Source organism: Anastrepha obliqua, chromosome 5 (genome assembly GCF_027943255.1).
Source record: "Anastrepha obliqua isolate idAnaObli1 chromosome 5, idAnaObli1_1.0, whole genome shotgun sequence".
Taxonomy (NCBI): Eukaryota; Metazoa; Arthropoda; class Insecta; order Diptera; family Tephritidae; genus Anastrepha; species Anastrepha obliqua.
In genome coordinates this window covers 71,096,616-71,168,704 of record NC_072896.1, presented here as the reverse complement: position 1 = coordinate 71,168,704, position 72,089 = coordinate 71,096,616, and the positions used below count along the sequence as shown (strand labels likewise).

At 38.7% G+C, this 72,089-nt stretch overlaps 1 protein-coding gene and 1 pseudogene across 1 annotated transcript; one reads left to right on the top strand and one right to left on the bottom strand.

The window, feature by feature from the left end:
• Positions 1-30,392: 30,392 nt before the first annotated feature.
• LOC129248822 (odorant receptor 94b-like) lies at positions 30,393-41,157 on the bottom strand (annotated as a pseudogene).
• Positions 41,158-55,865: 14,708 nt separating this feature from the next.
• Positions 55,866-64,225, top strand: LOC129248821 (odorant receptor 94b-like). Its single transcript, XM_054888434.1, has 6 exons — positions 55,866-56,160; positions 62,973-63,188; positions 63,258-63,579; positions 63,650-63,749; positions 63,838-64,104; positions 64,172-64,225. The coding sequence occupies exons 1-6, from the start codon at positions 55,866-55,868 to the stop codon at positions 64,223-64,225; spliced, it is 1,254 nt and encodes a 417-aa protein (XP_054744409.1).
• Positions 64,226-72,089: the final 7,864 nt, after the last annotated feature.

The following is a 72,089-nucleotide window of genomic DNA, read 5'->3' as shown; positions in this document are numbered from 1 at the left end:
TGGACCTCCCACACGCAGATATGTATTATGTATGTACTTATAGTAAGTATGTAGAATTCACTCGACTTGCTTATTTTTCTTCAGACTTGATCATTCAAAGCCAAATTTTTACAAAATTTTTTAGACATACATATAATCCTTTTCTTGTAGGGATATGTGAGATACATACATATAGGACAGAGATATAAGTACATATTCACGTTGTGTGTATGTGTGCACATAACTGTCAGCAATTACATGCAACGTTGACTGATAAACGTTCTCATATACTCGAGCATAGATGTTTACTTTTATTTGAGCTTGAGAAATTCAAATGGACAAAAACGCACACACACACAAATGCATACTGTAGATGTTAATTTCACTTGTCCGTCAATGCCCGCCAGTCTAGAAATAATTCTTTTCAGGATCAAATTTCATTAGCATGTATCAATTGCGATGGTTATGTGTGCTCTTCACTTGCATACGTACCCTGCAGGAAATTTCCTTTGTTCGAATGAATTTAGAGCCATGACTAATTCACTTCTTTAATGAAGCTCAGACGGTCATGTGCCAAAAGTAGTCATTTGCATTCAGCGGCATACGTTCTCCGATAGTTTGGAACTAGTACTTATTTCGGGTGATGAGGGCTATCATGATTTTTATTTAGTTTTTGATAGTTTGGTTATAAAGTTTAGTTATACTAAGTTTATTGAGCATCCCTTAAGCTAAAATTCCAACTGTGTTGCCCTTAATAAAATTCAGAATGTTGTGGATTCTGTGGTTAGGCAAAACCAGCAGATAATTGCAATTAAACTTCACCGTAGTCTTCCTCCTCCTTAAAGCTAGACCTCTTCACAGAAGCTGCTCACCTTCTACCTGCTGCACATCTTTATCCTAGTATGATAGATATTTCAATAATTATTTTAATCAATAGGCCACTGCCCAGTTCAAACTGCAATGAATATCGCAACATCAGGAACTGAACTTTACTAACGGGCGCCGCATGCCGAGTAAGAGACTCGGTGGCTGAAAATGGTAACTTATCTCCACGTCATCAACCACTATTGGTTTGGGGAATAAGTCCAGAGCGTTTTTATATTTTATTGTATTTTACAACGATTTGTTTGTAACTTATTGATATAATTATTGTTTTTTGTTTAAATAAAAGTTTTCGGTAACAATGCTACGAACTTATTCCCCAACAAGTGTACTTCGATTACGAGGAGACAAAATTAAGTTTAGAGAGAGCTGGTTGTATACGATATTCGAAAGAGTTATGCATTGCGTTATCCCGCTTTCGTTGTGAGAGCGCCAAAGCCAAAACCGCAGCCCTACTAATTGAAAAAATGGTAACGTGCCGTGACTAAACCTTTGCTAAACCAGCACTTATGTATACCGAAATTAAACGATTAGAAGGGTCTTCTTCCCGCGAGGATATCAACGAACGCACTCATCCCAACCTCATTTTGGAGTCGTCGGCCTGCATTTGATAGCTTCAGGCGGACATGTCAAGATCACGAAGAATAAAAAGCTCAAGCGGTCTGCGGGATTTCATTTAAAGCTTTATGTACACAATCACTTCCCAGTCTTATAGAGGCGCGTAAAAGAGGGAAAATCTTACTAACAAGAGTAAAATCGAATTGTTATATCTATGCGAAACCAATATAATAGGATAAGCAGATGGGTTCAATTTTGGGGAGAGGCAAAAAACTCAATTATTACTTTTTTAAATTATTTAATATAATTATAATAATAATTTATAAATTATCAGCTTCTAACCACAACTGATTGAGTCAAAAGGCGTTATTATGTATATACTTTTCTGTTCTCTCACTCTAGCTCCCAAAGGCAGACGTCGCTATTCGCGGCATCAGCAGCGAAGTGGTTCGCAATTAACGAAATCAACTAAATAGTTCCGTAATGTTTCTCTAGCTAAGGCATTCCCTGCAGGATCTGCACATATGCACATCTATGAATACAGTTTTATTGTATATAAATAAAAACTAATATGCCCTCTGGCTTCGTCCATTATCTGTTTAGTATGATATTTATTTTCACATTAAAAGATAAAATATGGTAATGAGAAAACAAAGAACTATTTCACTAAGTGATATGCATAATATTATATTTTTACATCTTCTGAACGAAAAGTGCATTTCACTTTAGGCGAAATATTACTCAAACTTGGTTTGAGTGAGATGTCGTAGGTAGTTATTTTTTATGTGCTTTGAAGCCCTTAGCATCTTTTACGATTTATAGTAAAAGTAATGTTTCATTAAATTGAACATTTATGGTGTGCATAAATAATTTTTGGAATCAATTGAACTATTCGATTAAGTAAATTATCTTATCTCAAAATTTTACATGTATGCATTATTACCGTCTTATGGTTGAGTGCCAAACTTTCAAATGCGATACCAAAATCTGAAAGCATGGGGTCATTCCCATTTCCCATTTATTTTCTAAAACTGAATATGCTAAAGGGTATTTTCGGTCCCATAAGGCTCCTGCGGGACTACTTGACAGACGGATATATGTATTTATAATTACTAAGGGAGCTCCGCTGTACTTATTCTGATGGGAGGCTTAACCTTAAGAATTGTCCAAACTCTCATATGACTGCGGCACTTTCCAAGTTCATGCTCGCCGTCGGCAGTTTCACTAGCCACTCTTGTGTTAGCACTCATGAGAATATCTTCCTTGACTACCAGGCAGCCATTAAGAGAGTAGCAATAAGATTTGTTCAATAAGCAGTGCTAGCAGATAGCTAGCACAAGAGTAGAAGTCCCGAGGCAGTGATACAGAGGGCGAACCAATCTATCTATCTGTCTATCTACAGAAAGAAAGTATAAATTTGGAATTTTTACAAAACTTGTACCGCTATGAAGAATGATGTTAATCAGCTTCGTCAAGATTAGGAAATACCTTTCCGAGCCAATTTGAATGAAATGAGTTTCTAAAAAAGTTGATACATTTTCAACCGGCTGAAAAACTTATTGAATTCGCGGCACTCGGTAGGTCAGGTCGCAGCATAGAAAGATCCATTATCCTGATGCTAGAAAGTCGTTCCTCTCTCCTTCAGGGTCATCACCCTGTTTTTAGGGCTTAGGGAATGAGACATAAGAGGTTGATCTAGTGGTGTAGGAGAAAAATCGAAAGTGTCACCGGTTATTAGAACAAACTTCGAAATATAACACAAATTTTCCTATTTAGGGCCTATCAAAATACCACCAACAATGCAAGTCTAGAGATTTAGTAAAGTATAAATCTGGACAGTAAATGCTACTTTAAGCTTTTGTTGCTCGTCCTCACAAATAATCAAGAGAACTACAGAACAGAACAGGAAGGACCCTGCATGGACGATGGGAACGAAGCTCGTATTTGTATTACAAAATAACGGCAGCCGCCATAGCTTAAGTTTAGTGCGTGTCTACCATTCGGAATTCACAGAGAACGTAGGTTCGAATCTCGGTGAAACACCAAAATTAAGAAAAACATTTTTCTAATAGCGGTCGCCCCTCGGAAGGCAATGGCAAACCTCCGAGTGTAGTTTTGCCATGAAAAAGCTCCTCATAAAAATATCTGCCGTGCGGAGTCGGCTTGAAACTGTAGGCCCCTCCATTTGTGGAACAACATCAAGACGCACGCCAAACTCCGAAAAAGGGTGTACGCGCCAATTATATACATTACAAAACAAAACAGTTCAGGATTTGATTGTACACTGGGTTTGAGATCCATATATTAAGCGCAATTTTCAATGAAAAACAAAACAAAACCTCGAATGAGAACCTCCTTTAATGACGGCCAAATGGTTTAAGGACTATGATTTGATGGTTGAAACTTTTATAGACAAGTTGTCTCTACCTGGTTTCTACCCGGTTAGTTAGAGTCTTCGCAAAAGTAGAAGCTGATACCATCGCCAGCCAGATATGCGTTGAATAGCAAGACTATTGTCCCTGGTGTGCAAATTGAGTGCCCAATTTATGGATCTCAATCATATTCATTTCATCACCATGTATTCTCCTTATCTCTGGTGTACTACAGTCACACCACAATCCTCAGGAAAGCGAGATTATTTTACATTTTGCGTGTTTCATCCAAGTTCTGAATAAATTGACGACACGACCAAAGAACGCGTCGCTGAGTGCTGTCATTATATTTATGATCGCTACCTCCATCGAAAAATAAAACTAATGTAGGGCGACCTCAACGCTAGGGTGCACAAGTAAGGTACATATCAAACAGTGAAAAATTTTGATCTCCACCAAGAAAGTTTTAATAACGGTGGTTACTTATCGACTTTGCCGAAGCTCTGTAGACCGGGTTCCAGCAGAAAAAGAACCATTACGCTACATGGCTGTTTTTCGATGGAACACTCTTGTGTTTTAGAATAAAACAAAGTAGCATCGACTCAGATGGATATCGTGTTGAAGCCAAGATCAGCAAATGACTCTGTGCCGCAAGAAATGAATGGTCTAAAATTACATGGAAATGTGGACGTAGAATAGCTCACATGAACATAGTGCAGTGAATAAAACTCCTGCCATATCGTCCGAATGATACAAGCGCTGATACAAGTATTTGATGCGCTACCAGCTGCTGGTAGCAGAGGAAGAAGAAGGCCTCCTCTGCGTTGCAGAGATCAGGTGAAGAAGAACTTGGCTTAACTTGGCGCGTCCAACTAGCGCCGGTTAGCACGAGAAAGATACGACTCGTCGCGTAAGCAGTTATCGCGCCAATCAAGAACGAGAAGAAGAAACTCCTACTTATTCATTTGACCCTGACATACAGAGCATGTTTCCGGCATGTGAGCGTACCACCACTGACGATAGCCACCTCCTCATATGCCCGCTTAAACCTTTTAGTGCCCTTTGGCACCAATCCGTGGAAACTGCCCGATACGTCCATTAACTGATATTGACGACAACAACAGACACTTTTACTGCTCTAAGTAGAGATTTTTAAGCAGTTACAACTACTGCAAGCTGGAAGATGGCTCGTCTAAAATACATATATGAACGAGTGATTTGTCTATTACTGAAGCATAATAAGGACTCGCTGCTTTCTTTCATTTTACCTGTACCAAGCTATCAAAATAATTTGAAGCTTCTTCATACCATTTACTAAAATTAATATCCAACACCTGTGTTTGCCTTTAAGATCTTTTCCATTCAAAAATATTTTCCATCATCAAAGTGTCAAAATTGCCGGGGACTTAAAGTGGTCTCAAAAAGCACTTGCCCATTCATTTTAGAAATGAATATAAATTGAATTGTTGACAGTTTTTACCACACTTCATTAAAAATTCTAAAGCGAATTTACAAAATCTGAAGGATATTTTCAACATTTTAATTTGGTTGGAAGTGAACTTGTGATCTTTTGATTAAAAATATGTATGAACGTAAGTATGTATGCGCCTAGACCGATGCCAAAAAACCAACAAAGCAACAAATAAACAAACAATGAGCCGGCCGTGCGAGTTAACTCAAAAGCATTTTCCTGCATGAACATCTTGTTTTTCATACATACAAAAGCATAAATGCAAATAAAACAAGCACAAGCATAAAAGGACAATGGACACTTTAGGAGGAGTGCGGATAGGCAGCTCCATAAGATGTAGAGGGGACGACAGGATGTTTGTATGCGTAACTATGGCAACCGAAGGCGCACTTTATTAAAAAATACTCGCTGCGGAGGAGACAACATGCTGACAGAAAGTTATTGCTTTGCACAATGCACACACAAACACACTGAAACACAAATACTCGTATATTACATGCATACAATTTGCAGCTGATAAAACAAACGCATACACACATACGCACATACACATATGCATGTTACATTTTACAATAATAGCAAGCGCAACTTTAGATAATATGCAGCAGTGGCGGCAGTTACAACAACACAAAACATACATAACAAAAACAACAAACAACAAAACAAATACTCGTATTAATACAAAACACACAAAATTATGTTATGAATATTAAATAATTTGCTGTTATTGTGTTGGGGCGATGCCAAAACACAAATTCGCTCACATGCATATACAGCAGCGGCCATAAAATCGGGAGCACAAAACAAATTATTTGTTAGAAATTTCATTTTTTGGAGATGGAATTTTTTTTCGAATTTTTTTGGCAAAGAAAAAGAGTAAAAAAACATTTTTTTTAATTGTTTTAAAAGTTTTTTTAGAAATTAAAAAAATAATTTTTTTGTTTGTTTTTTTATAGAAAAGGTTTTTAAAAAGATGATTCGAAATAAATATTCGTTGTATTTTTAGTTAAAGTATAGCTCTGTGATGTGCAACAAATTAGAAAATTTCCACAAACTTTCCAGTTCCAGTTCTGCACTTTTTAATCAAAATTTTCAAAAAGCATTTATTGACTATTGAAATTTGGTCATATTGAATTTTGGACATGTATTTTAGATGTTTGAATTGGTAGGTATTTTTGTTTTATATTTGATCGTATTCGATTAAATGAAAAAAGCCATATAATCTTCAAAAAGGTATCACAGATACATGACTTTAAAAAGCTAAAACTTTCTACTAAAACTTTTTACTAAATTTTGTTAGGTTAATTCTTATTATACTCAAGACTAAAATTAAACTAATTTTCAGGTAAATCGACGACAATCACTTAGGTCACATGACCTGGAGTCGCTTTCCGTTACCAAAATAGTCACTTACCACATTGATCAAAAAGTTCGGTCAGCTGACGTTCTAAATCAAATAATTTAAGTTCTGGTTTTTTCCGTTAGATTCCCACATTTCTAAATAGCATTCCTACAATCGCCATTTGAACATTGCTCATGGATACGTCCAAGGCATTGTACTTATAGTTAGTTATTTGTGTTTGCGCCATGTTGCTGGTCACAAAGCACCTGAATTTCATACAAAAAGGGGACCGCGGTGATGATGCGAAAGGCATGATTTCCTAGACTGAATCCGACCCAACACTCATCACACGCATCATTACAGGAGACGAGAAGTGGGTTTATGAGTACGCCCCGCAATCCAGACATCAGATGAGTAAAAGGAGAACTCCAAACGAACCAGCTATAAAAAACTACATGGTTTGTAATCCATAAAAGAAGTATTGTACACCAAAAATGTTTGACAGAAGGTCCGGCCAGACAGTTAGTATTTTCTGGATGCGAGATGTTTACGTGAAGCAATTCACCAAAAAAGAAAGGATTTGTGAGAAAATCAGTCTTAAATTGTGCACCATGACAACGCAGCGTCACACAGTGCTATCAATATCCGTGAATTTTTTACTAAGAATGAAACAAATATCATCTAACAGCCATCGAATTCTCTTGATATGGCGCTCTGAGATTTTTTGTGTTTGACTGAGTCAAAAAACTACCACGAGGAATAGAAGTAATGGACAATCGAAGACGGCTCGGATGGCTCTAGTGAAAATAGAGTTCCAGAAATGTTTCGAGAGCTAAGTAAATCAAACGCTGGCATAATTGCGTTGCAGTTGAGGGGGAGCACTTTGAAGGCGAGAATATCACTTTTGAGTACTAAACTTGAATTTTGTGGTGGTATAGCGCTCAGTTGCACTCTCTGACCACAATACAATACAGCAAAATTTGGAATCATTTGAGGCACTTAGTTTAGTCCTCTTTATTGGTATTATTGAGCTTAATGAGTACGCTTATGCCTTAGTTTCGTTGTTAAAAGTGACTTTTTCAAGATACTTCCATACTGGCATCTTAAAGTTTTCAATAAGCTGTCACTCAGATTTTGAGGGAGTCTTCTTCTAACAAGTGTTTCCAAATCCTTCAGAGACTTTGGAATCTAGTATTTTAAGAACTTATGCGTTTCAAATAGTGGTCTTTACTCGAATGGTCCTTTCTGGCATGTCGTCATCTGGGTTTTTGATGCATCGTCGTCATTATGCTGCTCTACAAGAAATTTTTTTACTTGATCAAAACTTTGTTTTGTGGCCTCTGTAGTTTTCATAAGGATTTATTTAAACTTTTTCGTTTTCACTTTTCACAAAGCAGAAATACCAATTTTATATTTTATGGTATTTATATTTTATGGTATATGGTTGCCTATGTGCTGAGTCTTATAATAACTGCACCCTACAACCATTTAAATGTAAGCGTACTACCTGATCGTGTTTTTATGTCCGCAACTGTACTGCATATAGCAATATCATATCTATAATTCGCCCTAGTCGATTTGAGGTTGCACTAGTGGCTAAGCGACAGTGATATTAAAAACTAAAACTCTTAGAGAAATTTTATTAATAAAAACATTGGATCTCGCAATATTAAGTACTATTTCTTATGTGACTTCGTGAGCAGAGAAATTCAATTAGTTCAACTCCTTCAAGTTATCTACCTCAATACACGAAAACAGCTCTCATATATCCCCTAAGAGTTTCAGGTCAATCCAATTTTCCTTTATTTTGCTTTAAAGCCACTGAAATTGAGAGTTCTTCAAAAGCGATTGTCACTTATAGAATGAGTACCTTCGGCGTTAACGATTTGACTTCCACGGAGGCAATCATTGAATCCTTCATAAACTGAGGTTGAGATTTATTTCACTAAGCTTATCTATAGACACAATGATGTCCTCTGAGAGTGTTTGGGCTTTTATCAGGTGAGCGGTGAATGGGGCAGATCGCAAGGAGTGATGGCTAACGTGCCACTTATTGAAAAAACAAAGTTTTTGAACACTCCTTATGTGCTGATACATGTATAGTATACAAAAACTTGATGATCGAGTGGGCTTCCATGCGTACTATCTGCTAAGCTTACTATCTGCTGGTGCTTTTTGACAAAATGGAGTACCTCGATATGATCCAGGACACAAAATTCTGAACGAAACTTGATATTCAAGGTAGGATTAGGACGCCGTAGTTTGTTTTTTATTGCTGCGCCCAGGCCATTAGCATAATAAAATATTGACTTGACCGACCGAAGTTTCTATACTAAATATGACAATCAATGTTCAGATATTCATCAAATAACAGCTGGAGTTCCGCAAGGAAGCGTTCTTGGATCACTACTGTATGTTTTGTTCACCGCAGACGTACCACCTCCTGACGAAACTAATTCATCAATTGATACGTTCGCAGACGATACAAACTATTGGCATCGGACAGAAGCTTAACTAGCCCTACGGAAAAACTGCAGCGATACAAAAACGCAGTAATGGAATGGTTCGATAATTGGTGCCTAAAAATACATGAAGACAAGACCGTAGAGGTTATATTTACTACCAAAACATAATTTACTGCAGTTTCAATTAAAATAAATGGTAAATCCTTTCACAGATGGTTCGAAGTTGGTTGGAGGAGTCGTCCAATTAATCTGAAATTCAGGGTTCCGAATCACTGCAGTGTTTCGCAAATACAGTGGACAGAGTCCTTTCACCAATCCAAGAAACCCCCATGCTTCGGGACTATCAATTGATGTAACCGATCACTTGTAGCTACGATTTAGAATCAGCGTAGGACTCAAATAAAAATGATAGAAACAAGATTGCGCCCATCAGAGAGTGCGCGACGTCGCATTAGCTGAGTTGCGCAGTATTGCCAACAATTTGCTCTTCGCAAAAAATTTAGTTTTTTTTATACCCAAAATGCGAAAATTTTTAAGTTTGGGGTCTGTTTCTTTTTTAAATTTAAAGCTATCGAAACTGTAAGTTAAAAAACAAATGTATTATTAAACAAAATAATGTTCAAAAAGGTCAATCTGAGAAGATTTCAGTGTCGATGAAAATTTGTTGGTTCTTATACAATTTGATATAAAGGGTGGTTAAGTTTCAAGGGCCGGTGCTGATTTTAAATAAAATAAAATTTTTTTAGGAAGTTATTGTCATTTCTTTTTATTATGATAATATTAGTGTAGCTCAATTACGTATAAAACAAAATATTGTCCGATTGTCCAAATTTTCGATGACGCTGAGACATAATTAAGGCTCTATGCCGTTAATGTGCCGAATTATCTCATCCTTTAGCTCTTAAATTGTTGCTGGCTTATTGACGTGCACCTTTCCTTTCAAATAACGCCAAAGAAAGAAGTCCAACTGTGTTAAATCACATGATCTTGGCGGCCAATTGACATCGCCGCGACGTGAGTTTAATCGGCTATTAAATTTTTTACGTAAAGAGCTATTGTTTCGTTAGCTGTGTGACAAGTCCTTTTGAAACTACATATCGTCCACATCTATATCTTCCAATTCGAGCCATAAAAAGTTCGTTATCATCTCACAAAAGCGAACACTATTCACAGTAACTGCCTGACCGGCCCAATGATGCCGCCGACCCATAAACCGCACCAAACAGTCACTGTTTGTGGGTGCATTGGTTTTTCGGCAATCACTCTTGGATTATCATTCGCCCAAATGCGGCAATTCTGCTTATTGACGAATCCACTGAGGCGAAAATGTGCCTCATCACTGAAGATGAAGTGCGCGATATGCATTTTGATTTGAATGCCCGTTTTCATAATACGCCTGAATAACTTTAACTCATTGCTCGATTCTGTATCTTTCCATGGTTCAAATTGAATTAGTCTGAAATTGAAAAATGTCAAATGAAATGCAAAAAAAAACTTGACGTTTAGGTGTGGTTTACATGCAAAATCGGCCCTTGAAATTTAAACACCCTTTAGAAGAAACCATAACGGTATTTTTACAAAAAGAGTACATAACCTGAAATATAGCATAAAAGCCGTTTTCTTAACAAAAAACTCATAAATTAAATTGTACATCATAACCATTACACATTTTTATTAAAAAAAACGCACATTTTGAAGACACTCATTGTCAAATTTGTTGCGAGCAAAGTAACGGTAACACGAAAGGCGGCATCTCATTATTATTTTCATCATGGAACTCAAACGTAACCTATTAATGCATTGTGCCTCCAATGTAACGAGAAGCAATCGATAGAGATTTTGAAAGTAATCATATGAGGACTGGTAGTCATATACTTAGTCCAGTAATGTTAGGGAATCTGAAAAAGTATTTAGTCTCAATGAGCTTAAACTACACTTTGTAAGCCATTCATCCTACGCACTGTAATAAATATATAGCGCAGAATTTTTGGTTAAGAATATATGATGAGTCGGCTCTTGAAGCGTTGAGCATAACATTCACGAAGAGAAACATTTTAGAAATTGGAGCAATAAACTGCGTCAGCTTTACGGCGAAATATACATAGTGTAGTGAATAAAAGTTCAATGAATCCGTTGGCCAGGTGGTATCATACAGATGAATACAAAAGCGCCAGCCCTGACAGTATTCGATACGGTACCTGCTAGTGGCGGCAGATGTTGAGAAAGGCTCTGGGAAGCCACTCGCATTGAAAAGGACTTGGATATCTTTAGTGTCTCTAATTGGCGACGTTTAGAATAAGAAAGAAACAGCTGCCACGCTTTGTTGAACTCGCGAAAAATCGGTTAGCTAGTTTGAGTGTCAATACAAAAAAAGGCTGGCTAGATTGAGACACCAACATTCAGTTCCTCGCTTTTGCAGTTAGCTCGCGGAAGACTTGGGGTTCGTAGTTGCGTTGATACCACAATGGACTTTTTTTGTGTCTTATGGAGTCATCTCTATCGAACCTCATCTAAGTTACCATTTCTTACAACCAATGGCTTTTTCACTCGGTAGCTTATCTCTGTTTTCAAAACGCAACACTGTACTTTGCAGCAAACAGAACGAAAACAACAGTCGCCAATCCATAGGAAAATATGAAGACTAACCAAAATCAGCACTGAGCTGAGCACTGGCGTCAGGCGGCATCATTGTGGCGACCACATGTGGCATTTTAGCGAATCAAATAAATAGAGCAGAGCACAGATCAGAGCCGCCTAGAATAGAATAATGGAATAAAATGAAACTGAGTGTTGGCATAGAATTGAAGTTGTTGACAGCGTGAAGGAAGGCGTTTGTCATTGACAAAGGATAATACGCGCCGTGGCATAGAAGCACTAGGAGAGCTGATACACAGGGCAGAAGGGCAAGGAAGGCATGTTGCAAGCAACATTATGCACTGCAGCAACAATGCCATGCAGCGCGCTAAGCAAACATGGTAATTGCGACACTGTGTAGGCGACAAATAGTCCAAATATTTGTGCAAGGCACACAAGAATATGTAAGCAAGTGGATGAGTAGATAAATTTCTGCCCGTATACATATATATGTGTGTATGCATGTATGTGCACACAAGTAAATTACGTGTAAATATGTATGTATGGTAGTATATTATTTTGCAGTTAAACATATGCATGTGCATGTGTGTGTGTGTATGTACCAGCGTAAACAAAAATGTATATTTGTGTGCTAAATGTGGCTTTTAGCCAGGCCTGAGTGACTGCATTTGGTTCGGCTTGTCTGAGGCTTGGCACGTGTGGGTGGCAGGACATGCCTGCCGCCTGCGCCATTCAGCATAACAAATTGCCAAGGCGCACAAAGGCATTTATAAGAATATAAATAAATGAAAAGAAAGATAAACGAATATTTAAATAAGAATTCAAATGAAATGGTTAAGAAAAACTATGTGCGAGTACATATGTATGTACGTATGCGTGTACGTCTGCTTCCCAGCCAGACTAGAAGTCATAATTTGACATTGAACACAATCATATTGAGTAAAATAAAATGAAATATTTATTATTAAAAACATATTAAAAAGCAATCTAAGGCACAATGAATTGGTAGTAGTAATAGAACAGCTGATTTCATGTTTTGATTGCTTGGCAAGCACAAGGGACACGCAGCTTGTGGACATCCATTTAATATCCAGGTAATCTTAGTGCCGATTTACACAGCGAATCATTTCGTTCGTGGGAAAAGGACGGACGGGGAAGATAGGGAGGATTTTGTCTCCCTTACTAGCGACACGCTTTGTGCTTTTAATTCGTATTGTAAAACCTAAAGTTGGCAGCAAAACAATTTTTGACAGTTGCTTCATTCGTATTCTTCTTTTGTGAGAGAAAGTTCTGAGTTCTGAGCTGGTTTCCAATCAAATGGGAGAAATCAACGATACCAAACATTAGAATGCTGCTTGGGAAATAGAGGACGATTTTTGCTAGTTAACTACTTTACTGATTTAAAAAACTTATGGGACATGTTTATGTTGAACTCTAATTTTTTCTCCATTTCTAGAACCTCAAGTTAATTTTACCTTAAGTATTTATATATGAAGTATATTTAATTTAATTTTTTTTTTTTATTCAAGTAAAAAATTAGTATGTAAGTATATGAATATACTCGAAACCCTCGACGGCCGAGGGCTCGCATCTGGATACCGAACACGGAGTTAAGCAACTAATTCCATACTTGCAAGCACAAAACCGCACTGTTCCGATGGATGACTGGAGCATCATCAAAGCGGAGGCTCCGCGGAAGAACAGTGTGTCCTTACTTCTCCAAATATCGGGGGAGAGCATTCAGCCACAGGGAAAAGTGGACAAGAAACTTCGGTTTGGCGTCAGGAAAACGCAACTGAAGATATTCCGCTCTGCAAATCCGGAGGCTGAACAGGACGAGGTTGACGGCGCCAACGAGTTGCTCACGGGCATACAACTTGACGACGCCGCATCTACCAAAAACGATGCCGCTAACGAGCAGCACCCGGGAGTGCAGCCCGACGCCGTCAAATTGTAAAACGACCAGCAGCATGGGTATCAAGGTTGTCCAAATAAAACTGCAGCACTCGCGGACTGCAACGGACAACCTAACCGTTCTCCTGGCGGAGGAGAACGTCGACATCACATTAATCCAAGAACTCTTGGTGCGGAGGACCGAGGTGAAGGAGTTTACTGGAAACAACCATAAAGTTTTCTACAAACGGACTGAAGCTAACCCCAGATCTTGTATTGTAGCTAAGAAATATTTGAACATATTTTTAATCCCATCATATTGTAGACAATATGTGACGGCTGTGGAGGTAGAAGCCGCTGATGGTGTCGGCATCATACTGGCTTCCATCTACATGGCACATCATCGGCCAGGACCACACGGGGAAGCTCGTCGGCTTGTGCATGAAGCTAGAAATAAGAACCTGCTACTCGGATGCGATGCCAACGCAGGGCACTCTCTTTGGGGTAGCTTGGAGACGAACGAACGAAGTGAGTCTTTTTACGACTTTATTATTAATACTAACTTGACGGTATGCAATAGAGGTGACACCCTCACTTTCACCTTTCCTAGTACGGAGTACTTTAGGGGATGGGCGGAAGTGATTGATGTTACTTTACTGTCCGGAAAGAGTTCAGTAAGGGTAGACAAATGAGGGTTTCCAACAATAATTCTTTCTCGGGTCACAGCTTGATCCTTTACGAGCTAAATCTGAGGGTGGATACACTCTTCCGTATCGAAAGCCACTAAGAACTAATTGGAAAAAGTTCAAAAAACGTAGTGAACAATAGGTTGGGAGGAATTCCGATCAGCCAAATAACTCACACGCAAAACCTTGAGAGTAGGGTTACAACATTGGAGAAGTTATGCAGTATTGCTTACAAGATGTCGTGTCCAATTAAATATAGCAAAAAAACATGCCCTCCCTGGTGGAGCAATGAGCTCGCGAAATTAAGGGAAGTAGCCAGATCAAATTTTAATCTCAGCTGCTCAACATGTAATTGGCAACTGTACAGAGATAATCGGAGACAGTACAAAAAGGCAACTAGGGTCGCCAAGAAGGAGAGCTGCAGAGATTTTTGTTCTTCGATCGGATCTACCAGAGATTCTACGAGGCTCAGCCGTATCTTGTCCAAGGATCATTCAATAGATTCTTGGGTTAAGAAGCTAGATGGCACTTGGACTTCTACGGCAGAAGAGTCTCTAGAACTTCTCTTAAATACTCATTTTCCGGGATGTAGCGTTCACGATAGCGATGTTGGGAGAATTAGCCGGAGCCGCTATGACCTACAGCTTCTTGCAGATGTAATAGTCACAAAAGGCAATCAAATCGTTTTCACCTTTTAAATCTCCAGACCCTAATGGGATTTTTCCCAAGATGTTACAGGAAACTCTTGATAACGTTGAGCCATGGCTAACGGAAATTTTCAAAGCGTGGCTAAATCTAGGTTATATTCCAAATAGCTAGAAACCTTTTAGAGTCATCTTCATACCAAAGGTAGGCGAAGTGGACATGTAGTAGCGAAGGACTTTAGGCCAATTAGTCTGTCGTCCTTCCTTTTAAAAACATTTGAATGGCTTTTAGACATACACATTAGAATCTCACTGAAGAGCTCTAGTATATCAATTGCACAACATGCTTACCTCAGAGGCAAATCCACGGAGACAGCGCTTCACGAGGTAGTCCGAACAATAGAGGGGCTCTAGCAAGCAAACAGTACACCATGGCAGCTTTTCTTGACATAGAAGGCGCATTTAATAACGTTAGCACTGATGCTATCCAACGGGCGTTAATAGACTTAGAGGTGGAAAACTGTATCAGCAATTGGATTATCTCTATACTAGAAACCAGGATAATTAGAGCTAATATGGGTAATATCAACATAACAAAAAGAGTCCACAGAGGCACTCCACAGGGGGGAGTATTATCTCCGCTCCTGTGTTATTAGTAAAATCTTAATACAACTTAATGGAGGTGGGATAAAAGCGGTCGCGTACGCTGATGATGTGGTGTTAATGGCGTCAGGACTGTGTCCAAATACGATCAGTGGGATCATCCAAAGGGCGTTAGGCGACCTTAACTCTTGGGCTGCAGGCTGTGGCCTAAGTTTAAACGCGCGTAAAACAGAACTCATGCTATTTACGACCAGATATAAGGCACCAATTTTTACTCTACCAATTTTTACTCTACCAAGCGGACAAACCCTCTCACTTTCACCCAGTGTAATGTACTTAGGGGTAATTCCAAAACTCCAAACTTAGATGGAAATTAAACATTGAAGAACGGGTAAAGAAAGCAGAAATCGCTTTATATGCCTGTAAACGTATGCTGGGAACAAGATGGGGTCTTCAACGCAAGTATACATTATGGTTGTTTAAGGCGGTTATACGATCAATTTTAACGTATGGCTCGGTAGTTTGGTGGAAAGCTCTAGGGAGAGAATACAACATCAAATTACTTAGCAGAATACAAAGGATAGAGATCTGCGGCTTTGTTAGCCATAGAAGTTCCCTCGAGCGCCCCCGATCTACCCGTGGCCATAAGGATCTCGCGACTTTCCACGTTTTCACACTAAACACAGCTGAGTTGACACGATGCTCATGTTTCCAGGAGTAGACCACAAGTTCTCAAGGAATCCCAATCACCTCATTTTGCGCTGAAACGGTCTCAAGAGTCCCCTGTCTAGCGAGCTCATCAGCCTAGCAGTTTCCCTCTAAACCACTGTCACCGGGAGCTCAAATGACCCTAATATCAAAGGACTTCGATGATCCTAAAGTCTTAATTGCCATCTGGCTGCCCTAAAAAATTTTTACCTCCCTCACAGTAATTACAAAAATACTCTGTGCGCAAAAAGTAAAGTGAATTTATTTGTCAAACTTTCTTTCTTGGAAAAAAGTCGTCGCGTTGATGTGTGTGGAACAATGCTTTCAGACTATCAGGACAAGCTCAAATGCATCATTACGGGAGATGAGACTTGGATTTATGCTTACGAACCTGAAACAACTGACCAATCAAGTGAATATCGTGCTAAAGGCGAGGCCAGACCCAAAAGAGCACGTCAAAGTCGTTCAAAAATAAAGGTCATGATGACAGTTTTTTTCGATTCTCGTGGTGTGGTGCACTACGAATTCCTTCCACATGGCCAAACTGTTAATAAGGAATATTATTTGAGCGTTATGCATCGTTTACGTGAAGTAATTCGTCTAAAAAGACCAGAATTATAGGCCAACAACTCTTGGTTTTTACATCACGATAATGCACTGTCTCACACTGCACTCGTTCTTCGTGACCCTTTCGCCAAAAATTCCACGCATGTCGTTCCGCAACCACCTTATTCGTCTGATTTGACTCCGTGTGACTTCTGGCTATTCCCAAAACTCAAGAGACCACTGCAGGGAACGCGTTTCGAGTCGATTGAGGAGATAAAAGCTGAATCGAAGAAGGTGGTGATGGCTATACCGGAAATGGACTATTTGGCATGTTTCGGGGATTGGAAAAATCGTTGGCATAAGTGTATTTCATCGAGAGGGGATTATTTTGAAGGGGATGAAATTGATTTACAAGAATAAATAAAGATTTTTCATTTTACAACCAAATTCACCTTAATTTTTGCCCACAGTAACCAATCTCCTGCTTCTTTAATTGCGGCTACTTCCGCTTGGAAAACACTACAGTGGTCGGGAAGCCTAAATTTGAACTTAATGGAGAGCTTTGGCCCATCCGCAAACATGTTAGCCATACCCTGTCTTCAAATGTTGCAATACCGCCCACTCCTCCCTTGAGGGAATATGAATGGAAAAAAAACTGCTAATGAGAGAATTTACTCTTAGGCAATTTGGGTAAAGATGGTATTAAATCACATCGTTTTGTATTTAAGTAGCCAAGCCAGTCACTTATTTGTTTCATATTTTGGAAAAAATTAGAAGGACTTAGACTTTCAAAGACGTAAACCACTAATAAATTTTCACTTTCAAGAGTTCAGATTTCAATTAGTGCACCAAAGGGATTGAAAACTAAAAAATCAATTATTTTATAAATGAAAAAAATTATGGTGACATAAATGGCCCCAGAAAATATCGAAAAAGTGTTCAATGCATTTAATGTGTTTTATTAAAAATAATATAATAGTAAAAAATCGTTTGTGAAAATCATTTGAGGGAATAGAGAATTTGCAGACAACTTTTAACCAAATATGGAACGCGTCTTTACGCCCTCCTAAGCTTCATCCAAGATTTTTTCATAAATGGTGACAGGCGGCCAAAAAAGTTGATTGATCGGCCGAGTTGTTTGCTTGATTTTTGACAAGACGGCATTTACTTCACTGCACCATTTGCCTCGGGGGATTTGGCGTTCTGCGACTATTTTCTATACGCGAAACTGCACCCGGTGGTGTCATTCAAGCCATTGTGAACACCAGCCTGAACAAATTTCCTAAGAAAGGGATAGATAGTTCGTTTAGGAGCTTTCACTTTAGTATAATAATTTCACTTCAGCACAGTTATCGATCCAATGGCAATGAAGTCCAAATATATCTTTCTGAAAGCTCATTTCATGCATTTAACAAACGTGTAATATTGAGGATATTAACAATGAGAAAACGGACGACTTTATCAAGAGAACCGAAAGAGAAATGAATTGCCAATTATCAAGCGCTCCTCACTGTGGCAATTATCACCAAAACTGATTGCTGAAAGCCCACTCGAGCGCATTGCGCCCAACAAATTATCAACTAACAAAAATTCTTTACTGCATAGATTGCGGCACAGCTTCAGCAGCACGCTCAAATTTCATGCAGAAACACAAAAAGAAAAACCAAAAGAACTATACCAATTAACTACTACGCAAATCATGTGGCACCGTCTGGCCCGTATAAAAATAACAATAAAAATAAAATTACGTTCGCAAAGTTTTTAGTACAACTTCTGTTTGCTTTACGGTGTCAAAGCCAGCGGCGCATGCTCCATAGGTCACTACACGCATTTTCGCTGGAAAATGTGCTGCAACTTCAATACTAATAACAGTTGTGTTGCATATATATGTATAGGTACATACATACATACATTCTCTCGTTGTGGCTGTTGTTGCCTTGGTGGGTACTTAAGCATCGAAAATAGCGCGTAACCGAAGTCGTCATGTAAACGTCATAATATTTTTTACGATGTCCTCGATCATTAAAACGGCTTTTATTGTCCAACGCCTAGTCCTATACGCACACACACACGCCAACGTACCCGCTTTACTATTGTGCCTGTGAATGCGCAACGGATTTTGAGCATCAAGCGATTGCACGTTCCAAAAAACAAATACTTGCAACAAACATATGTAGGTATGTACAACTGTAGATACATGCAACACTGCATAACAGACATATGTTGAATTAATTTTCAGTCCCTTTTTTATGATCATGTTTTTGTGTTTTAGCGGTAAATGCAGATTTATAACTTTTACGTTCCAAGCGTGTTTTTCTACCTCTTCTTTTCTTGTGCCTGACTTTGAGAGGCGTATTCTTTTTTCTCTTTAGTACTGATAATATACACTTACACTTACTCACAAAGTGAACCAAGGCAGCGGCAACTTGAAGGGGTCAAAGGTCAAACGTTTTTGAAAGATTCTAGTCACGGTCTGGCAACTAACAAACTTGTATGATATCTTTTCCAAGTTTGAACCCAAGAATTTTTTTTTCGTATTTGCTGCTTTCGCGTTTTACGATCCCGGGACTTTTGAGATTTCGTTATGTCATTCACGCAATTTCGGGGTTAATCCCGAGATTAAGATATTCATTACTTTGCAACAATTTAGCTCGAACAAAATTGTATCGATATTGTATCCTCCTAATGAATGAAAATTATGAATAATACATAAATGGGTTTTAAATATACTTTTTTATTTAAAGTGAAAATTAGAACTTTAGTATCAAAGAAAACACAAGAAAGAAAGGAAAGTTAAATTTCATGCGTATTCATTTATGTTAAAATAAAAATTAATAAAAAGTTTGTTAAGGCAAAAAGAAATCTTGCTAAAAAGTTAAAGTCAATGTTGCTTTTTGCCCCATTGTTCTGCTTCCATTTCATATGCTTTGTAAGAAATTACGAAGACTGTTTACCTACAATTCCCGGATTTTCGAGGCATAAAAATTACCAAAACCGGGGATCTCAGGATTAACATCCCTACTGCACAATATCCAATCAATGTGGTAACCTTTTGTATTGAAATAATCTTTTATGAATCTGTTGATATATAGAATCTTCCACAAATCTCTTTCGGTATCAGACCAGCCATGTTCCAAAGAACAAAAACCACTGCTTTTAGTTATTTTAGTAACGATAACTTCGGTGTCAGTCGCTCTTTCACCCACATACAACGCTTCGGCGGATAGCAAATGCGAAATTTATACCCAAAGTAGGGCAAGACTTGGAAGAACTTTCGAACGTTCAGCCCCTAATCAGTTCTTCATTAGGCGATGAACAGCCTTATTGGCATGTGAATCACGCGCTGTGTTGTATATTGGGTGTTGGCCGAATTCTTCCTCCTATTTGTGGTGTGCGTATTGACGTTTTTCCACAAGGGAGAGACCTACTGCTTTACGTCGACTCCAGGCGGCAAATGATTTTTATGAGAAACTTTTTTATAGCCTTTTCCTGCCGAGGGGCGACGGGAGGAGCTATATATATATATATTAGGGCGGGGTGCTTTAAAAATCGCTCATTGCTCTGTGAAAATCGTATTCTAGGGATCAAAATAAGAAACTTTGCCGGAGGAACCATACCTCTAAAACGAATTCTGACGTCCCCCAGTTCAGTACCCTTTTAGCTCATTCCGCCTTAATTTTTTGATTCTTTGTAAACAATGCTATTTCTCCACCTTCTCGAAATGGACGTCCGTTCCATTTAGAATATTGTTCCTCATCAAATGCAAGCATTTGCACTTCAAATTAGTGTAAAATCGATCCAATAGGTTTGTTCAATATTGTCTAAGGATCATATTGATCAAGGTATTGATTATCTAAAATTTATTTTCGCGCATCCAGAATAACTGTCGTCGTGACTTAGTAGACCGACAGATCCGACAGATGAGAAGGCTTCTATGTCAACTGTTATTTGAATCAAACATTCATTGGTCTCATCCCTACTTTAGCTGGAATTAATTTTGGGTCAGTTCTAGAAGATATATAGGCAGCTTTATTTATGAATTATATTGCACCTTTATTTCTTATAGCTCTGCAGGATATGCCGTAATTTAACGTACAGATTTAAAAATAGTTGGGACTGATTAGATCGTCACTGCAAATTTTGTGGATATACGGAATTATGTATTGACCACTTTCTTAAGTTAGGAAGCATCTCACTCTTTACTTCGTGCGCAAATTTTGACGAAAAATAAAGCGATCAAATTATTTAATAAATTAATGTTCCTTGCACAAAATTTAGCTCTATACATATGTATGTACTTGTAAAACCTCACCAGCCTTCTCCTGCTATTTTCCTTATTTAGTAATTCTGCGACTTCTTAACTTTTCAACGCTTTCGTTGTATTATGTAAGTATTATGCCGCACACACTCATTACAGCGAGGCAGGCATCATATTCTAGCAGCCATAAAAGTCAATATTAGGCGGATGTTTGGTGGCGATAAATTTAAACAGCAACTCATTTGTATTTAACAGTGGTGTTTAGTCAAGTTTAGTTTCTTTTCTTTTCCCTCGAAATCTGGAAATATTGAGAGCTAATATTTATGACTTATAAGAAAATCCAAGGAAGTGGAAGAGTTAGAGACTGAAGTATTTTTTTTACTTATTAAGCCAAACGCATTGTGTGGCACTGCGTAGGGCTTAATAGCTATTATATCTACGTACTATCCATGTAAAAAAAGTAAAAGCTGGTAGGTACCCTGTTAGGAGATTTACTAGTCCAAACTGGTAAGCTTCTGGTGAGTTTAGGACCATAAGTAGTTTTCTTTCCATATAAGCAACTGGTAATGACGCCCGATTCATCCCCTTTTCGTTAGTTTCGGACTAATATCTATTAAATACGACTTTAGAGAAGATCCAGTATTCTCTGTGTCTCTTTTTCGATAATTCGGAACTAGTATTCTACACTGAGGAGTAGTTTGATTTTTTTAGTTCGCCCTGCTGCCGTTATAGAAAATGTATGTACTCGTACTTACACGTACCTACATAAGTATATATATACCATATGTATCATACTTAGTAGGCCGGGTTGATTTGTGGGGAGGCAAAAAAATCGCCCATTGCTCTGTGAAAATCATATTCTAGGGATCAAAATACGAAACTTTGCCGAAGGAACCATACCTCTAAAACGAATTCTGATGTCCCCCAATTTGGGTCGAACTTTTTAGTTTCTTTTCTCATGTAAAGGCCAAAAATGGTGATATTTTGAAATAATTGTATGGGCAACGCCCCAGGGGAGTTCCAGGGGTGTGCCACTGGCATGGGTGGATCGGCCGTCCAAAGTTAGTGGGGGTCGGTCATACATTTGGACTCGATTGGAGCACTCTAAATGGGTCAAAGTGGGATTTTTCGTTCGACCCAAATTGGGGGACATCAGAACTCGTTTTAGAGGTATGGTTCCTTGGCAAAGTTTCTTATTTTGAGGCTTAGAATACGATTTTCACAGACCAATGAGCGATTTTTAAATCGACCCGCCCTAATATGTATGTATCATACTTAGAGTAGAGCATCAGCGCACCAATACGGGTTTGAATTTTTACGAAGAGCAAATCTATTTTATTTTGTTCTACAAATGATTGTATTCAAAATTAATATATTTAATAATTTACAACAATAACTTAAATATATTTATAAAGCGTCAGAGATGTAGGGTGCGCTATTAGGAATGCGTTAAATCCTTGGTGGACTGAGTACGAGTAGCAAGAATGCAGCAACAGTTAGAAAACTGACTCAGCTTGTTCCGCTCAAAACCTAAAAAAATGACGGACTAAAATTTTCTTTCCTCTTTAAAATATAAAAAATTTAAGTACTTATAATTTGTTTTAACCAAAAATAGTAATTTAAAAAAAAAATTATTTTTTAAAAATCATGTGGAAAAATTTTTAAAATAACGCTGTTTCGAAAAATATATTTTCCAAAATCTTCAGAAAAATTAATTTAAAAAAAATTATCTGGAAAAGTTAATTTTGAAAGAATGTTGTGAAAAATTAGTTTTAAAAATATGTGCAAAAAAAATTGTAAAAAATACGTTAAGAAAAATTTATTTTGAAAAAAATTAAAATTATGTTTAAAAAAATTAATCTTCAAACAAAATGTTAATAAAATTAATTTTGAAGACAATTGTGTCTAAAATTTCACAAAACAAGAATGTTCAGAAATATTAATTAAAAAATATAAGGTTTTCAAAAAACAATGTGTAAAAAAATTAGAATAAGAATATGTTTAGGAAAATTAATTTTGGAATAAAAGTTAATGTGAAAAAATATTTTGTATTAATTGTGTTAATATTATAACATTTTATATTGATATTATTTTACAAGTTAGTATCAAAAAATATTTCATATTAACTTTTTTTTCTGTTTTCTTTTTTAACAGCAAATTCCCATTGGCCTTAATCTTAGTAGATATTCTTTCACTAGTACAGACTACAAAATTTCGACTGGGCCACACATCTTTAGTCGAATCATTAAAACAAAACTGAAAGGAATGAAGAGCTTCTATTTAACGCAGTTTCTGGCAGGATGGGGTATTACAGCAGATACCTAAACCGCATCGGTCAAAATGATGTGTTCAGAGTGTGATGTTTATGAAACTGAAAATCAGGTATTATTCTTTTGACTACGCTTTACCGAGAAAATACTTACAAATAAGCACCAAGTCTACAAAAAGTGATTAGTCTTATGCTAAATATAAAGCGAGCACAGAAATTGTTATGAAATTGGCATTATTTCACGAGTGTCTCAGGCAAGCAGAAGCGAAGCGTCGATACGAGGCATCCGAATAACGGCGGCAAAACAGACCCGAATAGGGTAGTTTTTAATATAAAAAATGTAAAACAAAAACACATTGGATGACCGCATTCAAGTGCAAATTTTGATGCACTCGATAGAGACAAGTATAGAGTTTACCTCTTAAGCCATAAAATACGACACATAATAAAAGGATTCGATATTATGAGAGGGCAGAAGTTATAGAGCGATTTCTCATCTGCAAGCTGAATCTCCAAGACTGAAAATGGTAATGGAGCGGGATGGCATTTGGATAATAACTTCAGATGGTTTATTACTTTAGGTATAATGGCAACGGTCTTTCAGTCGGAAGTCTTTACGATAATTAAAGTAGCAGACGACTAGATAATTGGCGAAAGGTGGAGATTTATTTAAGGGGTCAGTCTACTTTGGAGACTCGAAAAAAAGGCTATATTCGTGATTTTTTTTTTGAGAAAACTATAAATGATAGTAATATAAAATTTGTTTGATTTATTAAATAAAGTCTTAAAATTCAGAAATAAATTTTTTTTTATTCAATTTTATAGTATTTTTAGTAAAAAAATAGCAGTGAAGCGTAACGTCTCAAACATGGGTTGGTGAGGCAGCTCCATCAGAACTCAAGAACGGCTTGTCTGAAACAAAAAAATCAAAATGTTTCAGATTCAGTAAGATACTGGCTACAAAATGACCCTCGGATATTAGGTTTTAATGAAGACAAAAAAAATGGCTGATAAAAATGGAAAATTTTTGATAGAACGGTTTTTTTTTCGCATATTTAAAAAAAATATATAGTAAAAATTTAAAATTTCAAAACCCCCGAGCGTCAATTTGGTGCAAATTATGTCTAGAATAGGTGATCCAAATTTTATGAAAATCGGTTGATTAGTTTTTGAGATACAGTGGAGCTAGATTTTGAAAACGTTGTTTTGAGAAAAACGCGTTTAAAGTTTTTAATGCACGCTATACGCGCAGGTAGACGAAATGATGTTCAGGTAAAAAAAAAATAGTTAGAGTGCTCGGATTTTCTTAAAATTTTTACACAATATTTCTGGATATATATACTTTCAAATTATGCAAAAAAAAAAAAATTGAAAAATTTTAAAGTGACAAAGTAGACTAACCCCTTAAATCGGTTTGCAGTGACAGCTAAGTTATTATAAGAAACCGCACGCACCTCTTCAAAAATTTCACACAAATGTAAGTAGAAGCTAAATTCTGTGTATAGGCGGAATGAGCTTGAACTTATGCTGTTGCCGGGACACTTATGTCTTGAACTGTTGTGTTAAAAGTATTGACTTGGCTGATGAAATGGCAAATTGCGGCTCCTTAAAGTGTTAAAGCGGAAGCCCGTGTAATATAAGCCCGGAGGACTATCGGTGCAGTACTGATACCTGCAAAACAACCAAGTGTGTCCTAAAAAGGTTTGACAGGCTGGTAGTAAAAGTCTTTCTCAGACAGAGAAGTAGTGAGCTACGAGTCTTGTTAGGGCTAATTACGCGGCACAATTCATAAGGGCTTCAAATGGCATCATAGATTACCACTTTACGCATTTTATTTATAAGTATAAAGATGGTACAGAGCATATTTCTGCCGCAGTCCGACATCCGCCAGACTTTAATGGCAGTGCACTAAGATTCTACGTATTAGTTTAAATCAAAAGCCAATGAGAGAGAGCCTATAAAAAAATTCCAAAATAGTTTTTAACCTATCTGGTTTCTTTTTGCTTCTATGTATATGTATATGGAAAATTTAATATAATTCGGTCAAGTTATTTTCATTTATGTTAAGTTATGTAATGATATCTTACTCTTTCTGGGGTCGTGGAATCTTTGGTGCTTATTTTTACCTAAAACTTGCTTCTCGCATTACTTTTTTATTATAATTTTTATTTTAGTATTCAAAACTGGGAACTAATTTCTTTTGATGTCTTACGCTGGAAGATTTTTATTACAAAAAAATAGCATTATGAATAGCAAATTTTTGTGTTAAATGTTTTATGCAAAAATAAATGTTTTTTGTAGGAAAAATTATTTTTTAATTCAAAAATAATAATACAAAAGCAAATTATTATATGAAAGTACGAAAGAAGTAGCAAAAAAGATTTGTAAATGAAATCCCGAAGGATACCTGAAAAAGAGACATTATTTTACCGAATTTTACACAATTTTTCCTGTACAAGTATCGGAAGAACTCAAAATTATAATACAAAACAGAAATATTGTTGGAATAAAATTTTTATTATTATAATCTGGTATAAGAATCCGCCGCGGCTACGAGTTAGTGACTACTTCTTCCAAAAATCTGGCCGTATTTCGACAATGGTGACTTGAATATTGCAATAAACCGATTGTTAGGCGCGCTGTATAGTAAGTTGCGCTGGAACCACATGACGTCATGGTTAATTTTTGGAATCAACAATTCAGTCAGCATGGCTCGATAGCGCTCGCCATTCCCCGTCATGACAACTGCTTCCTCATTTCGAAAGAAATACGGATCGATGATGCCGCCAGTGCACTATGAACTTCGCGAAGAGATTTATTTTTTCAAAGCGGATTTCCACAATTTGGAAACGTTGTTCGGGTGTTCAACGATTCATGATAACTTGTCTAGCCTTACTAAATAGAAATGTCACCACAGTGTGCCATTCTCAGCTGTTATCGATATCGATAGTTTCCATGCAGCTAAAAAACAGCCGATATTTAAAAAATGACAAACTTTAAATACATATAAAAAACCTAGATCCGTATGTTAAAAATTCTTCTAAGACTTGGTTATGGGAGGTATAAACTTTCACTTGATCGCTTTTTCTTTTCAGCTTTGACACCGTCCCGCTCTAAAGCTAAATTATCAGCAAAGTGGCTCGTAATTCGTGAAATCCATACTATTTCTGGACCAGAAATTTCGATGAACTAGTTTTGGTTTCCTCTGCCGAGTACCTTAATTGCGAATATGTACGCACATATCGTGTGTTCATATGTGTTTTACAGTTATTTGACACACCCATAATAGCTGTAAAACAATGAATTTACGAGCAGTTTACAATGTTTTCAAGTGTAGGAATTGTGTTTGGGAAAAATGCATTTCGTTTAGGGAGAGAAACTGAAATAAAAGTAGCTATTGAATTGAATGCCTGGGGCAAAAATTTAGAGATTTATCGCTAAGCTGCAAAAATATAAAGGTCGCCGTTGGTGTGGTAAAAAATTTCAATAGTGTTGCATGAACTGAATTTGTGTGAAATTTGAGCGGCTTATGAGTATTGGCAATAGAATTAAATAACAACGGCAAAAAGGGAAAATACTGCAGCTCCTAGGTGCAGCAATAAAAGTGGCCGCCGAAAGTGTACAGCAATAAAAACGAAATGTGATTGTGAGATTTGCTGCTTTCGAAATCACTGATCCCCACAATCAACGCTTAACACCTTTGTTCCCAGCTACCTACGTTCATCAAATGATTTTTCCGCATTAGTGCGAAAAATTCCACACACATGCATACATATACAGGGTGCGTACGATAGTTGAGGACGTGCGTTTGTGTGGCTACATCTTTTCGAAACTCGTTTGTTCTTTTTCAGATAAGACATGGAAGACTACAACGTAACTCAATAAATGACGAGATATGCAGTTATCGGCGCTATATGCACAAATCACACGGATTCTAATTTTTTCTCTCTAATTTTCCTATGATTCTAATTTTCTCTCTCTAATTTAATTCGTTTATAAGGTTCGTCGTGAATTGGAAGCATTAGCCGGTGATATAAATAGAATCCGTTGCAAAACGCAGAAAACACGAAGAACGTTCTGACACTGTCCAATCTGCAAAATTTATTCAAAAGTGCAATCGATCACTGTCAAGTCCATTCAAAATCGATGAGGGCCATTGCGAGGGAGCTTTATGTTATCGATCGAGTTGTTCAAGAAGATCTCCGGTTTTAGTCCTACGTTATGCGCAGAAGACAGTTTATATCGACGCTAACACGAGAGCAGCGAGTGATCCGATCAAAACGTCTTCTAAACAAAATTAAGTACCCTGAAGCGTCTGAGATGTTATGGTTTTTTTCTCACGAAAAAAAATGTTGACCAAGACCAAAAGATCGATCGCAGAAATGACAGATGGCTATGTTCCAATCCTTTAGAGGTTCCTGTTGTCAAGCACGCGATGTTTCCTGCCACTCTTTAGATTTTAGGTGTTGTGAGAAACAAAGGGCATGTTATGCCCTAACACTTCTTTACTCAAAGATTTCGAGACAAGTCTGCTGCATATATCGAGGTTCTAATAAAGATTGAATAACTGAAAATTTCCATCATCACATAACTCTGTGCTTATGGCCGTCAAACTTCACAAACTTTAACCCTCTGGATTATTACGTAGGGGGAATAGTTGAGCGTGAAACCAATAAGCATCTTCATAACACTATTTCTTCTCTACAGGTTGCAAATAATTCCCTTTATGGTCAATATGAATAAGGAGCATTTGATACGGGCATGCAATCGTTGTGGGCCCGGTTCGACGAGGTTATTACAGCTAATGAAGTTAATGTTGTGTAAAATTTCGTAAAGTTGTTGAAAATAAAAGCCAATCAGTTTTACTCTCAAGTTGTCCGCCAATACCGCACGCACCCTGTATGTATACCATATACATAGTAGCAGAAATGCATTTGTTAGTTTTCCATTGTTTGCAAAATTCATTTGTTTCACATTCGAGTACTTTTATTTGATACCCAAAATATGTAGCCTTCAATTGTCAACCCCCACCAGTAGATTGTGGCAGCAATTCTCCACACCAACAACAACACCAATACAGTCCAAACAGCATAACGCTCATAAGTAGTATGTGCCAGCTGGCCATCTCTGCTCAATTGCCGCTTCATGTTCGCCTCATTCGTAATGGCCTCTTCATTGAATGGCTTCAATTGAATGGCTTTGCATCAAAGCGTTGATAACGCCACGCGTGAACTAGCCCAAGCGTTTGTGTTGCATCAACGGAGCAATTCGAGCATCGTCTGTTGGCCATCAGTGCGCTAACACAGCCATCAAGTGACCGACGGGTCAGCCGCCGTTGTGCAAATACACTCGGATATCCGGGCAATTCGTATGTTATTGTTGATTTTATATCACTGCACTGCCACATGCTGCATGCTGAAAAGTTGCACACTTCACTGCGCCGATGCACGCATAATGAAAATTAGCGTGGTTTCCTCTTCATACCCGAATCACGTATTTACCCAGCTACATAGCTCTGTACCTAATGATATTCTTGTTTGCGTATGTGTGAATTTGTAATTTTGCGTATTTTAATCTAATGCTTTGAGGTTACTTAACTGTACATATACCACATACACGCGCATACATACATGAATGTACTTTCCTCTATAAAATCACTTCACACATATTTGTGAATGTCCTTATGTCCTTCCTTTGGTAGCTTTTTTTGTGTGCTCTACTTTTTGGGTTTTCTGACTAATCGTTTTTCGTATGGTTGTGTGAGTTCTCCTATTGTCTATTGAAATTCCGTAAATTTGTTATCTCAAATATTTGTAGTACGCATGAATATGTGAAAAAGTGTATGCCAAATTTCGACAATTGAAGTTTGCGGTTTCAACATTTCGAATTTTGGGTATAATCGGATACGATATTGATTTTATTTCTCTCTTCCGGCTTGATAACAAAATTTTTTTGGAAGGTTGGCAAATCCATTTGCCTGAATTCTTTATCTGAGAAACATTTCGCTTCTTCCTGCACGCTTTATATGACTTGTTAAAATTTATTTCCAAATTTTTGAATGAAGAATTTTCACATACAACGTTACAATGTGTACATTATTAAAGCAAATTGTTGCATTTGCAGCGGCGTTAGCCCATGTGTAGCCGATCAACTACCCTTTTAAGCCTTCTACCCTGAAAACTGCACGGACTGATGGGGTTTGAGGTGCAAAATCGATGCATACTTCCAGTGTGAAAACAAAACTCAGGCAATGGCGGCACGTATACGAGAATCTGTGCGAAACTTTCCTTAAAATGCGGTTTTTTTGTAATGAGGATGAGGCATCGAAAACTTATATATATATATATAATTGGCGCGTACACCCTTTTTGCGTGTTTGGCCGAGATCCTCCTCCTATTTGTGAGGTGCGTCTTGATGTTGTTCCACAAAGGGAGGGACCGACTCCGAACGGCAGATATTTTTTTTATGAGGAGTTTTTTTCATGGCAGAAATACACTCGCAGATTTGCCATTGCCTGCCGAGGGGCGACCGCTATTAAAAAAATGTTTTTCTTAATTTTTGATCTTTCACCAAGATTCGAACCGACGTTCTCTCTCTGAATTCCGAATGGATTATTACGATATATTCACGCGCCAACCCATTCGGCCACGGCGGCCGCCTTGCATCGAAAACTTAACTTAACTTAAAAAAGTGTAGTACCTTGACCCGAACTAAACCGCTTATCGCCAAAGTGTCAATATCCCGGTACTACCGTCACTTATTTATCGAGTCTAGGAGATATTTTTTTTATGAGGAGAAGGCAGCGGTAACCTAACGCCGTCAGTGTGGTGCTTTAACCGGAACTAAACGTTTTATCGCCAAAGTGCCGATCACCCGGTATTAGCGTGAACCATTTCATCGAGAGGCTGTCAGCGTCAGTTACTATCCTGATGCGCTACGTTTAACGAAGTATCTATCTCTTTCCACCCACTTTTTCTCATTTCAAAAGAGTCACCCCCGTCTCTGTCCATAGCATAGAAAAGTTAGTTTTTAAGTGTGGTATCGTCAGCTTACTTGCAATTTCACCCCTGCGTAGGTTTGCTGATTTATGCATTTTCTTAAGGTTCGGCTATCCTCCTTAATTACTCGATATGCCGTAGTTGCTCTATTATTTCGACAGCCATCTGCTGTACTTCGTTCCATGTGTCGTCGCTCACCAGCATCAATGGCAATTTCTCGGGCGTGACGCTGCAGCCCAGACTATCTTCCAGTTTATCCGTATCTTCGTCAACTGCTCACAATACGGAGTGTATGATAAAGGTATGCTTTAAACCGGTCACGACCGCTAAGGATTTGCTTGAGTTAGTAGTCTACTTCCCCGTGCTTTCCCTGGAACCGTGCTTTCTTGTCTGCCACTGGCCAATTTTTCTGTGTGCCAATTGGTCGCTTCGACCTCGGTTGGGCTTCATCGCTCTCACTTCACACATCTCCTGCGCTATCAGGTCGAGTGGAGATGGGCCAGCTATGATTAGCGGTGTCTGTCTTAGTCCAGAAAGCATAGTGCTCTAAGAGCATACAAGCGATACGTGGATGTAATGTTTCGTACATATGTAGCGCTTTTGAATGCGTCACACCAGACTATTGCTCCATATAGGAGGATAGACCTCACGATTCCAGCCATTATCTGTCCTGCCTGCTGTTTTGGTCCTCCGCTGATCGCTATTACCATCGCAATGACAGCTTTCTTGCTGGCGTACTCCAAGTGATCTCGGCAACTAATTCAATGAACCACCAAGGCGTCTAAGTATTTCACAAATGCTTTGGACTCGATGATGATGTCACCAACTCTGAGATAAACCCTTTCAACCCTCTTACGGCTGCTGATGAGTACACTTAGGAGACCTTTGGCTTCAGTGATGTGGTCGCATCGTTTTAATGAATTACTTCGTGGCATACGATCTCCATCGCTTTACTAGTCGAAATGTGGTGCCTCAGAAGCTTAACTAAGCTGAAAATTCACATTCCTTATTTAAACTGGTTTTTGAATTTTATTTCTTATTAACCAATACACAATTTTATTTTAGAAAATCAATGCTGCTGTTGTTGTAATGTTACATGGCTTACTTACTTGTACATAACCCTTCTGTGACTACCTTGGTAAAGCTGCACCGATTCGGATTTTGAAAACGACTTTGTGATATTATTTATGAATATGCAGAGCTGAAACTTGCATACTTAATTATGCCATAAGTTCTCTTGCAAGTTTTAATGAAGTTAGTATTATTTACAATTTTTACGGCTGCACTGGTTCAAACCATGCGAGCACGATCACGGCCTTGTCGAACATGTTGAACACAGTACGTTCCTAGAAACCGGCAAGGTATGGAATTAAGGTATTGTGGGTCTGCGATGGAATTACTGAATTTCCTTTACACCGGCAAACCTTCAGAGGCTCAGCAATGGAGAAATGTTGGAGAGAAGGTTTAGATCACAACTATTACAATGCGAGTCGAACAGTTTTGGGCGGTAATTTGTTTACATCACTCCCACTGTGCAAAGATCTCTTGTCCAACAGTGTAACATATGTGAGAACCTGACACAAGACTAAGACTTGCTTTCCAGAGGGGTCTCGATCAAATAGAAGCCGTGAAGTACACTTATTATTGTTTGATTTCCACTATGCCGACATCAACGACTCGTCTATGGTCAGTTATGTTCCGAAAAGAAAGTGCGCTTTGCTGCTTCCCACAGTGCACTATGATATGAGCACTCGAGGTACTCAAAAGAAGCCGGAGGCAATACATAATTACATTAAGAAAAAAACCGGCGTAGACTCGAAGGTACACTTGCTTGGAAGGTACACATACAAGCGCGGAACTCATCGCTGGCTCTACGCATACTTATTTAACCTTTTAGACGTAGCTGTGTTAGCTACACACAAAATATATATACGACTTTTCATCCATCTAATAAAATGGAAGCACGACATGAAAGCTCACATTCGCTTTCCAAGCAGCTCGTGCAAAAATAATTAGATCGTCGATATGATGGGCGGATCATTAATTAGTCGTCGTCATCAGGTACAACTGCAGTAAAAGGCTATCGTAAGCTGTGTGTGATTTACGATAAAATATATCGTAAAACACGTTAGACGTGCTCAAAATGCAGTGATCCAGTCGTGGCAGTCATTTGAACGATATTATTTTTCACTCATAAATGACAATGTTCAATCTTGAAAATAAAATAAAAAAGGTTTGAAAAAATATTGATTAGTTTTTTTTTTTATAGCCGATACAAAAAGCAAATTTTACATGACCCACCCTATACATGCAAAAGTGGGAATACGTTTCCACTTTCAGTATTTTATACTTCACCTTTTGTGTTCTGAGCTCTTTGAATTTTCAGATTTAATTTTAATTCAGGGGTTTGATGCAAAACATATAGAAACTTAATATCTCTTACGTTTTTAATGTAATAGACTATACTTTAGGGTGTGAGTGGAGGGTTAACTTAATTTGGAATGAATGGAATGGAAGAATGGATACTTTCCCTGGTAGTAATTATCAACAAGGAAAACTAATTACGCCAGCTTGTAGTGAAATCAATTATTTAAAACGGTTTTTGTTGCTGTTAGTTAAAAAAATTAATAAATAGTTGGCGGGTACACTTATGTTAAGTGTTTGGCCGAGCTCCTCCTCCTGGTGGCATGCACGTTGATGTTGTTCCACAAATAGAGGGACCTACAGTTTTAAGCCGATTTCGAACGGCAAATGATTTTTTTATGAGGAGCTTTTTTCATGGTATAAATACACTCGGAGTCTTGCCACTGCCTGCCGAGGGGCGACCGCTATTAGAAAAAACGATTTCTAACATTTTGATATTTTGTGTACAGAGATTCGTACCCACGAACTTCCAAATGGTAGTCACGCACCAGGTCATTCGGCCCCGACCGCGGTTGTTGTTAATTGATAATTTGAATGGGTTTAAAAGGAAAACTTTATTTTCCACGCTGAGTAATTATCTGTAATCAATTTTAAACTTTTTCTTAGCCTTATCCCTATATACAGTGCCTGTTCAATGAATTATGAGCGACCGGAAAATATTAAAAACTTTAACTTCAACTAGCAAATAAAATGAAGCTCTCAAAGTTGTGATAAAAATAGCTTGATTTGTTCTTTATATTTAAAACTGATTAGGAATAACAATTATGGTTGAACAGCCGATATATACTTATATATAAGTATATAGTCCATGTCGCTAGTTCCTTTGAATTGTATTGAAAGTATTTATAGTCATATTTCCAGTAAATCTTCTTCTACTTCTACTTAATTGGCGCAATAATCGCTTAGGCAATTTCGGCCGAGATTTAAAAAGCGCGCCAGTCGTTTCTTTCTCGGGCGAAAGCTGGTAACACCACGTGAAACCAAGTTCGTCTCCACCTGATTCGCCGGCGACCACCAGCTGGTACCGCAATATATACTTTCAGCGCAGGAGCGTTTGTATCCATTCGGACGACATGACGCAGCAACGGAGACGCTTGATCTTTATTCGCTGCGCTATGTCTATGTCGTCGTAAAGCTCATAAAGCTCATCGCTCCATTGCCTACGATACTCACCGTCGCTAACGTACAAAGTTCCAAAAGTCTTCTGCAGAATCCTACTCTCAAACACTCCAAGGGACGCTTCATCGTCAGTTAGGTCTATTGATCGAGAGAGGACTTTACTACTCAATTATCTATATTACTTAGTCCAAAATAAAACTTGTGGACAAGATTGTGGATTTAAATGCTGACATTATTATCGGTGTTAATGCTGGTTCCTAAATAAAGAAAGCCAACACAACTTCGAAATCATAACTGCCAGCAAGAGGGAGCCACGCCGCCCATGACTGACGATAGAATGACGATACTACGTGATTTCTTACCTAACTGATAAGCCGTTTCGGTGATTTATCCTACCTTTATTAACTTTTTTCTGTGGCGTACCTCAAAACCAAAGTTTATGGAAGAAACCCAGCTACCAGCACTTAAAGAAAATATCGTTGGCAAGGTTAATGACATTCCGAATTGAGAAGGGAGGCCGATTTTCAAAAGTCTTTTCGAAGTAACGGTTATCATTGAGGAAAAAGTTTGTATTTAAACTTTAACTATTAGTAAGTATTTTTTACTGTAGATTTTAATTCCTATTTCTGCCATCGGACACCCTGTGCCCTGGATCATTACAGGGACAATTGATCATGCCTTGTAAATTTCTCATATTAACTTGTAAATTGTAATATAATTTTATAGAAAAAAGTTGTAATGTAGTTGTATGTAAATAATCAACAATTCGAATAACTAAAAACATCAACGGCCTTAATGATAATAAAATTAAAGTAGATTTCAGTTAAACAGACTTTATTTCAGATCTAGTTCTGTTACCCAAAACTCGTGTTCCTGTACTTTTCTCTAACACTTGTGTCAACTTTTCCTTAGCTTTAATGTTCTCTCTTTTGATTTCCATTTTTTACGTTTCCAACTTCAATATTTTTACATAACGCTTTTGTTTTTAAATAGTTGATTCTTAAACAAAAATGTCAGTGTCGCATTTGTAAAAGTTTTGCTCCGTTTTCGTGGTGATGTTGCAACACTCCTTTTCGAGTCCACTCCATCCGTTACTTGGGGATGGATTGCTGATCATATATTAGTTTCAGCTTTCAATCAAAAAATTAAAACAAGGAGTGTTCCCAGTAATGATATAAAAAAATTTCACCGAAAATTTCGTAAACAAAATTTTATTTTTACTTTCTTTTTAAATATGTTTTCTGAAATCAATAAATTATGTCTTACTGGCTTTAATTATTTATTTATTATTTCTTATGGTTCCAAGGAGGAACAGAGGGCCAGAAAAAAATTATTCCACTCACATCTGTTCTGTGCGAGCTTCTTAGCTTCATTTCAGGCTAAATTTATGCAGCGCGTTTCCAAATCCAACAATCCTCACGAAGAGTTCGATGGCCTTTCCCATCAACGGCTGCCTTGGGAATTACACTTAATAGCAATTCTTGTTAAGCCCTTACATTGTCCACGAAGGACAAATCCATTTTCCTCTGCAAATCTCAAGGAGTATTAGGGTTTGCTGAGCTGTTCTCCACAGATCAACAATCGAAATTGTGTTTGGGCAGAAGATTTTCTGGATTTTGTGAAGGCATACATCAGTGAAAACTTGCAGTGCGTTTATATCGACCGCTGTTGCATTCCACGTGTCACAGGCATAGAGTAGAGAAGATTTTGCATTAGAATTAAAAATCTACAGCTTTACTTTGCGAAATGTGTGATCACTTCCAGACTGGACGTAGAGCTGTGTTACGTTTCTAATACAGTTTTTAATGTCTCTGCTTGAGCCATCTGACTCGGAGAAGATACTAGCAGGTAGCAAAACAGGTTGCACTTCCTCCAGATGGGTAAGATCGATTAGAAGCCGATGTGTATTTTGAGTGTTAGTACAAATCATCTTATCTTTGAAGATATTGAAAACCATGCATGCTTTAGCGGCGGTTGATTATATCCTTTTTTTTTTGATTTTTTTAATTAACAAAATTACAAGCCTTCATTGTTTTTAAAATAATATATAATTATTGCATCATTTGGATCGGGACTCAGACGTTCAACACTCGGGCCAACGCCTTGGCGGTCTTCCTGGAAGTCGTGCCGCATTAAGTTGACCTTTCATCACAAGCTTTGCCAACCGAGTGTCGCCTATTGTCTTTACTTGTTTGTTCCACTATTTGCCTCTCTTACGACTCCATTTTACCATGTCAATGATTTCGCATACCTCTCGTATCTCGCCGTTCGCATTTCGATGATGGATATTATTCGCTCTGTCGTAGTTGTACCCGTTCGGGGCTAGCATTGATTTTGTACATCACCTATGATATTTTTTGACTGTGCCTTTTTGGTGGTCAGGTAATTAAATTCCACGACCTGCTCGATGCTTTTGCCATATACGGCTAGCTTGTATCTTAACCGGGCCTTTAAAATTGTTAGCAATTTAGTTTTTGATGCTGATATTTGCATATTGAATTTTTCCAAAACGTAGCCGAATGCGTTGGCGCATGACTACCATTTGGAAGACGTTCGAACCTCCGTGAAACATCAAAATTAATAAAAAAGGGTTTTCTAATGGTGGTCGCCCCTCGGCAGGTATTGGCAAACCTCTGAATGCACTTCTGCCATAAAAAAGCTCCTCATCAAAAAATCATCTGCCGTTTGGAGACGGCTTGAAACTGCAGGTCCCTCCATTTATGGAACAACATCAACACACACGCCACAAATAGGAGGAGGACCTCGCCCAAACATTTTTCGAACGTATATAGTAAACTTTCAAGACCATCTTCTAAATTCGCCATGAGCACTGCATAATATTTTTACCTCAGAGTTAGAGATTTGAAGTCCTTAGATTCCATCATTTACATCATTTATGATTTCATCCTTTATGGTAATGAAGAGGATTGGGCTTAAGCTAAGGCAAAGCTATCGCATTGTCGTATATCTGTTGCGACTGAGACTATCCGAAATGTTAAAATCGACACTGTCGCTGACAAAAATGAGATATAAATTTCTATTCAGTTTATTTAATAAGAATTAATTTGCACCGAATTAAGACCTAAAATATTATGAACAACGAAGAAATAGATTTTAGAACTTCATTGGTAAAAGATCCAGTTTAAATAAATTTTTTGAACCTATAATATTCGGGAAATTAAAATCACCAAACACATAAATGATTATTCAATATTTTCTGTATAACTTGAGGATACATATTTTAAAACTTGTGTAATAAAATAGCTCCAAATAATTTTATTTCATTCCAGTCCTCCTCCACATTTCAGTTGTTCATATTGAGCAAAAGAGCCAACAAGCTGTAGGTGTTTTTCATAATCTTTAAAGAACAAAACAAACATAAAATTGTCAGGTTGCAATAAATCGGAAAATTTTAAAAAACTAGAAACCTTCATAAAGACTTCTAAGTTGATGTCGAATAAGTTTGCAGCGCGGACGCGCACCGGACGCTGCAGCATTTCCATGTAGATGACCAAATATTTGCGCATCCCTGGAGAGCACTGAAACCATGCGCTGCTGTACATAGCATTATTCAACTCGCTGGAATATTTCATGAGCTCACTGCCGTAAAAGCAAGGCATAAAAATTTGTAAAACCATAATCAGCAACACTTGAATGATCGCTACAAATGGTGATGGATTCTCCAAAATCCGTAACTTTGAGAGGAATTAAAAAAATTGTTTATAAAAAGAATGAAATAAAGGAATATTTCTATAAAAAACAAGATGATATTTACCTTCTGCAAACGATAGGCGCTAAAGCAAAGTACAAAGGCTGAACAAAACATTTGAATGAAAAATGGAAATGAGACGAACTGCTCGCACTTTTGCGTTAGCCTAAAGGAAAAAGTTATAAATTTAAAATGAAATTTGACAACACATCAATTCCAACATCTCCTCCACTCACTGCTTTGTGCGCGCATCCAATCGCGCAACTTCACAAAAATCAATGCGAAACTTCTCCTCACTAAAACCCTTCGTCGAGGCGTCTCCTTCCAGCTCTCCCATTCGCTCTAAACGTCCGCAAATCAGTTTAAAATATAATGATAATTGAAGTAGCATATAAGAATATATCAAATCGAAGGAAGAGTTCGTTAAACAGCTGATCACTGATGCCAGCAGCTCGTAGAAGTAAGCATACCAGTAGTTGGGCTTAGTGCACCAATCAAAAGGTGGGGCATATGGAAACGGTAGCTCACACTGCGGACTGAAGAGTACGCTCACGAAGGCTAAGGTCACGCCAATTATACACATTGAGATGTAGAAAAATGCTAGCCATCTAAACAATCTCTGCACACGTGACCATTCCCGGCGTTCCTCTGCGTTATGAGATTGAAATAGTGGATCTTCCGTGAATACTGCAAAAAATCCAATCAACAACTTGGTGTTGCACCAGTTATTCACTAGTTTTGCCAGTAGTCCCACCTGGGTGAGTGCCATGTACATGGAGTTGGCGAAATCATCCAAGTTTGATGCTTGTGCGGCATCTACGAACATCATAATAACGAAGGGAACTATGAATATGAAGTGCAGCAGATAGGAGTAGAGAATGTAAGGTATTTTCGCGGCTCCCTCGTAACGCCAGAGTCCCATAAGTTTCGCCACTTTTATAGTACGCCGTATGCCGAATAAATTGTCGAACTCTTGAAGGTCCATGACAGCGAAGTGCTAACTAACTTTACCTAACTAACTGATTTAGAGAACTGCGAGCTCTTTCAGCAATCTCGTTCCTTTTATATATATACATATAAATTGTTGTTGGAATATTACATGACTTCTTTAACTGAATAGAAATATATAATGCATACTTTTCCTGGAAGTAATTATCAACAGGAAATATGAAATTACGTCAGCTTATAGTGAAATAAATTATTCTTTCTTAATATGGCCGAACATTTAAAAACTTTTTGTTGCTGTTAATTGCTAGTTGACGATAATTAAGATTTAAGAAGGAAAAATTTAATTTCCACGCTCAGTAATTACCTATAATCAATTATAAACTTTTACTTAGCCTTATCTCCCCATACAGTATATGTCCAGCGAAATATGAGCAACCGAAAAATGTTACAAACTCTGACTTCAACTAGCGATAAAACTAAGCTATTAGCTTTATGATGCATGTAGTTCGAATCTCCAAGAAGTGGCGACATCTTACATCACGACGGCGCGTTGATCTGGGCTTTTGATGACAAAACGTATGCCAACTCTGCCGCAGTTGTGATATGACCCAATGCAATTTTTTTCTTCATCAAGTTGTAGTCACATATCAACGGAATTCATTATAAAGTTGTAACCACGGTACCGGAAGGAAAACTCGGAAGATTACCAAGAAAGCTTCCCATTGTGGAAGCAACACTGGAATCACAGAGCTGAGTTAGAACGAGACTGTTGTGTAGGCCGATAATAAAATTTTGTTCTTAACTTAATTTGCTTTAGTGTTATTGACCAATTCTCGAAACTATGTTAACTTGTCAAAGGTTAGGTTAGGTAAGCCTGGTTGGCTATAAGCCACGCATAGACCTTTTGGTCCCTAGCGATACCAGATGGAGACCGACCTCTATGAATACTGAAAGTAGACATCATGTAGGATGTCAACGCTTTTGGCGAATGTAAGCAGAGCTGGGAGATCCGCTTTTGAGACGTCCTCAAGACCCTCAAACAATGGGGCTCCCAGGCACTTGAAACGCATTTTTAATAATGCTGGCAGACGCACAGAAGGTGTTCTAAAGTTTCCTCAACATCCTCTCTGCATTTCCTGCATTTGTCCGTGTTAGCAATCCCTATCTTGTACGCATATGCAGCCAATATATTATGACCTGTTAGCATACCTATGATAGTTCTGCAGTCCTTTCGCGAGAGCGTAAGTACGTATTGAGTCAGTTTTTTGTCGTTAGTTCTACACATAACTTTTGCTGTTTTGCATGTGGTCAAATTAGTCCACCTAGCTTTCACTAGTTTTTCCATGTAGACGTCCATTTCGTTGTATATAGTATTTAGAGGTTTTGGTATGTCGTTCTCTTGTTCAAATGGTAGTCTAACAGCACTTTTTGCTATATTATCTCACCTACTATTGCCTTCCCCATAATGCCTTTGTGATCAGGTACCCAATAGATATGCAGCCTTCTGTTTGCGGCTAGCCTTTGTATGGCTTCCTTGATCCGTTGAACATTTTTGGGCTTAATACAGTATGAGCTTATTGCTTTTATTGCTGCTTGCTGTACACGTAAATATTAATTGTGGAGTTCTTTCTTGTTCTAGTGTAGCCTAGCTCTGCGGCTTTCCCCACAGCAAAAACTTCCGCTTGGAAAATATTGTTCTGCTTGATAGGCTGCCTTATCCTTAGTTTTGAGCAGTAAATGCCCGCTCGCACTCCGCCTAAAGTTTTAGAGCCATCTGTATAGATGTGAAAAGTCCTATGACCAAGCTTCATGCCTTTGTGCCATCCCTCCTTTTGAATTGTAGTACGAAACCTTCTTTAACAATTACGGTGCAGAGTCATGTAGTCTGTGCAACTTGAGCTCTACTTTCCTATTGAGCTGTGTCCGAAGGTTCTATAGGTGAATACCCCTGGTAGAAAGTACCATGTCCGTTTTTTCGGCGTTTATCCCTAGCCCTGGGCGAGATGTCCATTGGTGTAACGTTTTAAGTGTGTTCTTCATCACGTTACTGATGGTGTCGAGGTACTTTCCCGTAACTACTATAGCTATGCTATCTGCATATGCCACGTAACCATGCCACGTAACGATAGTACTTCACCCTGCGGAGTGCCTCTGCATGCGTATTTGGTGACGCTCGTATTGTTCCATTAAATTGTGACAACTTTGATCTGAAAATATCGATATTAACCAAATACTGTTAGGAATTTCATAAAAACTGCTTATAAAACACAGAACGTTGAAGAGCTCTCTCTCCACCTGTATCGTATTCTCTGCTTGGTTTCAAAAATCGCAGAACTTATTTTTCAACCGACAGCACCTGCACTGGTCTTTTGAATTACAGTCCAAGACTAAGATTTTAATTCCTATGTGAGGTCTACGAGAGATATGATTGATCCATGTCTAGGTGCGCCTGCAAATCATAGGCTCAATCAGAAAACATGTTGCCAAAAAAAATGTGGAATATCTGCCCTAAGTAATGGTTTAGGAAGATGTGGACAGTCACGTGATAGTATTTCATTTAAGCCTAACTATAGATAGAAATCTTATCTCTACGTCACAACATGCCTACACGAAAGGGAAATCGGTAGAGACGGCTCTACATAACCTTTACACGGCAGAGAGTTCACTGCACAAACAGGAGTTTACTTTAGCCGCTTTCCTTGATATTGAAGGGGCCTTTAACAATGTCGAAGGGGGGGCAATTACTGCAGCACTCACTGATCTTGGGGTAGAACCGGGCTTGGTAGGCTTCATTGGCAAAATGCTAAATAGCAGAATCATTGAAGCGGAACTAGGAGAATCGGTGCTCAGGAGATCGGTAAGTAGAGGTACACCGCAAGGCGGAGTCCTCTCACCGTTTCTATGGAACGCAGTTGTAAATAAACTTCTGTTAATACTGGAATCGGTGGGCTGTAAGGTGATAGCTTACGCCGATGATGTTGTCATTGCTGTCTCTGGTAAATTTGTATCTACATTAAGAGACCTAATACAAAATGCTCTAGAAATACTTTCTAGGTGGGCAGGAAAGTGTGGTCTAGGAGTTAACCCAGACAAAACACAACTTATATTGTTCACTAGGAAACACAAAATCCCTCAACTAAGTCCAATTATGCTCAAGGGGGAAGCTCTTGTGATTTCGGAAGAAACCAAGTACTTGGGACTAATCATAGATAGGAAACTAACTTGGAAGTCAAACATCTTAGAAAGAGTCAGGAAAGCGAACCTAGCTTTTTATGCCTGTAAGAGAGCTTTAGGTAAGACCTGGGGAATTAAACCTGAGGTTGCTCATTACACTGCTGTCGTCAGACCCATCCTTCTATATGGAAATGTTGTCTGTTGGTGTGCTATGCAGAAAAAAACCTATTCTAATTTATTGAATAAGGTGCAGAGATCAGCGGAATTAGCAATATGTGGCGTCATGAAAACCACGCCATCCATGGCTTTGGATATCATACTACATCTGCCACCCCTAGATCTCTTCTGCAAATACTTAGCGGCCTGCTCCGCTGTAAGGCTCAAAGCGAGCTCACAATGGAAGACTGTCACACAGGGACATTCGACCATCTTAGACTCCTACACGGATATACCCAGTGACTGCGATTATCATCCTCCCATTCTCTGCTTCGAAAGGAATTTCCTAATGAAAATCCCTTCTAGACTGGAATGGTTTGAAGAAGATCCAACACCCAACACACCCGTTAAGATCTACACGGACGGGTCTAAAATGGATACCGGTGTAGGATCAGGGTTATTTTGCGAAGAGCTTTCTATTAGTGAATCCTTTAAACTACCGGATCACTGTAGTGTTTTTCAAGCGGAAATAAACGCTATTCATGAAGCCTTAAAATGGCTAAAGATAAACAGAATATCATCAACGGATATCTGCATTCTATCAGACAGCCAAGCTGCCCTACGAGCCCTGGATGCATTCCAAACAACATCAAGGAGTGTCTTACGTTGTCGCCAATCTCTAAATGAGATGACCAAACAATATCGTATAATCTTGTGCTGGGTTCCAGGCCACAGAGATATACCAGGGAACTGTAGGGCAGACCAACTTGCAAGAGAAGGTACCTGCTTGCCAGACATAAGTAATCTTATGGAGATACCTCTCGCAACTTGTAAGCTTCTCATTAAGGACGCATTAATCAGGTCTACAAATCAGAGATGGATTAGCGTTAACAAACTGCCAAACCTAACCTAACCTAACCTAACCACGTGAGAATTCTTGGGGTGTAATATCATAGCTTGTGCGGACTTGGAGGTTAAGTCATCTAAATATACTTATAGCCCTTGCTCTATGCATGCCCGATTCACAAAGCGGCGACGGACTAAAATCGCCCCCACCTCTCATTTCTGTCAGTTCCCCGTTGTACCAACATTGAAACCTTTAATTCGCAGACCAGGAAAATTAACTTCTTGTTGCATCATTGGCTCGTGCAGCTTGATCATCCCGTCGCAGTCATCTTCGAGGTCAATGGGTAACCTCCCAGCGAATACAGCGGCTACTACGTCGAAGACTGTACGGTAAGCCCTACACACTCTGAGATTGGTTAACCTGCGTGCCTCTTTCAGCTCTCTGATATACGATTTATGCTGCACAACAATTTATCCTTCAAAGTTCGGCATAATTCTGGAAAGGCAGTTACACTCATTAGCAGGTTTATAACCAGCTTGCTTCCTAGAAACATAGCCTGTGGTCTATGAAGACCCCGACGTCATACACCTTAGATATGTATTGGACTCTATAGTGTGACCTCCAACTCTAAGGGAGACCCGTTCCACCTTTCTCCGACTGATTAGTAGCACTAGCTCGGTTTAGTGCTCCGCTAGTTCTAGTTCGTTTTCTTGGAGTCATGCCTCCACCGTAGCGATAATTGTGGTGCGTTTTATCGCTAATTCGCTACTTGTTTTAGCCACCCTAATTATGGCCATGTCATCGGCATATCCTACTTTAATATATAGCAGGCTGATGTTTGTGGTGACAACGAGTACAAACTTGTTTTTTTTTTTTGTTTTTAGGTATTTATGCGTAGACCAACTGTTTTGGTGTTGGAAAGTCTTGGAGATCTACTTCCAAATATTCAAAGTGATTGGCTTTCATTTAAATTTCATTGGCTTAGCTAATATTGTAAAAATCCGCACGCATACTGTTTGGGTATTCTTCGTTTGTTTCGCTTAGTACGATGACAAGAAGGATTAAGAACAAATACGATGGCATCCCTGATTCTGGTAGTCATTCTAAATGGTGAGCTTTACTTTTCTTAGATCTCAGGTACTTTGTTTTAAAAGCATATTAGGTGCATAATATTTTCAGAATACCTTTATTTAAAGGGTGATCCCCATATCTGCCTAGAAACTCCACCATAGGTACTTTCAAAATCAATGACCAATAAATATTTTTATAGCTATGTGCTCAGGGGATTGTTAATCTAAATGTTTCCTCTCGACAATCAAGGTTCTGTAGGTATCTTTTCTTAAACTATGTAAAACAGATTTGAACTCTCATTCCAGCATCTTTGTTATATGAACTGCTCTTTGCAACTTTAAGAAATCGTTAGTTTGATCTCCTTACAAGGATGATGAATTTCATAACTCGGTCCCAAAACAAAGAGAACCCATCAGAAATGGGGACTGTGTACTTTATGTCGATTGGGTGAGAAAAGGGTAACCGTTGGCCTATTATTAAAATAAACAACACTCTATATTTTGATAATTTTTTGGTTTATATTTCTTCATGCATTCATTTATTTGTTTATTCTTAAACACATTCCTTCTATTCTAGCATACCAAGAATATAATTTCTTGCTGGTATTTCGGTAGCTCGACCTCGTTTTCTCACATATCATTAATATTTTCTTTCATTACTGTTATTTCTCGAGCCTATCTTAACAGAAATGTGTGCCAATGGCCTTCAAGGTAGACTCGACAAATTTCAATCAGGTATTGAAAAACATCAAGACGCACACCACAAATCGGAGGAGTCCTCAACCAAAACCAAATAAAAGGATGTACGCGCCAACTATAAATATATTAAGAGCGAGAAGAACGGATGGCAAAAGTTTCCTCAGTGTCCTCAGTGGTCAAAAAGTGAGAGCCAATATGTCTAAACCTTATCTTCGCGAAAGCTAGGTAGCTAAGGGGTAGATGCTGATACAAGTTAATCTCATCATCGCCCAGACAGCTACCACAAATAAGAATCGAAGTTTTATTGAATCTCTCCAAACGCATACACATTTATGGTAACTGGTTAAGAAACCAATAACGAGAGTTTTCTCCACCTATTCAAGAGCAAAACATAGTTAGACCAGTGAACCTTTCCTCTCTCTTTGCACGGAGAAATCACTTCACTGGAGAAACCATCTCATTTTGGTTTTAGAAGGTTCATCATCCATTTAGTTTCGTGTAGTGTCCCTCTAACTTAGTGCATATATTGGCTATCAGAAAAAATATTGATCTACATAAAAAGTTCCACATTTGTCAGCAACAAACCAACTGGTATTTTGCCAAGAGCTACCACTAGTTGAAAAAACATAAATTCAAGTTGAATAGGGTGTTTCTCGCATACGAATCCTCCACTAGCCTTCCCGTCTCATCCAACTGAGTAGATCACTCTCTTCGCTTTAGGGCATACCGTTTTTTAGGAGCAAGCCAAAGACCTTCAGTAACTGCATTAACTTATGAGATGTACGTAGTATTAATCTAAAACTAAGGCTAAGACTATATAGACTAAGAGGGCTCGTCAATGACGCCTAATGATTTAGGTGCGAATGAGAACAGCATGGGATCTAGCGATATCAGAACAGAACATTCCATGTATGAGAAGTCGGTTAACTGCATGTGTCTAACCGCACCTCATAGACGGATGTCTCAAGCATAAGTCGGAAAGTTCTTCTCACGAAACTTTGTAATCTACAGAGATGATCTGAAAGTCACTCGATACTTACACAACGAAAATAAGCAATTTTGTACAGGAACACGCCACTTAAGCTAAGGAAACCATATAATTACCGAACGCGAGTCGATAAAAGGCGCCGGTCGCATCGAACAATGAAGCAATGAGACATCGGGTGCCATATAAATTATCTTTATTTTTATATAAATGTGATGCAGAATCACCAATACAAAATACACCCTCGCAATCAGTGCCCACGAAAATAGGCATAGAGAGCGAGAGGGAAGAGTCACACGTAGAGTTCAGGAATTGGAAAATTAGGAAACTGTCACCCTTCGGTTAAAAATAATAATTTGTATATAAAAAAGTATATTGCAACACTTTTTAAAACAAACAAACGTACATTGGCGGCACATTGATGGAGTATCTGGTAGGAAATCGCCATGAAGGCAGCTGTAGCTCAACATTTGAAAGAGGGTGGGCGGCGACAGGAAGGTCGTGTGCTACAGAGCGTGTTGCAAAGATTGCGGGCGTTGATAAGTTACAACAAAAGTAACAATAACAAATAGCTGTGACGCAATTCAAACAAACAAAAACTACTATCATAAAAACTAGAGGGGCACAAAAAAATAATTTTTCGGATTGAAAGCAAAAACAAACACACAGATGTGATGGAAATTGTTGCAACATCTCCGTTTTCAAATAGCCTCGCTGCTGATTTCTCATTGAATATTTTATCGCACGCGCAGGCGGAACCGTCATAAGGGCAGCCAGTCAGCCAGCGAGACAACCAACCGCATAGTCAATGCCACAGCGGCACAAAAACCACCTACTTTCAATATACATACATAAATACCGCATAGACTTTCGCTGTGTTGCAAAAACAATCATTAGTTCTTGCAACACTGCCGCTGAACTTAAAAATACAACTAAAAAATAAAAACAACACAAACAAAGCGCAAGCGAAAATAAATGTTTTCAGCATAATTGCGCTCGCATGCGGCCTGTGGCACGTGACGCACGTTGAAAAATGATGCTTTCGCTGCTGCGACTTCTGCAGCAGTGTACAATAATATAACAACAAAGCGTTTGTAGTCACAATAAAGCGGGGGAATACGAGAAAGAAAGCCCTTTGCTGCACACAAAATGTAAAACCAAAGAGGCTGCACGCTTCCTCAACCTCATCACCCACACACACACATACCTCTCATACTCCGTTCTTGCTTTGTGCGCAGAGCAATTCGAGCGAATGCACGAAAAATCGCAAATTAATCTGATGATTTTATCACTTTTGTAAATACTGCGGCGGATGGTGACCTCGACGGGGTGGCCATGTATTACATATAAATATATACGTATGGCTGTGTTCTAAACTGCCGATGCGTTCATATTACAAAATGTTGCATGAATTGGCAGCATCAATCCGGTCGCATTGGCTGGCGTGTTGCATTCAACAAGCATCCTAATGATTTCAGCAGTCGCAAAACTCACGCACATTCGGGCATAGATACAGTTATACGTCCAGCTGTAGTATTCTATTTCTGTTGTTGCAACTAAGCGCGTGCAACGTGTCATTTGACAATTTGCTTTGAGATTAGTTAATCAATTTTTGAACATCAAGTGTGGGTTTGCTGGTGGCTATTCGAGAGGCAAGCGACCAAAAGCTCAACTTGGTATTGAAATACTTTTGTAAGCTGATATACTCGTATAGACAGGCATTTATCAGTTACTTCAAAGATCTGCTACATTGGTGTCGAAAATCAAACGAAATTCCTAATACAGTAATAATTTTTCTGTTAATTTTAATGACACGCGATTGGCTGGAGACTAGTATAAGCCCCTTTAAGGAGACCGATATTTTTTCGGGGAAAGACGCAACAACAAAGGCCTGATGAGCATATGTAGATAATGTCCTCGATATTATTACGGGAATGTCTGACCTTCCTTTCAGTTACATCTGAATATTTTTCCATCACTTTCATATGGTGTGAGATGTGAACTGGTTGATAGGTTGGGGAAATGGTCGAAGTACCACTCTGGCAGTCCCAAAGTAGCACTAAAGCGCCGTTTCGATACCATTATGAGACCTCCAACAGAATGATATCTACAGCCGGGCAGAGCTGTTGATGTAAGGGAGAAGATTGATGAAATTTAGGTCGGCGCACTGCCCCAGGCAGTCGAAAAATGGAGCACCTAGCGACCTTAATCGTTTAGCTGCCAAACCCGAACATTTACATAGAAAGTGCTCAACAATCTCCTTCTCTGAAAAGTCCCCACAGATCCAACTTAGGAAGTCTATTATTCACAAACGCAAAGATTAAATGGGCCATCAACACTTTTGGTCCTTATAAATCACTTGGACTAGACGGTATATATCCTGTGTAATTGCAGAAATCACGGGTTATTGCCTCACGGTTCATTAAAATCATCATTAGAAGTTGCCTTAACATGGGCTACATTCCGCTAGGGTGGAGAGAGACAAAAGTCTCTTTCATACCCAAGGCAGGCAGGTCCTCACACACTCACCCCAAAGACTTCAGACCAATTAGTCTTACGTCTTTCCTCCTCAAAATTCTAGAGAGGATAGTGGACGAGTACATACGGGGCGCTATATCAATAAATAAATTCTCCCCGGCGCAGCATTCCTATACTAAGGGGAAATCTACAGAAACCGCCGTACACTCGCTTGTCGGGTTGGTGGAAAAATGTTTATCAGATAAAGAGTTCGCCATGGTAGATATAGAAGGCGCCTTCAACAATAACAGGTGGCGCTAAAGTAATCCTCCTATCAGAAAATGCTATAAACTTTGCGATTGGCCCCCAATGTCAGTTCTGTTTTGACATTTGTGTAGTAAACACATGCGAAATACACGTTTATAAACAATGTTACGCTATACTGCTCCAGAGCGCGGAATCGGTCGGGGACTTTGGCACAACGTGAATTTCGTCGCAGATTTCCTCGCCATCCAACGCCTACTGGTGAAACACTGCGACGTTTAGCCGCTCGCCTCGAAGAGACTGGCACAACACGAGATGCTGCCAGGCGTGGCAGACCCCGGAGTAGCCGTTCTGCAGAGAATATTGCTGCTGTAGCCGAGGATGTCATGGAAGCGCCGTCGATATCGACCAGACGACGTGCCACGCAAATGGGTATCAGTCGACGGTCTTTACAACGAATTTTGGTACAAGATTTGAAGATGTTTCCGTACAAAGTCCAGACGGTGCATCAGCTGTTAGCTGCTGACCGCCAATCGCATCTAACATACGCTCAAGCCATCCTTAATCACCACCAAGAGGAAGGTGATTTTTCATCAAAAATAATCATGAGTGATGACGCCCAATTCCATCTTAGCGGGTACGTAAATAAGCAAAATTTACGCTTCTGGGGCACTAAAAATCCGCGTGTAACCCACGAAGAGCCATTACACCCGCTCAAAGTCACTGTAGGGTGTGCTGTTTTTCCTGGAGGAGTCATCGGACCTTTTTTCTTCGAAGACGTCGCGGGCCAACCGGTTACTGTGAATGGTGAGCGCTACAGAGAAATGATCAACGAGTTCTTTTTGCCGCAACTTGATGAATTGGGATTGGAAAACATGTGGTTCCAACAGGACGGTGCAACGGCACACATTGCACGTGCTACAACCGATATGCTGAAGGATGCATTTCCCGGGCGCCTAATCTCCCGTTTTGGCGATTTGCACTGGCCAGCAAGATCGCCTGATTTGACCGCTCCAGACTTCTTTTTGTGGGGCTTTTTGAAGTCGCGGGTTTATGTCAACAAGCCTCAGACTCTTGCAGCTCTTAAAGACAATATCCGTCAAGAATGTGGGGACCTATCGTCGGAAGTTTTGGCCAAAGTGATGGAAAATGCCATAAAAAGGGCTCAAATGGCAATCAACTGTGGCGGCGGCCATTTACATGACATCATATTCTCGACTTGATGTAAAAAAAAATTTAAAGACCAAATAAAAATCCACAAGAAGAGTCAAAGTTTTTCTTTTTTTTTTTAATTACAGCCAAAAAACATCGCAAGGTTACTTTTGCGCCACCTTGTATAAAGGCGAGCGCTATAGTAGATGCTTTAGAAGACTTTGGAGTTGAACCACACGTTGTTGCCCTGATAGAAACAATACTCGTCAGAAGGAAGATAACGGCAAATTTAGGCAGCACTACCATAAGCAGACAGGTCTACAGAGGCACACCTTAAGGTGGTGTCCTCTCCCCTCTCCTCTGGATTTTGGCGGTAAACTCGCTATTGCTGACCCTGGAGAGAGGAGGTTGCCACGTCACTGCATACGTAGATGACCTAGCAATTGCTGTTAAAGGCAGATATCCTAGCACCCTCATGGACATTCTGCGCTCTAACATGGCCACGCTTAGGAGCTGGACTGAAAATAGGGGACTCGCTATAAATCCCGCAAAAACTGAAATAATTCTCTTCACAAGGAAATATAGGCTTCCTATAATCACACGCTTCAAGGGTGTGGAGATTCCTTTAAGAGAGAATGTCAAGTACTTAGGACTCATATTCGATAGGAAACTCACATGAAAACCTAATATTGAGGAAAGAGTAAAAGAGGCCAACGTTGCATTATATACTTGCAAAAGAGCGGTCGGTATTAAATGGGGGTTAACACCTCGCATTACTCATTGGCTATATACTTCGGTAGTTAGACCAATCTTATTATATGGAATACTTGTATGGTGGCCATCTGCTCTAAAGGCGAGTTACGCTAAAATCATGAGTAAGGTCCAAAGAACAGCTCTTTTATGCATCTCAGGTGCTCTAAGGACTACTCCAAATAAAGCGCTAGAAGTGCTAATCAATTTGCCTGCACTAAATCTCGTAGGGAAAAACGTGGCCGCCGCCTCGGCGCTTAGACTCAAAAGTATGGCGCTATGGAAAGAACGGCGGTTTGGCCACGCCTGTATTTTGCACACTGAACAGTCACAAACAAGAAATAGACTATTCTACTCCTAGACTTAACTTCGGCAAGCTCTTCAAGACAAGTACCATATACCGTCAAGAAGGGAGTGGCAAACACCAAGGCCATGGAGAAGAGGGGAATTACATTTTTATACAGATGGCTCCAAGCTAGACGATAAAGTTGGCTATGGAGTATTTTCGAAAGAATTAGGACTGGAACTATCCGTTCGACTACCAGACTACTGCAGCGTCTATCAGGCAGAGGTTCTAGCTATAAAAGAAGTGTCTACATACCTAAATTTGCATGCCGTAACAAAAACGACTATAAACATATTCTCGGATAGCCAAGCGGCTATTAAATCAATGAATGCGGGTATACTAAGATCAAAGGTTGCACAGGAATGCCGAGCAGCCCTAAATGATATTAGCGTCGTATTCAAGGTCAGCCTTATTTGGGTTCCCGGACACAGAGATATTGAAGGAAACTTTAAAGCTGATGAGCTGGCCAGAAAAGGTACTGCTCTTCAACTGCTCAGTGATAAAAGTACCATTGGAGTACCTTTGGCCACGAGTAAATTAATAGTAAAAAACAACATTATCCATGAGGCCAATAGGTCATGGGAAGAAGAAGATACATGCGTAACAGCCAGGCTACTATGGCCACAAATAAACAAGAAAAGAACAAAGGAATTGCTTAGCCTCTCAAGAGAAGATATCTCGAAGGTCGTGCCTTGTGTCACCGGCCACTGGCTATTTGGCAGGCATTCCTTGAGACTGGAGTATTCTCCCATGAATATTGTCGAAGCTGCAGAGATGAAGAGGAGGAAGAAACAGTAGAGCATTTCCTTTGCAATTGTCTAGCCTTAGCTAAAATCAGAGCAGGTTGTCTAGATAAACACTTTTTCAATTCTCTTACAAAACTATCTGGCGCGGGGATTAGACCAATCCTGCGCTTCATAAGAGCCTCAAAATGGTTTCACGAAAGTAAATAAACAAGGTTCCCGTGTCGCACAGTGGTATCACAACGGACCTGTGAGGTTTAAGTGAGCTGGTCATACGGACCGACTGCCACCACAACCTAACCTAACCTAAAGTCCACACAGCATTTGCAATGGGGGTTAAATAGTAAACCTAGCTTTTCCGCGTGTTACCTGCATATCCAAGAGATTTAATATCCTCCTTAGAGGAGTCGTCGGAAAAATACGGTGTTAATTGTCCAAAAATGCTACCCGTCATCTTGCATAGCCAAATTAGTTTTGCGGGGATTTCAAAGTCAGACATATCGGCATACAGGTAACTTCTTTTTCGCTTGGAAGTTGACGAAAAGATGGTGTGTGTCGATTCTACTTTCAAGGATATGTTCCAAAACTTGGCGTAAGATGAATATCTGTCGAAAGAGTAACCGCCGTTAGAAAATCTTTGCATATTCACGCACAAACCCATTCAGCTACTCTGCCAGCAAACGGATTATTGGGGCTAAGAATGCAATAACCGTATCACTTACCTCCCTTATCATCTCCTTATCACTTACCCCCTGCTAAAATTTTTCCAGCTGCCGCTTATACATATTTTGCATTCGTTAAAATGTCACAAAAAATTAGTTATGCAAACAGTAGCACATCTGCCATTTAAACTTCCTAGCAACTTCCACGATTCTCCTCCATATTTTCACCCACACACTTCGGATTTTATTCCCATCGAAGTTTCGCCTTCTACGAAGTTGTTGCACTTCTTTGTCACACGCGAATGCGGCAAATGCGAAAAGAGGATTATCGCAAAATGGGAACGCAAAGCGCATAAATTGTTAGTGTGTGCGTTCCGTGCTCGCTCTGCATTGTACAGTTGCAGTGTGCAGAAAATCTAGTCTCGACTACACTTTCACATTCTATCGCGGGTATTTCAGAACTCCATCGTCTTCAATGCTTGCTCTGGAGTCCCGCTACATTCATCTACACTAAATTGTCATCTATTGCATCATTTTCGTGTTAGCACACTTACAACGTGCAACATTAATGCCATGCAATGCTCGTACTGAGCCAAATGTATCCAAAAGTTTAGCCAGACAACAGAGCGTTGATAGGATGCTTTGAGAGATTGCTTTGCCGTCTTAGAGAGGTAGTGCAGAGGCGTATTTGTACGTGTGAAGGTGAAGTGGTATTGAGGCATATGAATGTATTTTATAGTTGGCATGGAAAAAAATATTTCAAAATTAAAGAAAGAGTTATACAATTGTTTATCACAAGTTTTATAATACTTGAAGCAGTAAGCCGATCTAGATCGGGTGATCTAAATAATATAAATATATGTAAAAGGCACTATCACTCTTTTTTGGGTATTTGTCCGAGCTCCTCGTGGGGCGCATCTTGATGCTCTTCCGCAAAGGGAGGACCTACAGTTTTTTTGATTGATGATTATTTTTATTACCTGCCATGTGCCGCTCGCTATTAAAAATACTTTTTTATGATTTGGTATTTGAGTCAAACACCCAAAAAGGGTGTACGCGCCAATTATATATATATATATATTTGAGCCTCGGGGTTTCGAACCTGGACATTACCGAATGGTAATTTCGCACTATAATAGGTTTTAAGGTAATAAATATTACCAAGTCAGACCTCCAGACCTCGTACTGGACGTATGACCAAGTTAGGTTAGGTGGGATTTTCATAAAAAAGTATATTTGATGGGGTCCAGGAGCGTCTCCCCGAGTCCTATTGCAATATAACTAAAATCAGATTTACAGGTCCTCGTGATATTGTTGCTTTAAAAATCTGAAGCGTATATACGCTGAGCTTTCACATAAGAAGTGCTGAATGAGATCCCTTACTTCCTGCTCCTTCTTTCTGGGGGTTCCGAGCTTGGCAATCGTATGGCCGGTATCTAGTGTAACATTAGAATGCCCATGTGAAACCCCGTATTCATTTTTTGAGAACTTCAAAAACGTTTGTGTTTTTCTTTTAGCAGAGACCTGAGCTCAACGGACATTCACGGGATTGTAAGAACTATAAAATTAGAACATTCATTTTATTTTTGTCTTTTTTGTTCTGGTTTTTTTCAAGGAGAAAGAGAAATCGCAAATGGGGCGACACAATTATAAGGTGCTAAAATCGAGGTAGCCATAAATATTTACCTATCTACCTTATTAATCTCTTATCCCCTTCAATCTGCTCAATATGTGTTGCTAAGTTGAATTAGAAGGGGTGCATTTTCCCAAAGGCTTCTCGTATCTCTGGATCTGTAAAGCGTCGGATTTTTTACTGCTCTTTGCTGCTTTCCTGAGGAATTCCCAATATATTTGTTTTTTGCCAAAAAATTCTCTTCCTGCCCCTCGTTTTAGTTTCACTTGTACACGGAAGCTCTTTGCGCCAATTTTTTTCGGAGAAGTTTTGCGACAGTGCTCGTGATCTTATTCTTACTCAACACCATTTGCCAAAAGCTAAATATTCTTTAGCCACAGCCAGTTTCAAGGTCCACTTGTTCGCCCACAAATTGTTCTACTTACTAAGTCATTTATTTTCCATTCTCCAAGCTGATTATTTCAAGAAATATTCTCATTCCGTATCAGCTTATTTTCTAACGTTTCCTGATGCTCTCTCAAGAGTACCTAGTTAAGTTTTCCTCTTGAAGTTAGAAAAATAACCACTATAGTAAGGTCAGTAGCAACTGTTCCGAAGTAAATCACCTTTTCTCAAAATATGTTCTCTTCAAGCCTTCACCAGTCCTTATAGCTTCTATAATATATTAGACCTTCTATTTCAAATTCTTCTGATATGCATTTCAAAAAAGAATTCAGATTATTTGTGGGGATATTATAGTAAAAATCATACTCGTTTGACTAAAGCTACATCGTTAAGGGTTTTCAGCACGAAATGATTATAAACCGCATGAGCGCCCTTTTTTACAACCTAAAGGCAGTGACACTAGATGCGGCGCTGTATAAATGTGCTTTCGTTTCGCTACCTGTTTTATCGCTGCAGCCTTCGTCGTTTGCTACGTGCCGTACTTAGCGCCAAATGTCACACAAACTGCCACTGTCTTGGTCGGAAAATACTCGATGCTTTTCATAGCAACTGCAGGTCAACACCGTGCCAAGCGCAATGGTAGCACTTTGAATGGTAGCTTGTAAGAACAAGCAGGCGATGGCGGCCTCTTTAAAATGCCATCCATAACGTGGGATTTAAATGAGCTGCCATTTCGCCATTGATGGCACTAATTGGAAAATCCATTGGTGTATATCAATCACAGGCTTGTTATGAGCCGCCCATCAATCTGAATGCTACTCGCAATGCAACTCAATTCAATTCCACTTCACTTTAGCTCTTTTACTCTCCTGATTGCCTATCAGCTGTACATACTTATGCACATCAAAGCAGTCGTAGCGCTGCGGATAGTCATAATTTTGCTTTTGTTTTGCTGCTGCTGCTGCTGTTGCTTTCAGTTTTCAGCTGGAGTCGGTGTCGTCGGCGTTGTGTAGAACTTGTGCCTTTTCATGCAAATGATCAAATCGTTCTGTCTCTCTCTCTTGGTTGCTTTTATTCGACTTGCTTAGGAAGCGATTAAGCGGTTAGCGCATACATTCACATTCACACACTCAATGCCATTTAATTCGATTTATAATTGTGTGGTTTGCTATTGACTTATGCCATAAATGGCACTGCTATTTAGTTCCCTCTGCTTTCGTGCCCTCTTCGCAGGCATGCACACACACACACACATACATACAATTGCACACACAAACTCAAAGCGATGCATACTTTCAAGCGCCCAGCACGTCCATGCGTCATCATCAACATGATTGCACCACAAATGCTGCTACTTAATCATCATCGATCAAAATGAAATTTACGTGCATTGATCTCTTCTTTGTTTGCTGTCGATTTTTTTGTTCATTCTGGTGAATAGAATTTTCCGCCCCCACTCGCCAGTATGTTTCTTCCTTGACCATCAGGCTGATTTGGTTTGATTGTTTTGTATTTTCCAAAAATTTTAATTGATTTTCCTACACGCTTTCTACTTGTCCAGTATGTAAGCATGCATTTATGAATTTAAATTCGAATACTTCACATCACAATTATGCATAGTACATTCCATGGGCAAACACCTCTGTTCACAATAATAGCAGCGCGACAAATTGCAGAATTTTAACTATTTTTTTATATTTTATTTAATTAGTTTTTTTATAAACACCTATGCATAATATATCCGAGGCTTGGTAGTTTTCTTCACAGAAAAATTTTTTATGAGGTGGGTTTTATGCCAAACGTACAACCCGACTCGGGAGTTTGGGACCCAGATAACCTGGGTTGTTTCGCCTTCTCACGTTAGCTCACTCTCAAACAGATGTTCGAAAGCTACCCAGAGTATACTTGCAGAAGAATCGTTCCGGTCATTCGCAAGTGAATGACGATCATATACTTTCCCACTCACGTGAACTTCTATACAGGGAACCATCATCCAACAGTAACGGACGTACAGATCATGCTGAAGATATGGAGAAGTCACTTCTCAAAACTACAAAATGGCGATGACGCCAACATGCCCACCAATAGAGAAGTTGACTCGAGTAGTGCAGTTTCTAGTGACAGTGACGACGTTCCACTGTCCGACTATGACAAGGTCTTGAGAGCTATTACCCGGCTTAAGAACAAGAAAGATGTGGGTGCGGATGGCCTGCCGGCAGAGCTCTTCAAGCCCGTAGGTGATGAGTTAAAGAACGGCATGCAAATACTTATGAGCAAAATATGGTCGGATGAAAGCATGCCCAGTGACTGGCATATCAGCGTTCTCTGTCCATTCGACAAGAAAGGTGACCCCAACTGCACCAACTACCGTGGGTTTCTGGCTAGGTAAATCATCCATCGACCACATTTTCACATTACTCCAAATCCAGAAAAAGACCCACTAATCCTCTCGGTCTTACTGTATGGCGCTGAGTCGTGGACATTGACGAACACCGATTGACGGTTATTAGGAGCTTTCGAGAGAAAATTCTTCGCAAGATCTATGGTCGGATTTGCGTGACTGATACATATCGAATAAGATGAAACCACAAGCTGGACGAGCTGTACGCCGACATCGACGAAGTGAAGCGAATGGCCAATAACGCTCCATCAAGGAAGGTGCTATTTTCGAAATGTACTGCTGAAACTCGCAAAACGGACGTTCTCATCTACGTTGAAAAGACCAAGTCGACGACGACCTAACCGCCATTGGTGTTTCTAGCAGGCGTCCACGCGCGCAATGCAGAGCAGATTGGCGCAACATTTTGGTAGCGGGCAAGAACGACCATTGGTTGTAGTAGCCAACTAAGTAAGTAAGTAGTATTATTTGGTATGTATATCACAACAAAACCATACCTACATGTCATAATTAAAAGTTTCAAACTTGGTAGAAAATTTAACAAATTTTCATGAAAATTTCAAACATTTTATTCAGTTCTGGACTTGCAGTTTCGTAGACTATTAAATTTTGGTAGCTAAAAATTCGCGTTGAGTTTTTTAATTTTTGCTAATTGATTTTGATTTCTTTAATTTAATGCTAATATGCATTTTCTTCCATATAACGAATACTCGAAATCTTTTTTATATGGAGCAAACCAAATCGTCAAAAATCAACGCAGTTCCTGAGCCACTTTAAACCCGCACTTTTCTATATAATATAAAATTTCTATAAAATTTTTTTATGATTAAAAAGTTTGTAATTTTGATGAATATTTTTGGATATTTTGGAATATTTTTGGATCTTTTTTATTTTTGTACACAGCTAGAAATTTTAATTTATATGGTTTTTGTTGTCGTATGAACTATACTTTTATAATAAATATAAACAGTAAACTCTTTGCAATACGTCGCGCCTCTATTATTGTGAACACAAGTGTTTGCATATCACTAACTATCCGTTATGAATATTCGTATCAAATGCTCATTCATTGCCAATAAACGGAATGGATTCGTTGTATAATTAACTGCACATAACCTGTTACTGGCAGCCTAGTCATCGAGTATGCTTCCCTCTGAATCATTAATATGTTCTCTCATTTATTTCTCGATTATGATTAATATGTTTTGTATATTCCTAATCGAATATATTTTTTGGATCTTTATAAGTGCTAAAAACCTGGTGTACTAATTTTGTGAATCAAAAGGCAGTTCTGCACAAATGGACATAGGCACTTATTGTGTGAAACAGACTCGTCAGATAAAATTTTTCTGTCGTTTGCATGGGAATGGAGAAAAAACAATTGAAAGTTAAAAAAATTATTTTTGTTTTCGAAGGAGATCTCGCGTTTCGCAACGACTGTGGTTTGCGTTTAAAGAACTGCGAGTGATTGAACAGACTAGTGACCGGAATCAGTAACAACGACTGCTGCTCCTAACTGCAGTCGCGTAAAACCCGTAGGGGCTGCGCTTGCTCTACCAAATAGACAGCTACAGATTCTACTTATCAGCTGCCAATAAATAAATATATTTCAAAATATAGAAAGTTATTTATTCAAAGTGTCAATTCCTACAATCTCTCTCGCCAACAAGTGCTACTTTGGACTTCGTAGGCAACTGAGCAGTAAAGTCCTCTCTCGACGAACAAAGCTAACACTCTACAAGTGTTGTTGTTTGGACTATTGTATTTAATAGTAACTAACATATTTTAGTGGTGAGTAAGCAGATTTATTATGTGGAATATGCGTTTTTGTAGGCAAATAATTTCAGGAGAAAACTCGTTTATTAGTATACTAAGATCAGGAAAATTATTAATGAGACCGTTGATATTCCATTGTAATATCTTCATGTTTTACTGTGTATCGGAAGAGTTAGTTGTTGGGAGAGAGGGTGTAGTAGTAAAAGAAAAATGGTTGGGTTGGGAAGAGTTTGAAGTGGGAGAGAATTGAGAGGAGTTGGTATGAATATTGGGCTAAGAAGGGTTTAAAGTAAGAGAAGATTGGGAAATGTTGGTGGGGAGGTTGGAGTGGGAATGGTTTGTGTTATGAGCAGGATAATATATTTGGGAGATGAAGTCTTCAACTAACATTCTGGTTGCCGTTTGACTACAGGTTGAGCTCGGTGCTGCTATGTTGGTGGCGTTTGATTCAGGCGTGCTGTTAGTGATTGCATTGTTGTTTGTTATTGAATTATCTGTTTTTTTATTGTATTGTTTGTGGATATATTTGAAGTCGGGTGTTATTGATGCTAAATGCATTTGAATTTATGTCTGTTTATTGTAATGATTTCTTCAGGTGACACATTGGGGTTTTATCACATCTTTTGAGCGTGTGACTGAGTTTTTGACAACTCTTACAACGCATTGGGTTGGGATAGCATTGTTTCCCCTTTGCTGTATACCACGATACTTCGATTTTCTCAGGTAAGTGATAGCGATCGAAAGTGAGTAAGACTACCACTAAAGGAGTTGGCTTACCTTCAACATTTTAGGGAACTTGTATGCTGATGTAACACCCTGTTCTTTCAAGTTCTCCACTATTTCGTCTTCTTTAACATAATTTAAACAGGGAGCATAAATTGTGCCTTTGGATGAGTTGAGGTTCTTGTGTAACTCGAATTTTACGGCGCAGATACCGGCAAGGTTTTTTGTTGAATAAATTTGTTAGCGATGTTCGAATTTTTTACAAATAATAATAAATTTCCGTCTCTTAATTCAGAGATATTGAGAATATCAGCGCTGATATGCGTCAGCGCTTTATGAACCAAAAAACAAGAAAAGGTATTAAGTGGCTTGGAAGAGTAGATTGTACTTGCAATTAAATATTTCGGATTTTCTTTTTTTATACGAGGTAGTGTTGGAAACAAGTCCTTTGTAATTGTTTACGGTGGGGACTTGCTGCTAGGGCAGCAAACCTGTTGTTCCCGAGTGCGGGAAACATAATTATTGTTTTTCTTACCGCAGCCGTTAACAATTGTTTTTTTTTTTTTACACGCGAAAAGCAAAAACAAAACACAAAAGAGAATAAGGTGGGATGCAAAAACACAACGAACTCGTACTGCAGTCAAACTGAAAGCGATAGACACAACCGAATGCGTCGAATGCCAGTCGATGACTCTGGTTGAAAAATAAGTTCTGCGATTTTTGAAACCAAGCACAGAATACGATACAGGTGGAGAGAGAGCTCTTCAACGTTCTGTGGTTTATAAGCAGTTTTTATGAAATTCCTAACAGTATTTGGTTAATATCCAAGAATGATAGAAAGAAGTTTGCGCCCATCAGAGCGTACGCGACGTCACGTTTGCTGAGTTGTGCAGTATTGCCAACCATTTGTTCTTCGCAATAAATTTAGTGCTTTTTTATACCGAAAATGCGAAAATTTTGAAGTTTCGTGTTTGTTTCTTTTTTTTTTTAATTTAAAGCTACCGAAAATTTAGGTTAAAAAAAAAAACGGGGTTGTTATACAAAAGAAGTTTAAAAAAGGCCACTCTGAGAAGATTTTAGTGCTAATGAAAATTTTTTTACTCTTATAAAATTTGATAATTTCAAAGTGCAAATTTAATTTTTGGCTCCATTTAAGGTCATGCAAAAATATTAAATACCCCTCTCTCAACTCTTCTTAAGATTGAAAACCTTTTTACACATTTAAAACATTTTATTGAATGCGAATTAAACCATAGGGAGGTGTAATCGTTTCTTCCGGTCATCAATCCTTAGTGAGACATAGAGCATCAAGAGGTGTATTCATACTAAAAATAAGCAACAAAATACCAGAAAATACTAAAGAAACCATACTGACATTTTTACAAAAAGAGTACCTTATCTATTATAGTTACATAACTTCAAATATAGCAAAAAAGTCGTTCCCTTAACAAAAGAGTCTCGCTTAAAAAAAAAACTCATAAATTAAATTATACATAAGCATAACACATTTATTTAAGAAAACGCACATTTTAAAGACAATTTGTCACGCATACAAAGTTCTTTAAGTGATTCAATAAAACTTTGTTGGGTTTTTTTCTTCGAATGGGCATTTTAGTGCGTTTTTATATCCAAAGCTAGGCAACACTGCAGTATCGAGAGAGAGATTTGACTGCCGAAGGCAGAAGAACACCAACAACACCTGCACTCGCGGGAAATGCCACCAGATGTTAAAAAAAAGTAAAGCTAAATAAAACTGAGTGAATTATTTAAATAATTATTAAAAAATGTTTATTTTACAAAATTATAAACATGACATTTTAATTAGAACAGCTAGAAAAATGTCATGAAGAAAGAAATAAAACTCCGAGACAAAAAATAATAAAAATAACAAAAAAAAGAATGCTAAATCAAGTTACGAAAATGGTAATCTGGCCATACTGGAGCTCAAATCACGTAACTAGTTGTCAAATTCGCTGAGCGCAAAGTAACGGGACCACGATAGGCGCCATCTCATTATTCTTCGCATCATGGTTAATATCGATATTTTCAGATCAAACTTGTGACAATTTAATGTAACAATACGAGCGTCACCAAATATGCATGCAGAGGCACTCCGCAAGGTGAGGTACTATCGCCGCTATTATGGTTACTTGTAGCAAATGAACTGCTCAAGAAATTTGACGGTGGCGCAACAAAACTATTACTACTACCTACAGGGCTAGGGATAAACGCCGAAAAAACGGGCATGGTACTTTCTAACAGGGGTATTCACCTGTAGAACCTTCGGACACAGCTCAGTAGGAAAGTAGAGCTCAAGTTGCACAGACTACATGACTCCGCACTTTAATTGTTAAAGAAGGTTTCGTACTACAATTGAAGAGGAGGGATGGCACAAAAGCATAGAAGTTTGCCATATAACTTTTCACATCTATACAAAAGGCTCTAAAACTTTATACGGAGTGGGAGCGGGCATTTACTGCTCAAAACTAAGGATAAGGCAGCCTACCAAGCTGCCAGACCACAGCAATAATTTCCAAGCGGAAGTTTTTGCTGTGGGGTAAGCCGCAGAGCTAGGCTACACTAGAACAAGAAAGAACTCCACAATTAATATATACGTGTACAGCAAGCAGCAATAAGAGCAATAAGCTCATACTGTATTAAGCCCAAAAATGTTCAACGGAGCAGGGAGGCCATAGAAAGGCTAGTCGCAAACAGAAGGCTGCATATCTATTGGGTACCTGATCACAAAGGCATTCTGGGGAACGCAATAGTAGGTGAGATAGCAAAAAGTGCCTTTTGAACAAGAGAACGACATACCAAAACCTCTAAATACTATATATATACAACGAAATGGACGACTACATAGAAAAACTAGTGAAAGCTAGGTGGACTAATTTGACCACATGCAAAACAGCAAAAGTTATGAGTAGAACTAACGACAAAACACTGACTCAATTCGTACTTACGCTCTCGCGAAAGGACTGCAGAACTATCATAGGTATGCTAAGAGGTCATAATCTATTGGAGGCACATGCGGTCAAGATAGGCATTACTAACACGGACAAATGCAGGAAATGCAGAGAGGATGTTGAGGAAACTTTAGAACGCCTTCTGTGCGTCTGTCGGCATTATTAAAAACGCGTTTAAAATGGCTGAGAGCCCCATTGCTTGAGAGTCTGGAGGACGTCTCAAAAGCGGATCTCCCAGCTCTGCTTACATTCGCCAAAAGCGCTGACATCCTACATGATGTCTACTTCTGGTATTCATAGAGGTCGATTTCCATCTGGTATCGCTAAGGACCAAAAGGTCTATGCGTGGCTTATAGCCAACCAGACTTACCTCACCTAACCTTTGACAAGTTAACATAGTTTCGAGAATTGGTCAATAACTCTAAAGCAAATTAAGCTAAGAACAAAATTTTATTATCGGCCTACACAATAGCCTCGTTCTAACTCTGCTCTGTGATTCCAGTGTTGCTTCCACGATGGGAAGCTTTCTTGGTAATCTTCCGAATTTTCCTTCCGGTACCGTGGTTACAACTTTATAATGAATTCCGTTGATATGTGACTACAACTTGATGAAGAAAAAAATTGCATTGGGTCATATCACAACTGCGGCAGAGTTGGCATACGTTTTGCCATCAAAAGCCCAGATCAACGCGCCGTCGTGATGTAAGATGTCGCCACTTCTTGGAGATTCGAACTACATGCATCATAGAGCTAATAGCTTAGTTTTATCGCTAGTTGAAGTCAGAGTTTGTAACATTTTTCGGTCGCTCATATTTCGCTGGATATATACTGTATGTGGAGATAAGGCTAAGTAAAAGTTTATAATTGATTATAAGTAATTACTGAGCGTGGAAATTAAATTTTTCTTTCTAACAGCAACATAAAGTTTTTAAAAGTTCGGCCATATTAAGAGAGAAGAATTTATTTCACTATAAGCTGACGTAATTTCATATTGCCTGGTGATAATTACTTCCAGGAAAAGTATGCATTATATATTTATATTCAGTTAACTAAGTCACGTAATATTCGAACAACAATTTATGTATTATATATATAAAAGGAACGAGATTGCTGAAAGAGCTCGCAGTTCTCTAAATCAGTTAGTTAGGTAAAGTTAGTTAGCACTTCGCTGTCATGGACCTTCAAGAGTTCGACAATTTATTTGGCATACGGCGTACTATAAAAGTGGCGAAACTTATGGGACTCTGGCGTTACGAGGGAGCCGCGAAAATACCTTACATTCTCTACTCCTATCTGCTGCACTTCATATTCATAGTTCCCTTCGTTATTATGATGTTCACAGATGCCGCACAAGCATCAAACTTGGATGATTTCGCCAACTCCATGTACATGGCACTCACCCAGTTGGGACTACTGGCAAAACTAGTGAATAACTGGTGCAACACCAAGTTGTTGATAGGATTCTTTGCAGAATTCACGGAAGATCCACTATTTCAATCTCATAACGCAGAGGAACGCCGGGAATGGTCACGTGTGCAGAGATTTTTTAGTTGGCTAGCATTTATCTACATCTCAATGTGTATATTTGGCTTGACCTTAGCCTTCGTGAGCGTACTCTTCAGTCCGCAGTGTGAGCTACCGTTTCCATATGCCCCACCTTTTAATTGGTGCACTAAGCCCAACTACTGGTATGCTTATTTCTACGAGCTGCTGGCATCAGTGATCAGCTGTTCAACGAATTCTTCCTTCGATATGATAAATTCTTATATGCTACTTCAATTATCATTATATTTTAAACTGATTTGCGGACGTTTAGAGCGAATGGGAGAGCTGGAAGGAGACGCCTCGATGAAGGGTTTTAGTGAGGAGAAGTTTCGCATTGATTTTTGTGAAGTTACGCGATTGGATGCGCGCACAAAGCAGTGAGTGGAGGAGATGTTTGAATTGATGTGTTGTCAAACTTCATTTTAAATTTATAACTTTTTCCTTTAGGCTAACGCAAAAGTGCGAGCAGTTCGTCTCATTTCCATTTTTCATTCAAATGTTTTGTTCAGCCTTTGTACTTTGCTTTAGCGCCTATCGTTTGCAGAAGGTAAATATCATCTTGTTTTTTATAGAAATATTCCTTGAACAATTTATTTCATTCCATTTAAAAATATTTTTTTTAATTCCTCTCAAAGTTACGAATTTCGGAGAATCCATCACCATTTGTAGCGTTCATTCAGGTGTTGCTGATTATGGGTTTACAAATTTTCATACCTTGCTTTTACGGCAGTGAGCTCATGAAATATTCCAGCGAGTTGAATAATGCTATGTACAGCAGCGCATGGTTTCAGTGCTCTCCAGGGATGCGCAAATATTTGGTCATCTACATGGAAATGCTGCAGCGTCCGGTGCGCGTCCGCGCTGCAAACTTATTCGACATCAACTTAGATGTCTTTAAGAAGGTTTCTAGTTTTTTAGATTTTCCGATACATTGCAGCCTGACACTTTTATGTTTGTTTTGTTCTTTAGACTATGGGAAACACCTACAGCTTGTTGGCTCTTTTGCTCAATATGAACAACTGAAATGTGGAGGAGGACTGGAATGAAATAAAATTATTTGGAGCTATTTTATTACACAAGTTTTAAAATATGTATCCTCAAGTCATACAGAAAATAGTGAATAATCACTTATGTGTTTGGTGATTTTAATTTCCCGAATATTATGTGTTCAAAAAATTTATTTAAACTGGATCTTTTGCCAATGAAGTTCTAAGATCTATTTCTTCGTCGTTCATAATATGTTAGGTCCTAATTCGGTGCAAATTAATTCTTATTAAACAAACTGAATAGAAATTTAGATCGCATTTTTGTCAGCGACAATGTCGATTTTCACATTTCGGATAGTTGCAACAGATATACGACAATGCGATAGCTTTGCCTTAGCTTAAGCCCAATCCTCTTCAACACCATAAAGGATGAAATCATAAATGATATAAATGATGGAATCCAAGGACTTCAAATCTCTAACTCTGAGGTAAAAATATTATGCTATGCGGACGATGCAGTGCTCATGGCGAATTTAGAAGATGGTCTTGAAAGTTTACTATATACGTTCGAAAAATGTTTGGGCGAGGTCCTCCTCCTATTTGTGGCGTGTGTGTTGATGTTGTTCTACAAATGGAGGGACCTACAGTTTCAAGCCAATTCCGAACGGCAGATATTTTTATGAGGAGCTTTTTCATGGCAGAAATACACTCGGAGGTTTGCCATTGCCTGCCGAAGGGCGACCACCATTAGAAAACCCCATTTTATTAATTTTGATGTTTCACGGAGATTCGAACGTCTTCCAAATGGTAGTCATGCGCCAGCGCATTCGGCTACGTTTTGGAAAAATTCAAATCAGCATCAAAAACTAAATTGCTAACAATTTTAAAGGCCCGGTTAAGATACAAGCTAGCCGTATATGGCAAAAGCATCGAGCAGGTCGTGGAATTTAATTACCTGACCACCAAAAAGGCACAGTCAAAAAATATCATATATTAGGTGATGTACAAAATCAATGCTAGCCCCGAACGGGTACAACTACGACAGAGCGAATAATATCCATCATCGAAATGCGAACAGCGAGATACGAGAGGTATGCGAAATCATTGACATGGTAAAATGGAGTCGTAAGAGAGGCAAATAGTGGAACAAACAAGTAAAGACAATAGGCGACACTCGGTTGGCAAAGCTTGTGATGAAAGGTCAACTTAATGCGGCACGACTTCCAGGAAGACCGCCAAGGCGTTGGCCCGAGTGTTGAACGTCTGAGTCCCGATCCAAATGATGCAATAATTATATATTATTTTAAAAACAATGAAGGCTTGTAATTTTGTTAATTAAAAAAATCAAAAAAAAAAGGATATAATCAACCGCCGCTAAAGCATGCATGGTTTTCAATATCTTCAAAGATAAGATGATTTGTACTAACACTCAAAATACACATCGGCTTCTAATCGATCTTACCCATCTGGAGGAAGTGCAACCTGTTTTGCTACCTGCTAGTATCTTCTCCGAGTCAGATGGCTCAAGCAGAGACATTAAAAACTGTATTAGAAACGTAACACAGCTCTACGTCCAGTCTGGAAGTGATCACACATTTCGCAAAGTAAAGCTGTAGATTTTTAATTCTAATGCAAAATCTTCTCTACTGTATGCCTGTGACACGTGGAATGCAACAGCGGTCGATATAAACGCACTGCAAGTTTTCACTGATGTATGCCTTCACAAAATCCAGAAAATCTTCTGGCCAAACACAATTTCGATTGTTGGTCTGTGGAGAAAAGCTCAGCAAACCCTAATACTCCTTGAGATTTGCAGAAGAAAATGGAGTTGTTCTTCGTGGACAATGTAAGAGCTTAACAAGAACTGCTATTAAGTGTAATTCCCAAGGCAGCCGTTGATGGGAAAGGCCATCGAACTCTTCGTGAGGATTGTTGGATTTGGAAACGCGCTGCATAAATTTAGCCTGAAATGAAGCTAAGAAGCTCCCGCAGAACAGATGTGAATGGAATAATTTTTTTCTGGCCCTCTGTTCCTCCTTGGAACCATAAGAAATAATAAAGAAATAACACTGTGTGACAAAAAAAAAATTAAATATACTTTTATGGAGACCTAGCGCAACTTATGGCCATAGAAAAACTAAACAAAATGGTATAGGAGAAATTTCCAATACACCCCCAAAATCTCATTTTATATCCATAAAACCGTTTTTCAATAGGTTGATGTGAAGAATCACTCCTAACTTCGCCAATGACGATGAAGCGTCCCTTGGAATGTTTGAGAGTAGGATTCTGCAGAAGACTTTTGGAACTTTGTACGTTAGCGACGGTGAGTATCGTTGGCGGTGGCACGATGAGCTTTATGAGCTTTACGACGACATAGACATAGCGCAGCGAATAAAGGTCAAGCGTCTCCGTTGTTGCGTCATGTCGTCCGAATGGATACAAACGCTCCTGCGCTGAAAGTATATATTGCGGTACCAGCTGGTGGTCGCCGGCGAATCAGGTGGAGACGAACTTGGTTTCACGTGGTGTTACCAGCTTCCGCCCGAGAAAGAAACGACTGGCGCGCTTTGTTTAACTCGGCCAAAATCGCGTAAGCGTTTATCGCGCCAATTAAGAAGAAGAAGAATTCCTACTCTCTTAATTAAAAGAGTTGAGTAAGTAGATACAATTATTGAAGTACCAGTCTGACACTCCCCAAGTATCATTAAAGCGTCGTTTTGATATGATTATGATACCTCCAGCGAGCAGATATCTACCGCTAACCAAAGCTGTTGATGTAATGGAGAAGGCTGATGGTATTTAGATTAGAGCACTGCCAGGCTGTCGAAGAAAGGAGTATCCAGTGGACCTTAATCGTCTAGCTGCCAAACACGAACATTTACAGAAAAAATGCTCAACAGGAGGTTGAAAGGTCCCCACCACGGCTTTCGTTTCTATCGAAAAAAAAATTTAATATTTCCCTTGCTCCCGCATTCCCTAAGCATTCTGCATGCGTGCATGATCGCGAAAATTTTCTAAAAAACACTATTCGGCAGTTTTATGGAAATAGATAAATTGGTAATAAAAAGTGAGTGAGAAGTATCGAAATATTTACTATGCTTACTAAATCCCGGACATAGGCATCTGAAATCGTCCTGCATTTCAGAGTTGGGCTTGTAAGTACACCATAGGTTTTCAAACTTTGTAAATAGAACTTTACTACTCAGCTGCTTGCTCGGTCCAAAACAGCTCTTGCTGAACAGCGAATACTTCGCCCTGCCTGCTCTAGACTTATTCACTTGGCTTTATTTTCAAGTATAGGGTAAGCTAACTAAGGAAATTGTGTCGGCATACGAGGTGTGTTCAAAAAGTATCGCGAATTTTGAATTTTCGCAGATTACGTATATTCGAATTTCGAATTTTTGTGACGATATGTTGGTACTCATGTCTCTTACTCATGCCGACGAGTTCGGCTATTTTGAATGTTCAGTTAATTGTTGACAGCTGCTTTGCTTCCACGTGCTTCGGCCAATCTTCGATGTTTACTTATTCGAAAAGCTGGATCAAAGAACCTGTATCAAATTTTGTGTGAAAAACGAAATTAAGTGCCCGGATGCATTCCGAATGTTGACTGTGTCATACGGAGAAGCTACTTTGGACCAAAGCAACGTTTATCGGTGGCACGAAATGTTCTCAGAAGGCCGAGAAGATGTGATTGTGCTTGCTCGCGAGGCTATAATGAATTTGAGTATTTCCGCAGGCCTTTAATTCCATATCTCTAATAGATTTACCTTGGATTTTGGTACGATGAAAATTGGGATACATCAGCCGAAATAAGAATTAGAATAGAAATGGCTAGATGTACATCCTGTAAGTTTAGAAGGATCTTGAGCTGTCATGGCTTCGAAATGAATCTTAAAGTTCGGTTTGTGAAATGTCTTCTATGGCATGCGCCCTTATGTAGCGTGGAATGTTGGCCACTCCAAGTCGCTGATACGAACAGATTCGAGGTCTTCGAAATGTGGTTTTTATGGCGTGGTCCGATTCGCAAGACAGATTATCTTAGACAAATAATGAGCAACACCAAAGGCCCCAGTTTTCAATTAATACTGCAAGGAAATTGAAGGGAAACGATGCGTTGGCCGGAGCAGTTATCATGCATAGGTAATATAAGGCATTGGATGGGCATATGCAATGTAGCAGATTTATGGAATGTAGCTAAAAATAGAGACATTTATAGTATAATGAAATTGTAAATAATACAAATTAATATGTTTTACGTAATGTAGTCAAGGAAAAAACAAGATACAAAGTATCGTAAACGAATAAGCAAGTAAAGAAGAAAAATGAGAATGGATTTATAGTTGCAGCACCTGAGTGTAAGAGCCTTCACAGAGAATGTGCTCTTGGGATTCACTATTTAGTTCGTTTCGACCTAAAGATTTCACAGCTGATGAAGCAGTCTGAAAAATGCATTTACTCGCCTAATTATATTTCGCTAACATTTTTGCTGGTGTTGTATAAATTTCGGTACCTTTCATAAACTTATTTTCTTCTTTATATTCTTCATACATTTGGCAGTTTTACGTTATATATATTTTGTTGTCAGTAAAATGTTTTCTTAATTTATTTATATAAACCTAAATAGGTATTGCATGCAAATAAAGAAAATTAATTACAAAATCTCAGCTAGGATACGCAATTGACCTTTCACTAAAGCAATCGAATACAATCGGATAAAGAAAACTGTTTATCATGAGCTATTAAATGCGTTCAAAGTATTGTTAGCCCAGACTTGCACTGCTCTCAGGCATGCATTTTGAACAACCAATACATATACAAAAACAAATCATTTCTCCATGCATGTATGCGTTCATACACGACCATATCGAAACAATTAAGCATGCAACAGACTATATTAAAATGATAGCAAATAAATCTCAATTAGAATTGGAAATTAACATCAAAGTCAATCGTTGCCGAGTTGCACAATAAAATAACAAACAAATGACTGGACAGACAAACAGACAGACGGGCAAGCATGAGAGTAAAGCTATAATATAAAGGAAGCAGCTTTTATTATTTATGATCGATATATAACTAGCAAAGGCAGAGCTTATGTAACTCTGTGTGTGCATGTATGTATGTATGTATGTATGTATATCCAAACATGTTACAAATATTGTGGGTGTGTGGTCACTCATATGCCTCAGAATATAATACCATATGATTGTATGTGTGTATGCAAAGTATGTGTCTCATTCCATGAATAGAAAAATTTTTGTCTGGGACACGCTGCCTCATAAGCATAATTGACAATTTTGTATTGACCGCATTGATGATGTCGCAAGTAGAAAATGTATGTATGTGCAGCGCCGCCCACCCAAATAGAGAACAATTAAACAATAAATGTGGCAATTCATAAGAAATGAAAAGAGTACAGAAATGTGTGATTGGCATTTTTTTTGTTCGAATTAATAAAAAATGCACTGTAAGCTAATTTTCTAAATGCCAAAGAACGGAGTGCTTAGATTCTGCTCAGCTGAGCGTCTGGTAAGGCGTGTGCGGCATCTTGCCAATGGCAAACCGGTGTATGATTTCAATTGAAAAAAAAAAAAAAATTAAGCGATGGGAATTATGAATTATTAATTATAGATTGCAAATTATTTAAAATCAAATTATTAATTATAAAGTATGAGTCAACAAGAATGAACTTTGAATTATAAATTAAATTAAGCTAAATAAGAGTTGTGAATTATCAAATATGAATTATGAATTAAGAATTATGAAGGAGTTTTGAATTATAATGTATGAAATATGTATTACGAATTCCGATTTATTAAAGAGTTAAATGTTATGAATTATTAATTGTACATTATGAACTAAGTATTACCTATATATTACGATTTATCAGTTATAAATTACCGGGAATTATAAATTATGACTTACGAACTATGAATTATCAGTTACGAACTTTGGTGTATGAAGTACTTTGGTAAGCTGCTGCAACAATAACCCAAAGTAAGATTATGAAGATTTGTCTGAAGTGTTCCTATTCACATGGCCATGGATGGAGGTGTTATTTTAATCTGTTCTGCCGCAAAAGATTACATGGAATCATCCAGATGAGCCAGCTAGACGGGGAACCCTTGGGATGGTTTCATCGCAAAACGAGAGGATTGAGAACCCGCGGTCTGCTCCTGGAAAGATGAGTATCGCGTCAACTTAGCGAGCTTTAGGGTAGAGCGCAAACGTAAGATCTTTCTACCCGTAACGAGATCCTTCTAGCCACGGGTAGATCGGGGACGCTCGACGGAACTTCTAAGACTAACAGAGCCGCAGCTTTCAAATTTGGTAGGTATCCTTACCGGACATGTTCCGTTAGGTGTCCATGCGGTAATATTTGGGATTTCTTCAAGTTCTTTCTGGAGAAGCTGTGTGGAGGACGAGGTGGAATCCTTTCTGCACCTTATTCTCAGCTATCCTTCTCTCGTCGGGCAATGTTTTGGCATCTTTGCTCTCTTGGTTTAAATATCAAGCATCTGGTGAAATTCATCAGTAGCTCGAAGGAGCTAATGCGGACGTAAATAGCCACCGTTGGTTGTCATCTTCTAATTGAAAGCCCTTTCTTCCTTTTTTCCACCTGTCTGGTTCCTTTCCTTCTCCTTTACCCTTCTTACTTTCAACACGCGGTGTCTTTTTCTACATTTTATATTCATAGCCATAATTTTTTTTCTACTTATAAAGGGTGATTTTTTAAGAGCTATAAGAAAGTGTTTCAAAAAAACAAACGTAAAATTCAGAAAAATTCATGAAATTTTTATTTAAATCGATAGTACAGTCCATATAATTTAATGTTTGAAGATTATTTCATGCAAATGTTGAACGCGACTGCACTTCAAATGGTCCATGCACTTAGCCCAATTTTGCCATACTCTTTCCAATGTTTCGGCCGGTATCTCACATATAAATGCTTTAATGTTGTCTTTCAATGCGTTAATTGAAGCAGGCTTGTCTGAATAGGCATGAGCTTTAACATAGCCCCAGAAAAAATAATCTAAAGGCGTTATATCGCGATCTGGGTGGCCAATTGACAGGTCCCGTAAAAAGTTCACCGAACTTGGGCAAAAAAAGTTGGATATCATTTCACGGTAGCGCTCAACATTCACAGTTACGTTACGACTCGCACCATCTTTGAAGAAGTACGGTCCAATGATACCTCCAGACCATAAACCGCACCAAACTGTGACCTTTTCTGGATACATTGGTGGCTCATGCAATTTTTCTGGCTGAACTTCACTCCAAAATCGACAATTCTGCTTATTTATGTACCCATTGATCCAAAAATGAGCTTCGTCGCTGAACACAATTTTTCGATAAAAAAGTGGATCTTCGGCCAACTTTCCAAGAGCCCATTCACCAAAAATTCTGCGTTGCGGTAGGTCGTTCGGCTTCAATTCTTGCACCAGCTGTATTTTGAAAGGCTTCACACCTAAATCCTTTCACAAAAGTTTCCAGGTTGTTGAGTAACAGCGGCCCAATTGCTGCGAACGGCGACGAATCGATAATTGATGGTCATCATTAACACTGGCCGATACAGCTGCGATATTTTCTTCAGTTCGTACTCTACGTAAACGTGTTGGTGGTTTGATGTCCAATAATGTAAATTTGGTTCTAAATTTAGTCACAATAGCTCGAATAGCCGCTTCAGTGGGTCGATTAAACTGACCATAAAATGGAAGAAGCGCGCGATAAACTTTCTTAACAGAACACGTAATTTTATAATAAAATTCAATGATTTGCAAGCGTTGTTCGTTTGTAAGACGATCCATGGTTAAATTATAGACCAAATTGAAGATGTTTGACAGTGAAACAAAACACGAAACGTGCGTCATTTGTCATTTGTACCACCTTCTGCA

Bases quoted from the DNA above. Each gene is read 5' to 3' on its own strand.
- LOC129248821 (XM_054888434.1), top strand. From the start codon at position 55,866: ATGCCCACCAATAGAGAAGTTGACTCGAGTAGTGCAGTTTCTAGTGAC. The intron at 56,161-62,972 runs GTGGGTTTCTGG...TCATATTCATAG, and splicing joins CCCCAACTGCACCAACTACC to TTCCCTTCGTTATTATGATG. The intron at 64,105-64,171 runs GTTTCTAGTTTT...TTTGTTCTTTAG, and splicing joins ACTTAGATGTCTTTAAGAAG to ACTATGGGAAACACCTACAG.